We start from the raw sequence: 72,089 nt of genomic DNA on the forward strand, positions 1-72,089 counted from the left end.
CTATTTCATGTTGTACTAACTGGAATGTACTCTGACTTGAGACTATAGAGCTGATACTAAGGGGAATCTTCAGGAATGCCTATTTGTTATGGAGATTGATGAGAGAGATACTGAGAGATGCTGCTACAGGGGAATGCTCTGGGGTCTGCCTACTGATCTCTAGTGATGGCTAATGGATCAATATTGTTCCTAAGTTCCTCCTCCCCTCACTCTCAGATCACATACACTCCCCCTCACCCCCTTCCCTTCTTCCAGCTTCTCCCTCCCAGTTTCTTCTTGAAGCTTGTGGCTTTGCCTCTCCCCCCTGAATGGACTATGAAGATATTCTTGTTTTCTTTCTCAGATAAGGGATTTTATTGGGAAACAACAGGATAGAGAACTGAGGAAGAGGGATGAGGGTTTCCCTAAACTATAAGGGGAAATTTGAGGGTTTGAGAAATCAGCCCAGTCACAACTGTGACAGAGGGACAGTCAGAGAGATGGAGGACAACAGTTAAAATCTTCTTTCTTCTTCACAAAGCCACCAAGGTCTCTCAGCCTAATTTCAGAAGCCCCCCTCAAGGGTGCTTCAGCCTGGGGCAAAAGCTAACAAAATCAGTTCAGGGATTCTTTCCCCTCCGCCAGCCACCAAGAAAGTCTCTCCTTCAGCCTGGCTTTCCTCCAACTGTCTTTTCCTGGGAACATGCAGTTTAGAACCTTCTCCTTGATTGACAGACAGGTCCCCAGCCTTATTTCTTGCATGACCTGGCTTGCAAGTCCTCTCTTTCCATGCCTCTACCACAATGTTAAATCTTTGCATTTCCTTAGTGCTGAAAAGAGTAGTAGAGTATATGTGCGCACACACACACACACACACACATATATATATACACATATGTATGTAAACATATATCTTTGCTGAGTAAGTGAATAAATTAATCATATAATAATAACAAAAATTCTAGACTCTACTCAAAGATTGTCCTTCCTTACCTCATACACATAATTCGTGACCCTTTTGTATTAAAGGTAGAGATTTTGGCCACAGGGCTCCACAAATATTAAGAGACATATGTCAAATAAGGAAAAGGTATGGACATTTATTCTATGATGACCATAGACAAGTTTACCCATAAACTGTAAGAACAGGTCTCTATACCACGACTTGAGGGAGCAAAAGGAAAGACCCAGTGCTCTAAAATACTTCAACCCCTGCACTCTCTCCTTTACACATTTAACCATGTCTAGTCTGAAAAAAATCCTATGTTATTTATTCATGGATAGATGAGTTGGAAGAGATCTTAAAGATCATCTAATCTAACCCTCTCCTTTCACAAATAAGGACACTGAAGCTTAAGGAGGTAGAGACTTGCTCAAGATCATGCATATAATGAAAGAGGAAATTCAAGCTAATATCTTTTTCTTTCTTTTTATCTAAATTTTTATCTTTAAAAAATTAACAATAAACTGTTTTCTCTCCCACCTGTCCCCTCAACTTATTGGGAGAGGGAAAAAAATTATTGCATTGATGATGGCTAAATATATATATATATATGTATATATATACATATATATATATATATATATATGTTCTCATTCTTCATCATGAATCCATTGCTTTTTCCATCAGGAGTCAGTCCTTTGGAATTATGGATGATCACTGCATTGATCAGAATTCTTAATGGTTTTCAAAGTTGTTTGTTTTTATGATGTCATTGTTAGTATACAAATTATTGACCAGGTTCTGCTCACTCCACTCTCCATCATATCATAGGGATTCTCTCAAGTTTCTCTAAAACCACTCACTTCATCATTATGTATACCCTAAGAGAATGCCATAACATTCATGTACTATAATTTGTTCATGATTCAGAATCACTGTATTTGGGTTAAGAGTAATAGATTAAAATAGATGATTACTCAAATGAACCTGGGTGTAACTGAAAGGTGTCACATTGAGGGGCCCTTGTCTAATTAATTTACATTTAATAATAATATAAGTAATAATAATCTCAACAAAAATTAACAAGTAAGACAAATCTTAAAAAACAAAACCACAAACTCCAAACTATTTATACTTATTAATAAGGAAAGAATATAACAATTAACACATAATAAAATATCTCATTTGTTCTTTATTTCCCTTCAGATTTCTTTTATATCTGTATAATTATAAGGTCTTGTTCAAATAATCTTTATATAGTTATTTTATAAGTTATGACTGTTTTCTTTTTTCTAAGCCATTCAATTCACATTTCCATATTTCCTCATATTATTTATACTTATATAACATTTATGGTATAATAATAATCTATTAAGCTAATACATTATGGTTAAATCAGTTATTCCTCAATTATGTAATGTCTTTTCCAAACTTTTGCTATCACAAAATTGCTATGAATATTTTTGTCCATATGCATTTTTCTTCTCATTTAATAATAACCATAATATTTTACTTTAGTGGGCATATCACTAGGTCAGAGATTATTGTTTTTGTACTTTGTCATGTTGACAAATTGTGTTACAAAAGATATCAATAATTCTACCATCAATATAGCTTCATATCCTTTTCCCCATAGCCCTGCCAATAATCATTTTTGTCATTTTAAGTTATTATAGCTAATTTAATGTATACAATATTATATATGATATTTTATTTCCTTTCTTGAGTTGAAAAATAAGGATATTTTTGTTATAAACTTAGAAACCATCAAAAAATAGATAAATGTATAAATGTTATCATAATAAGAAAAACACCCTCTACACTGCACATCTTTAAATCTGCTATAACTCATAGTCTTTGGTAGCATCTTATAGCACTGAGAGGTTGAGATTTTCTCAGGGTCACACAACAAGGATATATGCTAACAGTAACAATAGCTACCATTTATATAGCAGGTTAAGGTTTTCAAAGTACTTTACAAAGGTTATAACACCTCACAACAACCTTGGGAGGTAGGATGCCATTATCATCCCTATTTTACACATGAAAAAAACAAACAAACAAGACAAATTGAGTGATTTATCCAGGGTCTTGTAGCTAGTATGGATATGAGACTAAATTTGAACATTAGTCTTTCTGAGTCCAAGTCCAACTCTCTATCCACTGCATCTTCTAGCTACTCCTTTACCAGAAATGAGACTTGAGCTTGTCTAATTGATCTGATCACCATTCATCACAATATACTGATTCATTTTGTAGTAAGCTTTATAACCACAGCATAGTTGAAACTGAGATCCAGAACTGAATCATGGAGTTCATAAAAGGAAATAAAATGTAAGAAAACGAGAAAGTCAAGAAGGAACCATACCAGATTGTGAAGGACTTTAAATGCTATAGGATTTTTTATTTGATCCTAAACATAATAGGGAGCCATTAAAGTTTATTAAGTAGAGGGAGTGGCACAGTCAGATTTGTGCTTTTGGAGAAAACCACTTTCACAGCTAACTGGAAGAGGGATTGGAGTGGAGAGAGACCTGAGTCAGGAGGACAAACCAGAAAACTATTGTAATAATCCAAGGATGAGATGATAATAGTTTGAACTAGGATTACAGCTTTGTGATTAGAGAAAAGAAAATGTGTGTAAGAGATGTTGTGAATGTAGAAGTTTTGACAACAAATATTATTTGTGGAGTCAGTGTGAGAAGAGTCAAGAATGATACCAAGTTTTGAGCTTTGGTGACTGAAAAGATAGTGATGCCTCTGACGGTAAGAAGGGAAGAGGTTTAGAGGAGTAATGACATTTTGAGTAGGAGATACCTTTGGAACATACAGTTGGATGTGTCCAAAAGCAGTTGCTGATGCAAGACTGGAGTGAGCTGAAAAGTAATGTTGAGGTTAGTTATATAGATCAGGGAATTAACTGCATAGAAGTGATAAATGAACCCTTGAGAGATGATGAAATCACTAAGCAAAATAATATAGAGGGAAAAGATAAACTTCAAGGCAAAATCTTGGGAGCTATGTATGGCTCATAGGTATGACCTTGATAAAGAACCAGTAAAGGAAGCTGAGGAGTGTACAGGAAAGTTGGAGAACTAAAAGAAGAAAAAAGCATTGCCACAAAAACATAGAGAAGAGAATGTACCCAGAAGAGAGTGATAAAAATCAAAGATGGCATAGAGATCAAGGATGAAGATAGTGAAAAACATATTTTTCAAGTAGACAAATCCTTGATGACTTTTCAAATCCCATCAAACTACAAATCTGTGATCAAGGTATACTGAAATCTTATTCAAAATCTACAAAACTTCATTTGGGGAAAAAATAATGAAATAAATTGGAGTGGAGAGAATAGAATCTCTCAGGCCTGAAACCAGGTAAAAAAGTTAGGGGGCAGAGAATAAATAGCATCTTCACTTACCTGATAAGTCATTTGGAACATAAATTATTTTTACATCACTACTACCAGTTTTGAAATTCCTTATGAAATTAGAGGTTGTTTAATTTGAAACAGATATGTGATTTTAGTACTTAAATGTCAAACTATATAGTGGAGTTTTAATTTTTTACTTTGTAACAAATTGTAAAATGCAAATGTAGAGGGAAAAAAAGTTGAATTAATAATATAACTAAAGACATCAATTAAAGAAAATGTCCTAGCTTTTTTCCAGATTAACCAATGAAGGGATGAAATGTCTTTCTAAACTGAAGATTCTACTTACTGAAATTATTTGCCTAGCAATGAGAAAAATAATAGGTGAGAGGGAGTTGACTCCCACTCCAAAGCCACTAGTTTTAAAGACCAAACTGGTTCAGAGTAAATAATGGAGATGAATCAATATTCTAGAATATTCCAGAAAATAGGTATCCCAGGATTCAAGTCAAGAAACAGGGCTATAAAGTGAGACAGTGACTTTAGAAAATTTCAACTTAGAATGATAAATGTTTAGAGTTGTCACCTCCTCTATAATGCCTTCCAAACCCTCTCTCATCTCCCCCACTACAAGTGAAAGTGACACTTTCTCCCTTCCTCAAATTACTCAAAGAATTTTGGTCTGTACCTCTCCTTTTCACTGCATTTCACATGTCTTACCCCCCATGTTATACTGGAAGTTCTTTGAAAACAAAGCCCATGTCTTATTTATTTTTGTTGCACAGGGATCTTCCATGTGTTAGAAACTTAATAAATGTTTCTTTTAAAATTATTATATTGTAGGATTTTTTTTTCATTAGCTAGTAAGGAGATTAGGAGCAGAGAATTAAATTAGCTTGTCCAAAGGCACACAGACCTTTTATCAGTGCCAGCACTAGACTCTGACTACCACTCAATCAATGATTTTTTCATTGTACTTTCATGTACCCTATTTTAGATCTTTGAAAGGGCTAGATAAGCAAAACTCCAGTAATTTTATCTGGCTGACATTTTAATTGTATTACCCTCCTCCTCCACCTCCTCCTCCTCCTCCTATTTTTTTTTTAATTCATGCAGAAGTTCCACAATAGGAAAATGAAAGTTTACGTTGTTTCTAAATTCAAAATCTTTCCTTCCCCATTCTCAGTTCCAAAAATTCTCTCTTGACTCTGCCAAGTTCCTGGTCAGAAAGATTCTGTGACTCTCTTTTACCAATAAATAATCTGGCCCCTCCCTTGTAAAAAAAAGGGGGGGGGGTTAGTCTTGGTACAAGTCAATGGTAGGGGTCCTGGGGGAAAAGACCTCCCGGCTCAGAACAAGTTTCAAAGCTTTCCTGAACCACCTATAGGAAAAGACATAGATCAGAGGATTGCATGCTGAGTTGAAGTAAGCAAACCAGATGACTATGTCAAAGACTAGAGGTGGGGTGATGAAATTAAGGAGGCTGTCCACCAAAGTATCAATGGTGAATGGCAGCCAACACAGGAGGTAAATACTGACTGCTATCCCTAGGGTCTTTGCAGCTTTCCTCTCTCTCTTAGAAGCCCCTATCTGACCTGAAGAGGTGCCGGTGCCCTTGCTCATAGTGCTGATCTGCTGGGCCTGCCTGTTAGCCACAATGAAGATCTTCACATACAGACTAATCATAATGACACAGGGAAAGAAGAACACGGGGAAGTTCAACCAGCCCCAGAATTTATTGAACAGCAGCTGACAGCTGCCCACACAAGGCATCTCATCCAACAACATGCCCAGTCCTTCTTCCACCACGTCAGTGTAGAGAAAGAAGGCAGTGTATGCTGCAGGAAGCCCCCAGCCCACCATTATGTACCTGAATGCCACCTTGACAGTGAACTTGGTAGGATAAAGCAGGGGATCGCAGATGGCACAATGGCGATCCATGGAAATGAAACACAAGTGGAAGATGGAGGTAAGGCAGAAGAGTGTGTCTAAGTATGTATGCAACCTGCAGAGGAAGTCCCCAAAGAACCAGCAGCTCTCTACCGATCGAACTGTGCTGAAAGGTAGCACTAGGAGCCCAAGGAACATGTCAGCCAGTGCCAGGGAGAGCAGCAAAAAATTGGTAGGAGTGTGGAGAGCTTTAAAGTAGGACACAGCAAACACCACAAACAAGTTCCCCAGGACGGTAATCAACATACCTATGGCACATGCTAGGTATATGATCAACTGGATGCCCAGAGGGTGCAGCGTTCGAGGGCAAGATCCATTCACCTGATAACATAAAGTTAAGGGCTGATCTTCAGACACAAATTCTTGGAGAGCTCCCATTTTTGACTTCTCGGAAGAGTCGCAGAACCCGAAAAACTAGTCCTTCATTTCAGCCCAGGAGCTCTGCTTTGTCTGCAAAATAAGCAAGAGAAAGAGAATAGCCACTCCCACACCCCAAAAGTGGCCTCCTCCAAACCTAGTGACCCTATTTGAATAACAAAGGTTTCTCGAAGTTCTGAGGGGGTGGGGATGAAGGGTGAGGTTACTCAGTTTAAGAACTTTGCTCAAAGGCAGGAAAAGGGACTTGAGGCAAAATGAATTCTCCCAGAAAAAGCCTAGGTCTTCCCCTGGAGTTAGTAAAGTAGAAGAATATAACTCAATTGTGAAAAAAAGAGTCTGGTGAAAATCATACTGAAGGAGAATTTTTAGATTGCGTTTGGACTCCATGTTCCAAATTCAAACAAGGAGGCATAACTTTTTTTTCCCTTTTAACTAAATGATCACGTGGTCATCGAGTTCCAGGTTCACCGTTTGAAAAATTAGTGAGATTGATTCTTAAAGAATCACGTTCAGAGATTTCATTGAACAATTTATGTCAACCACTACCAAGTCCACTTAAATTACCATTGCAACTAAAGGATTAGAGAATAGACCAGTGATTTCTAATCACAGTGCATGATTTCCAAATCCAGTACTTTACTAGAATTTTCAGATTTTGAAGCATTGATAAGATGAAGGCAGGAAACCCTGATTAATATATTCTGGAACAGGATAATGGAATCTTAAATAAATAAAACTGACGGAGTTTAATATTCCTCTGTCATTCTAATACTTACTGAGGTGAAAATGGCAAGCAAGGCTTTGGAATAGTGTTTCCTGCATCCAGTGGATTTTGTCACCTTGTGAATTTCTTAGTGCTCTGCTTAGATCAAGGGATGGGTGAAATCCCTTCATGTATTTATACTTCAATAGAAAGTCATTCTCACTCAATGGAATTTGGTATCCAATGAGCCCTAAAGCAAATCTCCAAGGAATTCCTTTACAGGATACATTTTCTGCCTAATGGGCTCAGGTGTTTAAGAATCAAACAAATCCCATTTCAACTTAAATAAACATCAAGAGCCCTAACAATTCAAGTTGGAATTCATACTTGCCAAATTTATGTTCTGGGCAAGCCATGGGCTTTTTTCTTTTTTGTCTTTATAGTCAGTCATATGTAAATTTCTGTTCAAATGGAAGATTTCTGGAAGAATTCAGGTATAAAACCCAGAAGCATTTGCCTTTCCCTAATTAACACATTTCTGAAAAATTACTAATTCAAGAGAAAACAGGCTTTCAATAGATGCATAACTATAGGTAAATCTTGTAAAAGAAAAATGAAGTTAGCAAAGCTAATGAATAATACTAATGAATTTCTAAAACCACATAAATTTCTCAAGCAGAAAAATTAACTGTTCAGTACTGAGAGGGGATCAGCCATTTTAACCAAGGAGAATACAGGAAAGATGATTAGCAAAATTAAACCAAGAACAAAGTCTAATAAAAAATTAACAATTAAAAAGTAGGGAATATTTAAGCTTACTTAATAATTAAGCTTGTCACTGCTTTTCATAATGTTAGACTCAAATAAGAATCTTTACAATCATCAGAATTAAGAAAGATTTCAATTTACAATCCTCATTTGACACAAAAGAAGGAAATAATTTTGAAAGATGGAATTCATAAATAAAAATAGCTCTCATTTATATCTATGTGTAGATATACATAGCTCTCATTTATATCTATATGTAGATATACATTTTAAACCCTTACTTTCTGTCTAAAAAACAAAACTGTATATTGGTTCCAAGGCAGAAGAGCAGTAAGGACTAGGCAATGGGCATTAGGTGACTTGCCCAGGGTCACACAGCTAGGAAGTGTGTGAGGTCAGATTTGAACCTAGGGCCTTCCATCTCTAGGTCTCCAGGTCTGACTCTTAATCCACTGAGCCATCCAGCTGCCACCCAGCTGCCCCCCTCCCCACTCCCAATTTTCTAAATATTAAAGGAGTTGTGAAGTATCACAATCTGGAAGATCACCTGATTCACTCTCTCATTTTCATTTTTTTGTTTGTTTTATTGATGGTTTTTATTTTTCATATCAGTCTCCTCAGGATAAGGTATTTCAAAAGTCTATTGTCCCACCCCTTTCCACTGAATTGAATCTTAGTTGTAATGAAAGAAAAAAAGTTAAGTAAAACTACAGAACAACATTTATTTAATAACCAATCTGCTTATCTCTCTATGAAGTGAATGAAAGTGTTTCATCATCTGTTCCCTAAGACAAAAATCAGTCACTAATTGATCAAAATTTAGTTGCCTTTTATAGGCTTTCATTTACATTATAGTATTTTGTATTCTGTACTCTTTTTTTATTCACTTTACTATGCCTCATAGAAGTCCTTTCTAAGGGATATTTCCTAACAAAATCATTGTTTTTACAAGAATAGCTGCCAAATTTTATGTTCATTTTTACATACTTATGTCTAGTGCCATTCTGACAGCATAACATTTCACATGGGATCAGAATTGATTATTCCAAAGTACATTTCTTAGCCTATAAAACACATTATGTGTATATATGTATCTTTTTCTATGTATGTGTGTAAGGAATTAAAATTAAGGATTTGACTAAATATATGAGAATTCTAAGATAGTATCATGGTCACCAAAATAAAACATTACAGCTCAAGTCAAATGGACTTTCAGTAGCTTTATTTACAAAGAGGTGGAATGAGTGAAAGTAGAGAAATGTAAAAGAGGGTAGAGAAGATGTCTAGCCTATCACCTATTCATCCCATCCCTGACTCAGCCCACAGGGCTACCTCAGCCCAGAGTTCTTGGTGGTGAATTAAGCAAAGTATCAACCCATGTGGCTTCCTCCAAGAAGGGGAGACCTCTCTAGAACTCATCTTTCCAGAAGCCAGAAAAGGAGGGTCAGCTTCTCACTTACCCAAGCTGAAGCTCCAAAGGAGAAGATCCAGGAGCAGTCTTACCAGAAACAGTCCAAGAGCCAGAGTCCCAGGTTGAAGTCCCAAGTTATAGCTCCAAGACGAAGTCCCAGTCCAAGAACCTCCAAGGCACAAAATTCAGGCCAAAGACCTCTCATACAGGAAGTTCAGGACCCTTTATAGTCCTTTTCCCACTTCACTTCCTGTCCCTCCACTTTATGGAAGCCAATTGCAGTCTTTAAAAGTTTCTTAGCACTGTGCAAGGGGTGGTTAGTTGACTCTACTTAGTGTTAAGTAAGGATGTTTTCAGTTTTTTGTTTATTAATTTAAAAATAGGCAAGGAGTGAGTTAATCCTGTGAATCTTAAAAACTGCTCAGACTGTACCTTAGAAGATTTGGTTAAGCTATTCCCCTATTGTAATAAATGGAGGTACTTGATCAGGAATGTATTGGGAATTTTAAAATTACTCCACCCTGCTCAGACAGTGCCTTAGGGGAAGATAAAGTTGAAAACTCTTGATTGAACAATGAAAAGTCCCCAACTCATACTTATAGTGAAGCAAAAACCCTAAACTAGGTGGTCTATTTTTAGATCTAATACAAAAGGGTGCTAAGTACCTATAAAGGTTAAATTAATCACTAAAAGGCCAAACAACTTGCAAAAGGCAAGTTTAACAAAAGAGATGTGAAGTTTTAGTCTACCCAGAGAAGGTGAGAACTAAAGAGTGGTGAGAACTAAGAATGGGCAGTCCTGGGAAAAAGCGTCTACTGTGATTGGTAGATGTGAAAATTTAGGGGAGGTGACACAAGAGAAAATTTCTTTAAAAGGAAAATTCAGTTCAGTTTATTTTTTTAGTTCAGTTTGGAAGCTGAATTGGAGGAGGTCAGGAGTAGGACTGGAACTTGCTTGAGACGATCTTGTGGATAAACACTGACTCGCTCTTCCTCAAGGCTTAGGCCTAGACCCTTTCTACTATTTTCTCTTTTCTCTCTCTCTCTCTCTCTCTCTCTCTCTCTCTCTCTCTCTCTCTCTCTCTCTCTCTCTCTCTTCCCTTAATTCCTTCATTTGTATTAATTAAAATCTCCATAAAACCCATCTGACTTGGGTATTTTCATATTTGGGAATTTTCCCATGGCGACCACTTATTTTTAGATATAAATCAAGACACTAAAAATTATTTTTACAGTTTGGCTGAAACCTTTACAGTTTTGGCAATTCACAATCTTGGAAACCCACATTTTCGTGGTCTACAATCCTATCTTCACAGTGTTAACTTGGAAATAACACAGAACTACCAAAGTAGTCAGAAAAACCACTGTTTAATCAGGATAGGGATAAGTCCAATATCTGGTCCCTTACTCATAGTCTAGTGCCACAACGTTTACAGGGTTTACCTGGGAGTGCCAGATGATGATTCTAAGGAACAAAAGAATTTGGGAACCTATATAACATTTGGGAAACTGGGGGACTGGGAAATATGATTGATTGACATTACAATGGTTACAAGAAAATGGAAGTTTTCAAAATATACTGACAGAATACAATCAAGCTTGGAAAAATAATCATAGCTAGAGGTTAAGGTATAAGGGAAGGGGCTGCTTACAATGGATACTAAAAGGGTGGTCCCTGCCCAGGTGTGGATCTTCTTGGGAAAAGATCTCTTAATACAATAGGGTCCATTATTCAGTCTGAAACTGCTAGCTTGAGATTCCTTTCAGGGTGGGTTCTCACAGGAACAGGGAACAAGTACAAACTTTGGGGTTTCCAACTTACAAGCTAGTCCTGAAACTTGGGGTTCATCAGATCTTACTAGGCTACAAGTTTGGGGTTTCTAGATTCCATATTGACAACAGTGTGTGTGTGTGTGTGTGTGTGTGTGTGTGTGTGTGTGTGTGTATAGATGTGTATATATCCTACAACTACTATGACTGACTACTACTACTAATGATGCTGCTGTCACCTCTTTTCTATTAAAGTTTTTTCTCTCATGAGAAGTCTTTCCCAGTCCTTAATTTCAGTGTCTTCCTTATCCCCAATTTATCATTCATATATATATATATATATAATTTTTGTTTGTATATATTTGTTTGCTTGCAAGTTGTCTACTCCATTATACTATTAATTTCTTGAGAGCAGGGATTGTTTTTGCCTTTTTTTGTATACCCAGCCCTTAGTTCAGTTCTTCCTATATAATAATTACTTAATAATTAATAGATACTACTAGTTGACTGAATGACTGACAGAAGGCATATGGAGAGTTCTCATTTGAAGAAAAGTTTGGTGCCATGTTTCATTTCAAGTTGCTTCCAATTCTCATAAAAAAATAATTAAGTAGGAAATCACATTAATTATGGAACCCTAAAATTATAAACTACTTGACAAAGTTGTTAGTTGAATCATAACAGTTATATTTGTTTCCCTGAAGCCTTAGTGCTCACAATGCTGCATCCTAAGATGTACCTGAAGGGTTTCAGGTATAACAAATCATGAAGGTATTCAAAAGCTGACTCTTATGAGCATAGTTCTCATGGACCAAACTTATGGATATATTTCTAATATTTCACATGATTGACTTCTGAATCCTTAAATTGGTTGGGTCTTAAATTTTGTGGAACTTAAGAACCAAGCCTCTGATGTTATCTGAAGTCTGAAAGCTAGCAGACTAATTCTACAGGTCCCTTGTAATGTCAAAGACTAACCCTTGCATTTGCATGAGCTGGGTTCAATGTGTCTAAAATGAGAAGATTTCACATGTGCTTCTTACCTGAGTACATGGCTATACTTTTATGTCCCATCTGTTCTTTTTGCTTGTCATTACTATGTTAAAACTTCTGATGTACCAACTGTTTGATTGACATCCTGCAACTCTCATTTCGACAAGCCTCAATAAAATCAGTTCAACTCAATCACTCTTTCTCTCTGATCATCTGAGGAGGAAGAGCTGACCTGCTGACATGTTGAGATCACACTAAAGTTTTATCCCTGTGTTCCTTCTCTCTCTTTCTCTGCTCTTTCTATGGTTCACTCTTTCTAGCCTGTAAACTTAACCCATTACTTTTGTGAAGATTAAATTTAACTGTCCCTGGTTATAACAATGAAATTAATTAACTCTCCCCTGGTTGTGAAGATTAAATTGTAACTTTTGACTAATTTTTAGAACACCCTACTTAAAAGTTGAATATGAAGATCTGCCCAATTTTAGATCTAATCACCAAAAGTGTAAACATCCCACTTAACCACTGAGTGGGAGGTTTGTGACCCACCTGTGCTATAGTGGGTGACAAATCAGAATCAACTGACTGCCTTCTGGGCAGTCCTAAAGCAGAGCATCGACTCTGATTGGTAGACATAAAATTAGAGGAAGACACAGGAAGTGACATAAGAGAAAATGCCTTTAAAAGGAAGTGACAACTCCTTGAAGGAGTTCAATTCTTCATGCTATGGGTTTTGAAATTAATAATCAATAACTAAATATTATATTTTATAAATATTTATTAATAATAACTAAAACAAAAGAAATGCCTGACTTCAGCCTGGTTGCAGGTCCAAGAGAGAAAGAGGGAGGAGTTACAGCCACTTAAAAAAAATCACACAAAATGCAAAGTCACAAGAAAAGGGAACTTTGGGAAATACTAAGAGCCTTCTGGGGGATGAAGTCCAAAGGCTTAAAATCTCCATTTATACAATGCTTTCAAGTTGAGACTGATGAAGAGGGGCAGAAGGATCTGCTGATGGGACCTGAGACCCTGTTCCTGTCAGGAAAGAGTCTCGTCCTCCAGTACAGCTCCCCAATACATAGAGAATAAATGAATAACCAACTGGCCTTTTTAAAGATGTTTTATTGTTTTCACTTTCTGTCACTCCCCCACTTTATGGGAACCAATGGAAGTCTTTCAATTTGCCTAGCACTGCCCAAGATGGGGCCAGTGACCTTTGAAGGTGTGAACTTACTCTAGTAAGTGACTTGCAAGCTCTCTTACTTAGTGACTAGTAGGAGTACTTTAAGTTCTTGACTTGTTTAGCTAAAAATAGACAAGGGGAGAGTTAATCCTACCTTCACACCTTCCAGAAATGTTCTATGGGACCCCTTTCCACTTAATGAAGTGATTTTTAAAAACCTTTCAAGAATTTAATGTAGAAAATATTTTATTTTTAAAATCATAATATTCTGAGGAGTTACACTATGACTATAATATTCCTAGGAGCTTTCATTTTAAGATCTCTTTCAGAAGGCCATTGGTAGATTTTTTAAAGTTCTATTTTACCCTGGGGATCTAAGATGAGACATTTTCCCTTGATAATTTCAAGAGATTATCATTTTATCATTTAAAAATCATATAATTTCCCCCTGATAGATGATGGGGCAGAAAGAAGAATAGCCTCCAAATGCAGGTATGAAATGCAGATTTAAGTTTCATCATGGGCTGTGACCATAGTGGGGAAAGCCTTTCATCTTCTTGGGCTTCAGTTTTTAAATCTGTAAAATGAGAAAGTTTCTAAGGTTATATATTTAGAATTTGAAGGACTTTACAGGTCATCTAGTCTAATCCTCTCATTTTTTCAGATGAAGAAATTGAGATAAAATAATGCTGACTCATTGGAGAGTTGTTCAAGGAACCACAGTTAGCAAATAATAGAGTGGTAAGATTCAAACCCAGGTACTTGCATCCCATACCTAGTTTGTTTGTTTTTTCCCCTACATCAGTTAATACTTTAATTGAAATGTTATCTGAGGCAAGCTCTTTAGTGAAAGTTGATTTCTAAAAAGAAGGAATTATGGTTATTAGAAGGAAGAACACAGGAAATTAGGAGAAACATGGGACTGTGACTTCTGGAAGCACCTTTGAGATATTATTGTAACAACCCTATGATCTAGGTAATTGGTCTAGTTTTACCTCTTGCTAGCTATGTAACCATAAGGAAATAATGAGTCTCACTGAGCCTACTTCTTTATCTATAATTTGGGAATGGTAGGATTTGTGCATCCCAGCTCCTTATGAAGACCAAATGAGATCATATGTTGTGAGGTCAAGATGCTAGACCCTTCTAGATTCTAGATCTGTTTATTTATTTGTTTGTTTGTTCTTTTATTCCAGCTCTAAATCCAAAAACCTATGATTCTATGATCCTAAAACTCCACTGAATACAATTTAGTCTTTCTTTGATGACTCAGGAGACACTTTGGGATGTGGCAAAGTCCTAGAATCATCATTCATTCAACAAAACAATTTGATACCTACTAAGACATAAATGAGATAGAGTTCCACCCTCTTAATTATGATTGCTTAGTAAAAATCATACAATTCTAAGATATTTTAATTAATCAAAGTACTTGCTCATGAATTGGATTTAAGGGAGGCAGAATGGCATAGTCATCAGCCTCACTTTCTCTTCCAGAGTCACAAAGGCTGGCAACTAGACCAAAGTTAAGGCAACTGGCAAAGGCCTTGGATGCACTGGATGATCTTGGCATCTTCAATGTCTGACCAAGCTTTAAGTACTCCACAATTCCTACTACAGCCACCTTCATGACTATTGGAACAAATTGTTCTCATCCACCCATTGTACCACGGGAAATCTTCACATGCTTGAGGTAGATATCTCCCCAACTCACCAATGGCTTTGAGATCTGTCAGTTACCCTTAACCTGGTTGTCTCTTGAGATGGTTTAACTAGATAGAGTGTGACCTCCACACATGCTACAGCTTCTTGGAGCCAGAGGTAGAGTTTGGTGAAAGGTAGACACCAAAGTTGTGTGAGCAGCCCTGAAAAGGCTTCAGCAAGCCTTTACACTAGGGGGACATGTCCTCCCTATACCCCCCATATACCTCTCTAGGTAGTAGTATCTATTTCAGTTAAAAACATATTCTTGCAGCTGTTGACTTAGAAAACTACAAAACTACAAACTGTGGTATATGACAGTGATGGAATACTACTGTGCTATAAGATGATGAGCAGGATGATTTCAGAAAGAGCTGGAAAGACCTGCATGAACTGATACAGAGTGAAACAAGCAGAACCGGGAGAACATAATACATAGTAAATGAAACATTGTGGGATGATCAAATGTAACAGACCTTACTACTAACAACAATACAATGATCCAGGACAATTCCAAAGGACTTAAGAAAAAGAATGCTATCCCCCTCCAGAGAAAGAACTATTGGAGTAGAAATGAAGATGAAAACTGATTTTGTACGTGGTTTATAATTTTATTTGTTTATGATTTATGATTTCTTTATTTGATATATGATTTGGGATTTGGATTTTATAATATGAATCACTTACAAAAATGAATAAATATGGTAATGTTTTGTGTGATAATACATGTATAACCCAGATTGAATTGCTTGTCAGCTATGAAGATGGAAGAAGGGAGAGAAACAACATGAAACAGATAACTTTGGAAAACTTGCATGGAAATTTATTAAAATAAAATAAAGATAAAACATTTAAAAAAATCTAAACAGAAATTTTGGGAAAAAAAACCAAGTCCTTTCATGTGATATGGTTTCAATTCAATATTGTAAAATACAGCAATTTATATTAAGTATAGGTAACAAAGAAGGCAGCAAGGAGAGTCAGGCAGATGTTATGGAAACATTTTAAAACTGTCTTTTCTGTTTAACTGAAATGAAATTTTCTCCTATCTGAAATCCTTTTCATATTTCCCTTCAGCGAAAAAACTTTATAAGGAATTAGTTGACTTTTCAGAAAACAAGTCCCTTAATATAGATTCCTTTTCTTTCTTTCTCATATATCAACTTTTTCTTTTAGAAAAATGTTTATAAGTCAAGAGAAAAAGCTAAGGGCCTGAAAAAGGATGATAGCCAGATTTAGGGCCTCTAGTTAGGTTAAAATCATACACTGCCTTCCCCAAAAGGTATTGGGAACAAGAGAGGAAGTCTCATAATGATTACTTCAGTAATGGGAGTGGAGGAAGGATCCTTGAGGGGAAAATTTATTTGGATTGAATGATTTTAAGAAAGTAATTCCCTAAGGTTGATTACAGTTCTGGATTGCTAGAATAAAATGTTAACATTTTATTTACTGTGAGCTGTACAAACTATATTTTTGTCATATTGTGAAATTGTATTTATCTGTTCACTATTCCTATAAATATTACTTCAAAATGTCTTATGGGAAAGAGAGGAAAGGGCATAATGAGATTATGCCAGCTTGGACATTTTTCACTCTAAACTAAAAATGTTTGTATATAATATAATGATGAATTGATACAAATTGTTTCTGGTAGGCTTGTGCCTGTAGTGCAGAATACATCATTAATATTTTTCTTTAACATTTCAATAGCCTAAGCAAAAACAAACAAGAGGAATAAAGAGGAAGTATTAGATTCAAGATATATGGTAAGGGTAGAAATAGCAGAAATTAACAACTAGGTGAAGCATTTAAAAGACTACCAAATTTTGAATCTGAGTTTAAAGGGCTAAAAAAAATGAGAGTACCATTAAAAGAAAATTTTAATTCAAGGAGTGCTTGTTTGTCTTAAATATGTTGAGTTTGATGTGTTAGTTGAATGTCCTTTTGTAGATGTATGGCTACACAGAGAAAAGAGGTCAGAAATAGAGATAATAAATCTCAGTCATTCACAGCAGCAAATGTTAAAATTATGGGAGTGGATAAGATTACCAAAGAAGAAATGGTTTTGAAATGGATCAGTCATTTACTAACTATATTATTCAGACCTTCTATATTCTATTTATTCATCTTTAAAAAGTAGGGTTAATCAAGGTAAACTCCCAGGGCTTTACCAACTCTATCATTCTTCAACAATAAAGGATATTTATGGGGGGGGTGTTTTAAGCCCTTACTTCCCACTTAGAATCAATACTCTGTATTGTTTCCAAGGCAGAAGAGCTGTAAGGGCTAGGCAGTGGGGGCTAACTGACTTGCCAAGAGTGACACACCTAGGAAGTGTCTGAAGTCATATTTGAACCCACAAAACTTCCCATCTCTAGGCCTGGCTCTTAATCCATTCACTGAACCACATCCCTGCCTTACTGGGGTTTGTTTGTTTTTTAGTATTGCTTTCTTATGATTTTCTCCCTGCCTTTTGGACCACTCTCTCTCCTCCTAACTGTAAGTGCACACTGAGCATCTCTCCTGGTTCATCTTCTTTCTCCACATACTTTCTTTTGATGACCTCATCATTCCTAAGGGGATCAATTATTGGCTCTATATAGATGACTTCCAGATCTAGATATCCAACCCTATTCCCACATCACCAAATATCTGCTGGATACATTGAACTGAATGGAGCAGAGCATCCCAAATTCAACTCGCCCAATACAGAATTCGTTCTTTTCTTCCTCACAACTATCTTTCCTTGTGGTGCAAATACAAAAGTCAGTCCCCAAGACAGCATGAATTATTCTCCTTCATGCTTAACTGTTATCCCCACGTGCCTAATACAGGGGCCCTGACCTGAAAGAGTGCTATGTTCTTGCTGTAGCCTTTTCCATGCAGTGGCCAAGGAAACTTCTTTTCCTGAACCAGAAGATGGTCAGAGAATGGTTTGTCTCATTCCAATTTCCAACCTGAAGTATCTGACCAGCCTGAATCAGGCCCAGGCAATGGCAGACAGGCAGGGGGTTTCCTTTTGTGAAGATGGGATTAACTGTCCCCTGCCCATTTTTAGATTTAATCACCAGAAGTATATACACCCCACTTACACTTAAGTGGGGGAGGTCTGTGACCCACATATGCGAAAGTGGGTGATGAATCAGAAACCAGTGACTGCCCCCTGGGCAGTCCTAAGGAAAACTATAGACTGTAATTGGTACATACAAAAGTGGAGGAAGGCACAGGATGTGACCCAAAAGAAGTATCTTTAAAAAGGAGTTACAGCTTCCTGTGGGCAGATCTTTGTTCTTTGGAGTTCTGAGTTGGAGTTGGAGGCTGGTGAAGAATCTGCTTACTGGACCTGAGACCTTGGACTTGGTGAAATTGTTCTTAAATCTCTCCCTTTGAACTACTGTGTGGGTGAGTGAAAAAGGCTGACCCCTTTCCTGGAGTTTCTGAAGGAATTAGCCTCAGGAAAGGGTTTTTCCAACTCTATCATTCTTCAACAATAAGGGATATTTATTTTTTTTTTAAACACTTACCTTCCATCTCAGAATCAATACTGTGTATTCCAAGGCAGAAGAGTGGTAAGGGCTAGGCAATGGGGTTTAAGGGTTAAGTGACTTGCCCAGGGTCACACATCTGGGAAGTATCTGAGGCCAGATTTGAACCTAGGAACTCCTGTCTCTAGAGCTGGCTCTCAATCCATTCCCAATATTTATGTTTTAACTGAGGACAAAACTTGTTTTGTTTAAGACAGGCAGATGAATATCTAATTATGGAATTTTAGAATAAGAGGATCCTGTGGAATAAAAGAGTAGTTGAATTCATCTCAGTGAGTATGGTGCTAGATCTGGAATCAGGAAAACCTGAGTTCAAATGTCGCTTCAGACTCTTATTATCTATGTTATGCTAATCAAGTCAATTAACTTCTGTTTGCCTTAATCCACTGGAGAAGAAAATAGCAAACCACTACAATATTTATGCCAAGACAACACCATTGACAGTATGGCCCATGAAGTCATGAATAACAACAATAAGAATTCATCAAAAGGGGACCTTTCGGAACTACTCTGGAAATTACATCATATCATTGGATATACTTTGCGTATTCAAGACCCTGGATTAGGAATCAGGATGTTTTTCTTCTTGACTTGGCTCTGCCACCAACCAGCAGTTTAACCCTGGGCACATTGCTTCTTTTCCTAAGTTTCTTCTTCAAAAGATAGGGATGATAAGGGATGGGTTGGGGAGAAGGAAAGTAGGGAGAAAGGTGGACAAAATATGAAAATCACTTCTAGTTCTGCCATTCTATATTAACTCTGTGTTTTTTTAGTTATTTTTTCTATATATAGAATTTTTCTTAGACAGCAAAAGCTTGTGATAAACAATTATTGATTCCTACATTAGGATAGTGTAGTGAGCATTTAATCAGCTGCTCTATCCAAATGGAACAATGATCTTCATCAGAGTAGAATCATGGGATAATCTGTGCATTGCCTAAGCATGTGCAGGGAATAGACTGAGGGTAGATGAGTCTGGGTGGAAGATCATTCCAGTCACAATCATCTTAAATGCTTTACGAAACCAAGGATAAAACATCCCATAAATTATTGGATTGAAGGTGGAATTGAAGTAGCCCAGCCAACTGAAGGCATTATAGAGATCTTCGGGGACTGTGAAATTAATGTAAGGATCTGTGATGATGAGAATAAAGAAAGGCAGCCAACATAGAATAAACACTCCCATGACTATACTCAAAGTCTTGGTGGCCTTGCTTTTGTTCTTAGACAAGGATTTCTCTCTGACTTTTCCTTGGACCTGCTTCAAATTAGGAAGAGTATCAATCTGCTTGGCATGTTTTCTGGCTACAGAAAATATGTGTATGTAAACTCCCACTATTACTGTACCAGGAAGGAAAAAAGATATGAAAGATGACATTGTCCCCCAGAATTTGTTAAACATTAGTGCACATAGACCCTCACAGTCAATTGTTGCCACAAACTCTTCAATACCAATGATGTTTAAGTCTGAAAATATAAGACCAAAGGCAAAGAAGATTGGGATGAACCAGCTGATGAGCAAAAAGACCTGGATTACTGGAATGGTGATTTTGGTGACATAATGTAAGGGCTTACACACAGCATAGTAGCGGTCCACAGAGATGAAACAGAGATGGAAAATGGAAGTTGTACTGAGCATAATGTCAAAACTGCTGTGTACTCTACAAAAAAACCTTCCAAAATACCAGCAGGCTTCAATGGACCTGATCATGCTGAAGGGCATCACCATACAACTCATCAAAAAGTCTGTTATTGCCATGGAGAGGATCAGGAAGTTGGTTGGAGAGTGGAGCTGCTTGAAGTGGGAGATGGAGATGATGACCACCAAGTTTCCAAGCATTGTCATTACTATTGCACTAATCATGACCATGTACATGACCCAAACACTAATGGCAGGCCTCACATGTCTAGGGCAGGAATTGTTAACAAAGTCAAAGCAATATTGTACTTCTGGTGGCTTCCAGAGGTTGGGAGTATTCATTGTTGGCATCCCACAGAGGAGTTTTCTTTTAGAAACTGTACAAAATCCATTTCCATTTCTGAGGGGAAAAGGGGATAGAAGCAGAGGAACCAAGTATCAGTCACAATATTTTTATTTGATCACACAACTTCTGTAATCTTTCTGGCAGTTCTAAAACCTACTTTGCACTTTATTATTGAACAGCGGAATAAGGGACAAATAAATATCATCTGATTGCAGTAATTTTTCTCACTGTGATCATACCCACTAGCCATAGGTATCCCATAACGTTCTGTCTAGGGTTTCTTCTTTTCTCCCTCTATAGTTGGGGATCTCATTATTTCCCATGGATTTCATTATCATTTCTATGCTTATGATTCTCAATATACTGACCCAAACTCTCTGCTGACCTCCAATCTCATATCTCCTTGTGCCAATGTCATTCAGGCATATGGATGGCCAGTCATTGCAAACATGTAAGCTAAGTTTTAGAATGTTCAATTTAGTTCAGACAGATTGCTCTTTAGTGACATTCCATTCTCCACCTCTGTACCTTGGTAATAGATGTCCCTTCTGTTTAGCAAGCACTTACTCTTCAACTCTGCCTTTTAGGAATTCTAACTTTCTTCAAATATCAGCTTAAACACCATCTCTTACATAGTCTTTATTGATCCCCGTTTCTAGTGCCTACCCCACTTCAAATTACTTTGTATTTACTCTGAATATATTTCTTCTTTATTAATATGTATATATTTCCCATGATATAATGTGAACTGCTTGAGGGTATGAGCCTTTTCTTCCCTACCAAAATGTATAGCACATATAAAAGTATCTGACCATTAATAAATATTGGTTGATTGATTTATCCCACTTTCTGGACCCTCATCTTAAGAGCTATGCTTAAGATTAGAAAAAATGTTTATTTGTTGATTGATTGATTGATTAAAATAGCTGTCAGTCAATAAACATATATTAAGTGCCTACTCTACATGGGGCACAGTGTTAAGTGGTATGGATACAAAAGAGACAAAAGACAGTTCCTGACCTCAAGGAGTTTACAATGTAATGTGGGAGACTTTGATTAAGATAAGATGAGGACACTGAACAAGACATACATTAAGCAAAGATGTACAAAAGCTATACGTAGGAAAAATGGCAAATATTTAAAATAAAGAAGACACTAGAATTAAAAGTTAAAAAAAAAAAGGTTTGCTTTAGAAGATGGCATTTTAGTTAGTACTAGAAGGAAGTCAGGGAAGTCAGAGGATAAAGTTGAGAAGGGAGAGTATTTCAACTATGGCAAACAGAGAAAATCTCCAGAGCCCAGAGGTGAGTGCCTTGTTTGTGGAATGGTAAGGAAACTAGTATCCCTAAAGTGAATCAGATGTAAGAAGATTAGTAAGGCAGAACTAGATTATGAAGGGCTTTGAGTGCCAAACAGGATTTTGCACTTGATCTTAGAGGCAATGGGGAGTCACTAGGTTTTATTGAATGTATGTTAAGGGTGACAGGCATTATGTCGCTGGACATGGACTTTAGGAAAATCACTTTGGAAGCTAAATGGAGGGTCAAATGGACTGGGGAGAGACTTGAGGCTAACATAACCAGCAAGTTATTGCAATAGTCCAGGCATGAGGAAATGAGAGCCTGTACCACAGTAGTACCCCAAATTCTTTTGTTCCTCAGAGTTGTAATCTGCCACTGGGACACTTCCAGGGATTGGTAGCCAGAACCTTGGGCTCTGTAGGGGTTTTGAGCCTGTGACTCTGTGTGGAGGCCTAATTAAAGACTTGATTTTTCTGATTATTTAATAGTTCTGTGTTTTTTTCCAATTTAATATAGTCTACTTTGAGCCTGTTAATGCTTCTGACACTACTGATGCTCTCTAGCCCTTTAGTTCTAGACTTATCTTCCCAGGTTGGCCCACATAATGATTCTGTTCTCTAGCTGCAAAGCAACTACCCATCTATCTTCACTACCACCACTCCCAGCTGCTCAGATGAAAAACTATCATTTAGTGTCCTGGAACCTAATTAGCCCTACCTAATGACAACCTGAGCTACTGAGCACAATCTTGTCATCCCTAGCCTCAGGGAAAGTGGTGGCTCTGGAGTTCTTCACTAGCAGTTGTTAGACCCAGAACTCTACATTTTAGTTGAACTTAGGCTATAGAAAGATCCAAAGCATTTTTGTCATTGGGCCAACTTGCAAAGAGATAAAACCTCATCGCTATCTGAGCATCTTCAAAGGGACAGCTAAGACCTCAATAAGTGCCCTCATCAAATTTCCCCAGCCAAACCTCTGACATTTCTGCATTGATTAAATCTAAAAAGCTAAGTTTTAAACTTTTACTCTAGAAGTTCTATGCTCTAGGACAAAGTACTTTCCTCACCCTTTGACCTTCTTGAAGGATAGTTACCAGTCATGGGCTAACAAACTTGTAGGTTCAATGATGGAAGTGACTGAGGCATTTAACTTTCTTTTAACACAATCTACTACCAGACTGACTGACTCTAAGAAGTTAGACACTGCACTATGGAATAGATCAGCTCCATTCCTGTGCTGCCCTAAAACAACTTTCATGTAGATACTTAAAATGTTTTTGGTAAGTCCATTTCTTAATGAATCAGCAAAACAAGTGGCAGAGATGTTAATGCCTTTGAAAGAGAGACACACACTTGGGCAGACTACAGACTCTGGCTAAACTGGTTTTCACAATGGATGACTTCCTGGGGATTTGCAGGCTAAAATGCAAGAGACTTTAGAAGTAGCCATCAAAGACTATAAAATGCAAGCAACCATCCTGCCTCAGGGGACTCCATAGATGAAGGGACCAAATGTAGCTTAGAATCTAGAATCTCTAGGATGAGCTCTCAAAGAAGCTGTTACAATAAATTGTAGGACTCTTCCTCCATTATCTGTAAGACAACTCCTCTTCCTATACTGGATAGTAATGAATTTTCTTCTGTTCCTACTCGGTCACATAGACATCTGTTTCTATCACTGCCATACCCATGACCATCACTGGGGCTGGCACATAAATGGAAAGAATTCTCAGTGAGGGAATCTTTGACACCCATAGGATTCAGGGACCATTTCTACTATTTGGTGGCATTGAAAGGACAAAGCCCTGAAGAAAGGGCCTTAAGAAAAGGCCTAATAACATTATGAAAAGAGGGAGCAGCTAGGACAGAACCCTGGTCGTAGAGTCAGGAATACATGAGTTCAAAGGTGACCTCAGACACATATTAACTATGACTCTAGGCCATTCACTTAACCTTTTCTAGCCTCAATTTCCTCATTTGTATCTCCCAAGTTTGCTATGAGGATCAAGTGAGAGAGTATTTGTAAAAAGGATATAGCACATAATAGATAATGTTTGATAATTATTTTTATTATTATGCCCCAGAACTAGTGAAGGCTTTCCACTGACCTTTAGCCTAGACACACTCTTTAGAGGGACAATGAGATTTATGCTACCATTTATAAGTCAACCATTGCCTTGAAGAACAATGGAGGAAGTAGGCAGTATTTGATGGAAGGTATCCAGATGAATGAGGATTAGCAGTAGCTAGATAGCATGAGAAGCTGTATAGATACTTTGAAAGAAGTATATTGTCAATATTATTTGCACCAGTAAATATTATAACCACTCTTAATGTGAGCACCTAGAGTTGAAAAATTCCTCATTCTTCATCAATCTTATCTTGAACATCCCCAAACTTATCTAGGACTGCTACATTCTTATAAACATTCATATATAAAGTAGTTATGAACTGAGTGTGCTAAGAATGGAAAGGAGAAAGGAAAAGACTGGGGGAAAGGAGAAAGGAAGACAGGGGGAATAAAAGTGGGGAGGGAAAAGAAGGATGGGTAGGCTTAATAGGGAGGAAGGGAGAGAATAAGAGGATAAGAAGGAAAAATTTAAGGATAAATAAGAGATTGGGCAAGAAGGAGGGAAAAAGAAGGGGAAACAAGAGTGGGACAGAAATGGGAATAGAGTAGAATAAGGGAGAAATAGTAAAGGAATGAGAGAGGAAGAGAGAGGTGGGGATGATATAAGGGACATGAGAGAGAAAGGAAAGGAAAAAGTAAGGGAAGAAGAGATTAGGAAGTGTGGGAAATGAAGGGTGAGAGGGAAAATTTTAGGAAAAGGGAAAGCAGAAGGAGAGAGAAGCAGGCCAAAGGTGGAGGGAGAGGATGAAGAAAGGAGGGACAGAGACAGAGAGGGGCAGAAATAGAATAGAGAAAATCAAGATGTAGTTTCTGACAAATAGAGTGAGAGTAGGAAGGAAAAAGGGAAGAAAAGATGGAGAGAAAGAAAAAAGGAAAGACTAAGGGAAGAAAAGATGGGGAAATGGGCAGGTAGAGGGAAGAGGAGAGAGAGGGCAGAGTGAAGCAAGAAAGAGAGGGAGAAAAGGAGGAACAAAGAGAGAAAGGAGATAAAGTGGAAGGGAGAAATTGGAAAGGTAGTGAGACAGAGAAAAAATACAGAGAAATGGGGAGAAAGAAAGAGTAGAGAGAGAACAAGAGTCAGTAGGAGAGAGGTATGGAGGAAGAAGTGAGAGAGAGTAGGGAAAGGAGAGGGAGAAAGCAAAAAGGCACAAGAAGCAAAGGAAAATACAGAGGAGGAGAAGAAAAGAGGAGAGGGAGTCAGAGTAAGTAAGAGAAGGAAAAGAGAAAAAGAAATGGAAAGAGGGAAGGGAAGAAAGGAAGGGAGAAGACAGAAGACAGAAAGAGAAAGAGAAGGAAGGAAGGAAGGAAGGAAGGAAGGAAGGAAGGAAGGAAGGAAGGAAGGAAGGAAGGAAGGAAGGAAGGAAGGAAGGAAGGAAGGAAGGAAGGAAGGAAGGAAAAAATAGAATACGAGTTTAAATACTGCCTTTGACAAACTTTGCTCTTATGACACTGAAGCAAGTCTCTAAATAAGTTTTTCAGAATTCCCAGTTAACTCTTTCAAACGGTCACTTGTAGAATTGGTACCTACCATACCACTGGTATGCCTCCTTTCCATTTTCGTTATTTGAATTCTTTCCCCAAACAAAAAAGATCAGAATTTATTTATTTATTCATTCATTTATTTATTTATTTACTTATTCTTTGCCATTCCCCACTCAGACAAAAATTAAAATTCTAAACAGTGCTAGACAATGACAAAAATTCTACAAGTGTGGAGTTATGTGTTACCCCAAACCCCATATTATAGGGTCATAGGAACATAGACTCAGATTCCAGACATCATTTAGTCTAATGCTGTTATTTTACAAATTATGAAATTGAGGGACAGAGAGGTGACATGATTTATGTAAAACCTAGAATCAGAGAACCTAGATTCAATTCCTGTCTTTGATACTTAATATCTGTAGAACCATGGACAAGTCACATATCATATCTCAGGTTCCTGATTTGTAAAATAAGGAGATTGGGCAAAAGGACCTCAGAGTTCAGTTACAACTCTAGGTCTAGGATGCAAGGATTCCAAATCTATCACTTTTCCAGTGCCCATTTTCTGCAATTAAAATAGGAAATTTAAATATGGTATTTTAAAAACATGATAGAAAGTAACTTCCTAGCTGTGTGACCCTGGGCAAATCAACTTAACCCCATTTGCCTAGCTCTTCCCCTTCTATCTTGGAGCTATTACTAGGACAAGAGTAATGGTTTAAGAAGAAAAAAGAACTTGCTAGAAATTAAGTATAAGAAATCAGCTCAGAATCATGTGAGTTAGTCAGTAGGTAAAAACAGCATTCCTTAACCTTCCTTTCTTATGTTTTCCTATCCCATTACTTTTCTCACCATAATTTCATTATTAGTATAGTTATTTTTGTTCTAATGTGATATTTATATCATAGAAAATGCAATTTGATGTTAAATGAAGTGTTAAGTATGAGTTTTCTGATTTATTAGATCTTATTAGCATTTCAATGACTGGCATGCGTATGCTAATGATTAAAAAATATATCTATTGAGCAGGGTAAAAGATGTCTATATGTCTTAATATAAATTACCTGTATTTTCAGTATTGTATGGAAACTATATTGCATGAAAGAACTTGTTTTTTGAAATTCCCATTTGGTTAAAAAAATTCATATATTTTAAATGATTTTACCTGATCCCTTTCTATACTAATGGTATAGACAAATCCCTCAACATAGGAGTCTCCTTGGTTTTGTGAACATTTTTGTGATCCATTTAAAAATGGTAATAGTCACAATGATTTAAAGCTTAGAGTTTATTTATAATACTACTTTGTTTCAATAAATATAGGACTCACCATTTCAAAGAATGTCTCATTCCATTGTTCTCCATCCTACTTACCTTGAGGGATGTTTAAATTAAGAGTCACTGACATAACTGCTGGCCCAAATTCATAGAGGTTGAATCCCTTCTAAACTGGGTTATTATATTTAGTCTAGATACCATCCAAATGCCTCTAGCTGATCAGTCCCTGGAGATTCTCCTGTCTCTTAGCCTATCTTTGGCAGATGTTTTCTGTAATAATTCTCAAGGTGCTATCAGTAGAGAGATTTCTCCAACTCCCTAAAGACATGCTTCTGTGAAGGTGGCTCATGAGTGTCTTCACACTGGCAATAGAAGGGGGGGGGGACTACAAGCTATAGGGTTCATCCTCAATAGAAAAGGAGAAAATGTAATCATATCAGTAACATGCTTTATCCTACATGGTACAAAACATGAGGATACTTAGTAAAATATTACAGAATCCTTTTATTTATCTTTCTAATCTCTCCAAACTTCTAGGACAGAGTTTAATAAGTGATTATTGGGAAAAAAAGAGCGTGCAATTTGATTCTTTAAATTATTCCTTTGTAGTACCATGCATATACCAATGATTTAAGTTGATATTAAAAATCGACATTTATATAATGTCTATTATCTCACTTGAGCTTCATAACAACCTTGTGAAGTAGGTACTCTACTATAGGTGTTTTTACACCCAAATTACAGATGAGGAAATTGAGGATAATATATATTGTATCCTGTCTATGTTTGACAAGTGAATGTGTCAGAAGTGAGATTTGAAAGGTCTTCTCCTCTCCTCTCCTCTCCTCTCCTCTCCTCTCCTCTCCTCTCCTCTCCTCTCCTCTCCTCTCCTCTCCTCTCCTCTCCTCTCCTCTCCTCTCCTCTCCTCTCCTCTCCTCTCCTCTCCTCTCCTCTCCTCTCCTCTCCTCTCCTCTCCTCTCCTCTCCTCTCTTCTCCTCTCCTCTCTTCTCTCCTCTCCTCTCCTCTCCTCTCCTCTCCTCTCCTCTCCTCTCCTCTCCTCTCCTCTCTTCTCCTCTCCTCTCCTCTCTTCTCCTCTCTTCTCCTCTCCTCTCCTCTGTCTTTGTCTCTGTCTCTGTCTGGCTCTCTCTCTCCCAGAATTGCTTTGAAGATGTTCTATCCACAGGGAAACCTGCCCAAACATCGTATTACATTAAAAAAAAAGAATTTCAAGTGGGAGGAAATGCTAATAAGTAGTAGGGAAGTGATCTGGGGTTAGATGAGAGACAGAATGAAGAAAAGTTTCACATTGAAGGGGCTATCTGAGCTATATTTTGCAGGAAGTGAGAGTTGAATGTGATCAGATAGACAGGGATCACCCATGAAAAGACATAGTGTTTTAAGATGGAAAGAGAAAATAACTAGCTGACCATTTTTCTTGGATCAGAGATTTGAGGAAGGAGAGTAATTTAAAATAATACCAAAGTGAAAGGGATTACAACATAGCAAATACGGTTTGAACTTAAATTCTATTCATCTTCATACCTTATATGAAAATATTTGTTGATCAGCTTATCCTTTCATGTGTATTTTAGTATATACTTTCATTGTCCATTCCCCCTTCAGTTATTTCTATAACAGAGGCCTTTTTGTGTATTCTATGATTTAATCAGGTTACCTTTTTTTTTTTAAAATATCACATATTCATCCACAAGAAGCTCACATCTTGTTACTAAAGCATAATAATGTTATTATCAAGGTGCTGGACCTTAAGCATCATTCTCTTTTTAGAATGGAATATAGCCAAAAAGAAAAGCCACTATAAGTATGGTTTCCAGTGAAGGCTTGATTATAGTATACAGATATTTTTACTACCATGTTGAATTCTGCTGCCACACCATTCATGGCCTAGCCCATTTTCCCAGAATTTTTGGTGTCAACTTGTGGGTTCTTCCCAAGCTGCCAACATTATTGACAGGTTAGGCTATTCAGTATATTTCTCACGGATACTACAAAATGAAAAAGAAACATTCAGTAACAGAATTTTTCTGGCAGTTTGTGGTAGAGTGCAGAAAACTTCAAAATTAAGATGGTTCTCATATTTAATAGTTAGTGTTGAATATTAATTTGATCCAGCAGCTAGCTAAACTAATATGGCCCTACTTTTATACTGACTTAAGTTTCAGGACTAAAGGGATATTTGTGTGACCAAAGCAAAAAGATAAGCAGCATTGCATAGAAATACTAATTAAAATTTTAGCAAATGTTTGGTTGATCTTCTGATCATATACCTCTTAATAAAGAGCATCTTATGCTAATCTCCTAAACTGTGTACAAAGAGAAAACTTTTTTCAAGTACTTGATTTGAAAATGAGTGGTTATATATATATATACATATATATATTTAACAGAGCTCATGATGTACTTTAACAATGTATTATGAAAAACTAAATTATAAATATATATGCCATTGTAACTATGTAGAACAAAGTTAGATTCGTGTATAATGAAAATAAGATAATTCTTTTATGGCCTTGTATGATGGAAGTTTGAAAGTTAATAAACACATTTTTCCACTTTAAACAAAACAAAATAAATAAATAAAATAAAATAATACCAAAGGCATCAGGAAGAAGATAACAGAGTACAGGCAGCAGCCCAGCTGAATTGTCTCAACATTCCCCTCCAGACAACTTTAAAGTAACTCTTTAAGCCAAATTTTGGAGTAACAGAGTCAACAAAAACTCAAAGTGAGACATTTTTCCAGAGGTTGTTGGAAAGTGAAATTTATGATACCAGAGTGGGAGTTTGCCTAGAGTGAGCCACAACACCAGGAGGTATCTGACAGCTGAGACAATAGCAGTAGCTTTGGGAACTCTCAGTCCGGAAATAGTAAGAGTGTTGGAGAACTAGACAGAAAGAGACTTCAGAGATCCTTTACTGACAATGAATATGGCACTTAGTGGCAGTTCTGTTGCTCATACACAGTTCTGGTTATAGTTCCAGGATGGAGAGCATACTTAAGGTCCTATCATAAGAGAACAAGGGCCCTAGTTGCCAGGTTCAAGGTAAAAAGGAACACTGGCACTTATGACTACAAAAGAATAGAAATCTTTTCACAGTTCCAGGGTCAAGAGGAGAAGTAGCACTTGCAACTGCAGGGAAGAAGAAGGAGCTCTTCTTGGGTAAGGATAAGAATGAAGACAAACAGAGTAGTAACCAATTTCTGTCTTGATCACACCATCTTGGAAGCACCCACAACTTTTAGACCACCAAAACTAATTCTGAAGAGTAGTATGAAAAAGCCTAAAGCTTGGGAAAATGACTTATCACCCCTAGGTGAGCATAACTCAACTATATCATGAAGTTCAAAGGAAATAAACAGGCTAGAATGATTGAAAAAATAACAAGTAAAGAATCTGACCATAAAACACTATGGTGGCAAGGAAGACCAAGGCATAAACTCAGGAGAAGATAATAATGTGACAAAAGATACAAACAGAGCCTCAAAGAAAAATGCTACTTGAAAACAAGAATTCCTGAAAGAGTTCAAGAAAAAATGAGTGGTAGAGGAAAAATTGGGAAAACAGATGGAAAAAGAGATTGATATAAGAAAACTATGAACAAAGAATTAGCAGCTTTGTAAGAGAAGTATCCCCCAAGAAAATGAAAAAAATAATAATACATTAAAAAAACAGAATTGGCCTAATGATAAAAAGACATAAAATTTCACTGAAGAAAAAAAAACTCCTTATAAAGCAGAGTAAATCAAATGGAAAAGGAGATACAAAAATTCATTGGAGAAAATAATTCCTTTAAAATTAGAATTGGGCAAGTGGAATCTTGAGGCATTAAGCAACAAAAACAATAAAATAAAGTCAAAAGAATTAAAAAATAGAAGAAAATATGAAATACCTCATAAGAAAAACAACTGACCTGGAAATAGTTGAAGAGTTAATATAAGAATTATTAGTCTACCTCAAAGTTATGATTTTTTTAAAAAAGCCCAGACATCATATTTTAAGAAATTATAAAGGAAAACTTCCCCAACATCTTAGGTCTAGAAGGCAAAATAGAAATGGAAAGAATTGATATCATCTCCTAAAAGAGATCCCCAAATGAAAACTCCCAAAAATATTATAGCCATATATAAGAAATTTATCATAATTAGTGCAGTTAGAAGGAATCTGCATAGGCAGATGATATGAGTATGAGTTGAATATGTTGAAGTGATCTCTAAAAAAAATGAAGGGTATAAAAATTAAATTTAATCTCAATAATAAAATATTATATTTTAAGGGATTTATTAATGATCATTAGAAATCAAGGAATAAAGAAAACACAAAATCAAGACCACATGCCCATGACTGATTAGCCCATTTCAAAATCCCTGCACTTAGCTTACCATCACCACCATGCTGGCTACAAGCCTAAGAGGACCACCCACTTGCTAATATCCTCTGTCTACAGGAAGTACGTAATGACAGGAAATCAGTGAGCTCCCGGGAAATGTAGTTCTTTTTTAGAGTAACGGATTTTCAATTATACATCCTCCACCCCACCAGATCCGTGAAAGACTAGCCTCTCCAACGGATCTTGTAAACATAAACAACTTTGAAATTGCAATAATTTGGGGATAAAAGGAAAAGAGAAGAAAGCCAATGATTGCTAGATGCATTGACAAAAAGCCAGTTGGGGGCAGTCCTCTTTGGTATAAGAATATACATACAAAACAAATGCATTCAACTCCACACAGTTCAAATCATCACATCCCAAAGTTCACTCTGGATCTTCTGGTGCAGTGTGTGGTCTGTGGAGGCATCTTTATGGTTCCTTCTCCAAGCAGTTCACTTTCTGGATTCAGAGAGACCGCATATTTCTTAACCTAAAATTACTCTCAAAATAATTTAAACTTTGCATTTTAGAATAATAATAATAACACATTCTCCCCTGAAGAGGGTGTTTAAAAACAGAGGGATTACTTAGGGATACATGGCTGAGTTATGAGGTATATGAATCAATTGGCAAGAGAAATCAAAAACATCAAAAAAATCCAAATAAAAGAGAAAATATAACTTCTGGATAAAATATAGACTATCAAAGCCTTATGTGTAAAAATTCTAAGTAAAATAAAAATAAGTTTATAACAGGTCCTTGAATTAGGGTCCAATTAAAGTAATTTCTTATCCCACAAGTCTGTAGGACAAAATGCAGTAATATTTCACTTATCCATTTACAGCCAAGACTGCAGGAAGTTGGCATACTATAAAAGAGAAAAGGGACTAGATTATAGGAGCAAATGAGAGCCAGAAAGAGGCCAAGAGGACTGCCCATTCACAAATATTCTCTGTCTGCAGGAAGTACATAATGATAGGAAGTCAATGGGCTCTCGGGGAAATGTAGTTCTTTTTTAGGGTAACAGATTTTCAATTATTTGAGGGTTAAGAAAGATGAATATATTGGGAAAAGGGGAAAGAGACAGGTAGAATGGGAAATTTTTTTTTCTCACATAAAAGAGGCTCACAAGGAAAAAACTTTTATAGTGGAGGGTAAAATGGGATGGTGGCAAGCAATAGTTGAGTCTTACTCTCATCAGAATTGGTTCAAAGAAAGAAAAAATATATATTTATATACATAGATGTTGTTGTACTGGAAATGTGCTGAAAAAAGGATGAGGATGGGAATGGTAGGGAAAAGAATGGGAAGGAATGGGAAAGGAAGGTAACTGGGTCACCCCATCCCCAGTAGTGAAATTAATTTAAGCTGAGCCATTTAGAGGTAGGCTAGGGTACAGAACAAAATCAGGCTAGACTTCAAAGATATTTACCTAGGTTTATTTAGAGTTTAAGAAAAGGCTAGGGGTTAGATCTATAGAAAAAAAGTAGTTCAGTGGGGGGGGGGGGGGAGGGTGAAGAGGAGGGGCAAGACTCCCTGGAGAAAAAGGTTATTCTCTCTGGAAAAAGGTAAAGGTGCTCTGTAGAAAAGGCTCTTGCTCTTTCTGGAGAAAGGGCATTCCTCTTGTTCTGGGAAAAGGGTACTCATCTCCTGTTCTGGGGAAAATGCTGCAAACCCTTGCTTCTCTCTTTTATACTTTCTTAGACACCTCCCACAAAGGAAGTGGGATGTATCTGAGGAAGTTGAGGTAGAGAGTCCTGGGAAATGTAGCCTCCCAGGGTTTAGAGCCATTCCAAAATACACAATGTAGATATGTTAAGTATATAGATATGTATGTATGTATAGATATGCATATATATGCATGCATTGTATATGTACTCATACGTGTATGTGCATGTGTGTATATACAAATTCAGTTGAGTTGAGAAATTTATTACTGAATAGGGAATTAGGAGGGGAAGGTGATAAGATATATGGGGAGAGTGACAAAAGGTGAGGTGGGTTAAGGGAGGTGAGGGTTAGAAGCAAGACAGACTTTTGAGGAGGGACAGAATAAAAAAAGACAAGAAGAATAAACAGAAGAAAATCAATTGGATGGAGAAAAATACATAATAACTGAATGGGAATGGGAGGAGCTCACGCATAAAATGGAAGTAGATAGCAGAATGGGTTAGAAATCAGAATCTAATCATATGTTGTTTATAAGAGACACACTAAAAATAGAAAGACATACCTAATGCTAACAAAAAGGGCTGGAACAGAATCTAAAGTACTTCAGTTGAAGCAAAAAAGGCAAAATGATCAATGATGATCTTAGACAAACCGAAAGTAAAAATAGATCTAATTAAAGAGATAATCAGGGAAACTACATTTGGCTAAAAGATACCATAGACCATGATGCAATATCAAAATTTTCATGGCAAGTTTTTCTGATAAAGGCCTCATTTCTCAAATATACAGGGAACTCAAATTTAGGAAAACAAGAGCCATTCCTCAATTGATAAATGGTTAAAGGAAATAAGTAGGAAGTTTTCACAAAGCTATCTGTGGTTATATGAAAAATGTTTTAAATAATTATTGATAAGAGAAATACATATTTTTTAAAAACTCTGATGTACCACCTTACATCTACTGAAAATGATAAATGCTCGAGAGGATTTGGGAAAATAATGAACTCTTGGTAGAGTCATGAGCAGTCTCCATGCTGGAGAACAATTTGGAACTATGCCTAAAAGACTACAAAACTGTGGCCAAGCAATACCACTACTTGGTCTATACCCCAAAGAGATCAAAGAAAAAGGAAAAGGACCTATTTGTCCAAAACTATTCATCAATTGAGAAATGATTGGTCAAGTTGTGGCATATAATTGTAATGGAATAGTCATTTTCTATAAGAAATAATGAGGGGACATATTTTTTTAATATGGCAAGACCTATGTAAACTAATGCAAAATGAAATGAGAACCAGGAAACTATTATTCACAGCAACAACAATGTTGTAATTATAGCCAATTGACAAAGATTTGGCTACTCTGATTAAAACTGATCCAAGACAATTCCATGAACTTATTGCTTTGTGCCTCCAGAAAAAGAACTGATGAATTATGAGTGCAAATTGAAGTCTAATTTTCTTTCTTTTTTGTGATTAAGTTAATTTGGAAACATGTTTTGCATTATTTCGCATGTATAAATGATAAAGTTTTAGTTCCCTTCTGAGTGAGGGAGGGAAGTGTGAGAGGCAGGGAAAGAATTAAGGAGAAGAAAATGTTACAAATAAATAATATTTTAGAACATCATTTTGGTAGCCATATGTAACATAAATTGAAGAAGGGGAGAAGTCCAGTGCAGAGGACTGTTTTTTCAGTTGTTATAATCATATCTGACTCTTCATGACCCCATTTGATGTTATCTTGGCAAAGATGCTGGAGTTGTTTCCCCAGCTCATTTTACAGATGGGGAAAATGAAGCAAAATGACTTGCCCAGGGTCACATAGCTAGTAAGGACCCAAAGCTACATTTGTATAATTCCAAACTGTTGAATTCAGTTTTTCTACTTAATTCTTCTATCCTCTTCAATTTTATTGATGAATTCTTCTCATTGATTTCCAACAATTTTTAATTTAGTATTTCTCTCCATCATTACCCCTTCCTTATATTTTATTCTTTTGTACTTTTTTAATGCTTTGTACAAAGAAAGAAGATGACAGACAAAGAGAGAAATCTCATCAAATGGATAATCTATAATTGAAGGGGTATATTACTATTCTTCTCCCCATATTCTGTTTACCCAGCCCAGAAACTGATCCTCTGATTTTAATACTTTATTTCTCTCTCTTTTTTTTAAACCCTTACTTTCTGTCTTGGAACCAATGGTTCCAAGGCAGAAAAGTGGTAAGGGCTAGGCAATGGAGGTCAAGTGACTTGCTCAGGGTCACACAGCTGGGAAGTGTCTGAGACCAGATTTAAACCTATTACTTCTCTCTTTTAATTCCCTATCTTCTTAATGATCCACTCTTCTAAAGGTGAAATTTGTTTTGCTTGTGTTTATTCCATTCCTAATTTTATCTTTCCTCTTGTATTCCAATCTTCCTATCCTCTCCTATTTTTCTGTTGAATGTTAGAGATTTTTATATCAAACTCTTGGTTTGGGCACATAATGGTATAAGTGTATATGTGTTCAATAATCCCTTTTTTTGTATAGAAGGACTTGTTTATGAACTGTCGGTTCCCCTCACTTAATCTTTCATGCTTATATACCCTTGTTCTAAAGTATTTTCTATGCAGAAAGTAGTTATGCAAAATCATAAACTCTTCTCCATCTTCATTTTCATTTATGTATCCCCTTTCTCTTTTTTCTCTTACAAATAAAAAATAAAAAGCTATAACAACAACAAAAACTATACTCATTGTGTTCTGTGCTTTTTCTTGGTTAACTCTCTCTATGACCCCTGAATACAGTGGAATTCTGAAGGGACATTTCTCCCCTTGATCTATTTTCTCTTTTTCAAATCAGTTTTTTAAAAATTGATAGGTCTCTGATATTTTCTTCTCATCAATATTTTCACTTTCATCTCATAATTCTTACTGCCTCCTGGAGTCATGGAGCTCTTTTTACTCTGAGTGTAATTTTTCAGGAGATCATTTTTTAGTTAAGAATTTTCACATTCTATTCTTTAAGTTGTTCTATTCTATTTTTTTCCTCATATTTTATTTATAATCCTACTTTTGATCTCTTGTTTCATTTCTTCCAGTCACTCTTGTAGTCCTTCTAACCAAACCAGTTTTTTTTTTGTCAGAATTTCTTGAACCTTTTGTGGATTTTTGCTCATAATCTGTTATCTCTTAGATTGTTCTTAATCAAGTGTGTTTCTCCATTGTGCTGCTATTTTTTTCTGCTTACTAATATGTTTAACTCGAATTTGATAGTCCTTTATGCTCTAGCCTCTCACTTATGACAAAATTATCAGTGGATTGATTAGTCCCTCTTTGGTCCACTTCCTCTGATAGTTCTCAACCAGATGGCTAGTGATGGGCTTCACCCTATGTCTCTATCCTGGCTAACCCTGATGGATGTTAGAGATCATGCTGGTCTCAAGCCTCTTGTTGAGATTCCCAACAAGAACAATTGTAAATAAACTGCAAATGCAAACCATTCTTTTATATACAATAAAGTAGCTACATCAGGATATTCAGAATCTCAAGAGGGTTCATGTTGTTAAATGACAGTTATTTGCCCAAGAAGTAATTTGAAAATAAGGGCTACCTATATGCTATTTCTCCTCATTCTCTCCTCAAAGTTGCCCTATCTATCTATTAAACACACACACACACACACACACACACACACACACACACACACACACACACACTGTACTAGTCTTTTTAAGTTTTCCCCAACATTTTCAGATCAAATTTTTCCCTTAGGAAGTATCTTGAGAAACTTACTCCAATGAAGGTATAATCTTGGTTTAATGGGGAAATAACCCCTAGAATTTGTCTTGGCCTCACCATTTTTAATTTGTAACTTGGACTCTCTCAGCTCTTTTTCGTTCATTTATAAAATAAAGGACTAAAACGGGTCATCCCTATTATCTTTGACACCTGTAATATTCCCCAAGTATAAGTATAGAAAATGTCCTTTAAATTTTAAATGGGAACAAAGCCCCTGTTCCATTTAAGTTAAATAGATGAATGTCTCAAAAAGAATTTGAAAATAAGAAAGTCTTCTGCAAAAGAAAAGTAACAGAGTTCATAAAACAGTAAAGGATAATTCCAGAATGTGGACAATCACTTACAATATATCACTTACTGCACACTGGATTTGGATGCTTCCTTAGCCTACTCAAAAGAATAGTCCATTTAAAGACAGGAAATATGGTTGGAATAGTGGAAAGAATACTGAGTTAGGACTCAGGATGGCTAGAAGATTCTAGAACTGATTTTGTTATTAGTTCAGTAGTTCAGTCCTCCATATATGTTTGCTCTTCTCTGAGCATCATCTTCAAACTATGGTGGGAAATTGAACTGCATGATCTTTAAGGCCCTTTTCAATTCTGACAATTTTTGGTAAAGTTATTTCTGAACTATTATATAATATTTTCTGTAGTCAGTTAAAGTATGGGATGAACAATTTTTGTTTGCTAGATTGAGGCGAGTAATGGACATTTAATGCTACTCTATCCACATAGGGAAATGCTCTTCATCATACTGGAATCAATGTAAAATGTGTGTATTGTCTAAGCATGTGCAGGGAACAGACTGAAGGTAGATGAGTCTGGGTGGAAGATCATTCCAGTCACAATCATCTTAAATGCCTTACGAAACCAAGGATAAAACATCCCATAAATTATTGGATTGAAGGTGGAATTGAAGTAACCCAACCAGAGGAAAGCATTGTATAGATCTTCAGGAGTAGTGAAGTTAATGTATGGATCTGTGATAGTAAGGACAAAAAATGGCAGCCAGCACAGAACAAATACCCCCATGACTATACTCAAAGTCTTGGTGGCCTTGCTTTCTTTCTTAGACAAGGCTTTCTCTTTGACTTTCCCATGGGCTTGCTTCAAATTAGGAAGAGTATCAATCTGCTTGGCATGCTTCCTGGCTACAGAAAATATGTGTATGTAAACTCCCACCATTACTGTACCAGGGAGGAAAAAAGATATGAAGGATGACAATGTTCCCCAGAATTTGTTAAATATTAGAGTACATAGACCTTCACAGTCAATTGTTGCCATAAACTCTTCAGCACCAATGATGTTGAACTCTGAGAACACAAGACCAAAGGCAAAGAAGATTGGGATGGACCAACTGATGAACAAAAAGACCTGGATTACTGGAATGGTGATTTTGGTGACATAATGTAAGGGCTGACACACGGCATAGTAGCGGTCTACTGAGATGAAACAGAGGTGGAAAATGGAGGTGGTACTGAGCATGATGTCAAAACAACTGTGCATTTTGCAAAAGAGCCTTCCAAAGTACCAGCAGGCTTCAATGGATCTGATCATGCTGAAAGGCATCACCACACAACTGAGCAGAAAGTCTGTTGTTGCCATGGAGAGGATCAGGAAGTTGGTTGGAGAGTGAAGCTGCTTGAAGTGGGAGATGGAGATGATGACCACCAAGTTTCCAAGCATCGTCATCACTATGGCACTAATCATGACCATGTACATGACCCAAACACTAATGGCAGGCCTTACATGTCTAGGGCAGGAATTGTTAACAAAGTCAAAGCAATATTGCACTTCTGATGGATTCCAGAGGTCAGGAGAATTCATTGTCCAAGTCCTAAGGAATTGTCTCCTTTTCAAAACTGCAGGAAATCTATTTCTGAGGGGAAAGGGGGTTGAAGGTGGAGTTGGGAGAAAGCAAATAACATCAAATAAATGAGTGTGATTTGAGCATAGAAGCCTATAATTACTGACAGTTTCAAACCAATTTGACCCTTATTCTTAACCAGAATAATTAGCCCCCAAAGAATAGTCAACTATAACAAGAGTTACACAGATCATCCTGATAGATGAATAACAATAATTATGCAAGTCGCATTTAAGAATGCCCAGAGTTCTTCAGAAAGATGAAGTTATTTTAATGGGATTCCATTCCACTCCTATCTCCATGCCTTTGCATAGCCTATCTCCTTTGCCTGAAATTCCCACCCTTCTCACTTCTACCTTTTACAATGTGTGCCTTCTTTTAAAGCTCAATTAAATCACTACTTCTGACAGGAGGTCTTTTCTTGATTAAGAATCCAAGACTTTTTAAAAAGTGAGTTTTTATTTATTTATTGTAAATAAGACCCTCACCTTCCATCTAGGAATCAATACTGTGTACTGATTCTAAGACAGAAGAGTGGTAAGGCTAGGAAATGAAGGTCAAGTGACTTGCCCAAGGTCACACAACTGGGAAGTATTTGAGGTCAAATTTGAACCCAGGACTTCCTATCTCTGGGCCTCACTTTAAATCCACAGAGCCACCCAGCTCCCACCAAAAAGTGAGTTTTTAGATGAGCTAGTAAACTATTCAAGGAAAATCTCATATTGCATTTGTCCCTTGGAATTCCTACTTTGAAAACTTGGAAGTCAAAGAGAAATGTAGTACTGTAATGATTTGAAGTAGACTCGTTTCTTTTCTTTTTTTATATAACAGTCAAATTATTAAAGAATGAGGAAAAACATGTCAATTAGTACCTTTCATGAATTTAATTATTTAAATCCCTTGACAGTTAGATTCATGACTAGAAAGTTTGGGATGTAGGTTAATGTGAATAAATATCCTTGCCATGTAGATGTAATTTACTACTTCTTCCCTCATCTGGTTTAGGGCACAAACTACTGGCCTTGAAATAAGATAACTTCAGGAGTCTACTCTCACATATAGTTAGTTAGACATTGTCATCAATAATGAGTAAGGTAGCAGTGCTAAGAACCAAACAGTATTGAAAGGAAGCTGAAGGGTGCAGCCAAACCAATATGCTTGGGCATAAAATACACATGTATGTCTAGAGGAGTAAATTAAGAAATTTCTTTGTTAAGCTAAACAAGTGTTATGTACCTTTATGTACAATTGTAAGAGCCTTGTTTCTGGACTTTGCCTCTCATTGGTCCCCTCTGGTAATATTATGCTCCTATCTTTGATCCTTTTTGTGCTCAAGATGTTGCTGAGCATCTCTGGTCCTTCAGCTCTATGCCTGTCTTCCAAGTTAGTACACATGATGATTCTGCCTTCTATCTGTCCAGAACTTTGCCAGCTGATATTTACCCATTATCTAGGCTCCCAGATCAAGAAGCTTTCAATAAGTTGCATGGAACCTAGTCAGTCATAGTCCATGAAGTATTAGGGTCTATAACCTGACCCATTCAGCACTTTCTTACCAACAGAGGAATTGGTGGCTATGGAGTTCTTCAATAGCAATAATTAAAGGTTCTTACCCATGGGGCAGCTACATGTCTCAGCAGATTGAGAGCCAGATCCAGAGACATAAGGTCCTGGGTTCAAATCTGGCCTCAGATACTTCAAGCTGTGTGACCCCGAGCAAGTCACTTAACCCCCACAGCCTATTTCTTACTGCTCTTCTGTCTTAGAACCAACACATGGTTTTGAATCTAAACTGGAAGGTAAGGGTTTAAATTTTTTTTCAAAAAAGTTCTTGCCCAGACTACCACTTTAGTTGAATCTAGACCATGTAATGACCTAGAAATTTTTATTATTGAGTCAACTAGTAAGGAAATAAAATTTTATTTTTCACTGAGGGTTATAGACCTAAACCCCCTTTCCCCCCAACTCCCCTTTCCCCCGCAGCCGCCAGAGCTGCAAAACAAAAGCAGCTGTTCCACCTGACACTGGACACTGCTATTTCCCATGCTGTGACCTGACAAATCCATGATGGATCAGTGATCTGAATTTATACTGCCTGTATCATGCTAAAAACTATACAATAATGGGAACCTGCTGCTCCCTACCCTGAAATAGCCAGTGACATTATTCCCATATTACCTAATCCCTACACCCCTAACTTTCCCAAAGCCATAAAGATCTATGTCTCCCCCTGCCCAATTGAGACTCTTTACTAGCTCTCTTCACTTTGGATCTCCCTTTTGTCTGAATCTCCATACTCTGGTCTCATATTATCTCTTGTGTTGGACCCCTGTCAGCCAGGACTGACAGAAGGGCAACTAGATGGCTTAGTGGATTGAGAATCAGATCTACAGGGGAGGTCCCAGGTTCACATCCAGCCTCAGAAACTTCCTAGCAGTGTCACCCTGGACAAATCACTTCACCCCCATTGCCTAGCCCTTACTGCTCTTCTGCCTTGGAACCAAAAGACAGTTTTGATTGTAAGACAGAAGATTAGGGGTTTTTTAATGATTAAATTTTAAAAATTTTGAGTTGGGCATCTTTGTGGAGAGAATTAGCATTTCAAATGAATGCTCTCACCAAATTTCCCCTATGAGCCAGATATACCTGAATTTAAAACAATTCTTTTACATAGACTCTGGAAGCTCTATGTTCTGTGACAACATACCTAATGACCCCTTAATTTACAGAGAAGACTACCCATTGAACCAAACCTTACCTCATATGAGAGAATTTCATGTCTTGCTTTATTTGCTAACCAACAGAATTAATGATATCAAGAAGTGAGGCAACTCACTGTGGAAAAGATAGTTCAGCACTATTCATGTGCAGTGAGATGACACACTATATAGAGAGCATGAAGTGGAGAAGATCTCAGTTCAAATCTGGTCTCAGACTCTTACTAGCTGGGCAAGTCACTTAACCCTATTTGCCTCAGTTTCCTCATCTGTAAAATGAGCTGGAGAAGGAAATGGCAAAACACTCCAGAATTTTTGCCCCTCAAAATCCCCCCAAACCAACAACAAACTTAAATGGAATCACAAAGGATCAGACATGAATGAAATGATTGAACCACAGTAACACTCTTGTGCTAGCCTAGAACTTTCTGTGACATTAACCAATCTTCATTGTTCTACCTATAGAAGGCTTAGCAAGTCCAATTCAGAATGAATTGACAATTAAAATGCCAGAGATCTTTCTGGGTCTCCTCAAACAGTGCCTTTAGAAAAACACATACCTCAACTCTCAACTGGGTAGACCAGAGAGTCCCCTTTCTGCTCAAAATTAAACTTTTCTTTTTACACACAATTTTTTCCATGGATTTAAAATACATTTCTCTTTCCGACTTTCCTCATGTGTTCATGTGTGTGCACACACATACATACAGACACATACATACACACATTCACTCACTTCTGCTATCCCAAATTTACCAGTAGTAAATGACAACATAGGCATTGGAGGTGGTATTGGATGAACTGCAAGAGGTATTAAAAGTAACAAGAAAATTTGGTTTTGGGTTTTGTTTGGTTGTTTTTCTTGTGGTTATTGTTTTGAGCAGTACCTATGATTCAATGATGTAAAAAGCTTCTTGCAAGCAAACTCTCATTATAAATGAAGGTGTCCCTTTTAGACAACTTACAGTATTAAAGAATTGTCTATCTGGTATACCAAGAGGTTAAGCAATTTGCCCAGGGTCACTTGACCAATATTCTTCAGAGATAATTTGAACTCAAATCATGACTGCAAGGTTGGTTACCTGCTACTTCATTACAGGAATTATTGTTCCCATTTTATTATATAGGAGCAAAGTGAGACTCAGAAAAGTTTTCATAAACCAGAGATTTAGAGCTAAAATTAATTTGAGAGACCATGAGTCCAATTACTTCATTTGACAGTTGAGAAAACTGAGGCACAGAGAAATTAAATGATTTGCCCATAGTTTCTCAGCTAAAAGGGTCAAGAACAAGATCTGAACAGGCATCTTCCTGATGCCATATCTAGATTTCTCCCCCAACTATTTCTTTCTCTTTCTTTTTCCCTTTTTTTCCCCTCTCTATCTATTTCTGTCATTGTATTTCATTTCTATACCACATTGTGTCCAGCTAGGTGATTGGGCTCAAGCTTCATGGAAGGAAGGAACAAACGAACGAACGAATGAAAGAAGAAAGGATAATCTTTATCTGGCTTTTTCTGATATTCTTTATTATTTTTACCAAAATACCTTTTCTGAATTATTTACAGTATTTGTTTTTCTAGAAACCTATTTAGCAACTTTTATTGAAACTATCAGCCATGTAGGTTACTGCTTGCTCAAAAAAATTCATTATTTTCAGTTCAGTCTCTTCCTCCTGTCTCAACACTTACCCCCACTGAGAAAGCAAGACACACAAAATTTTGATGAATGAGAATTCTCAAGCAAAATAAATTTCTCCATTAGGTTGCTTCTATTTTTTGTGGCACAGTGGATAGACAGTGTGCTAATTCTGGAGTCAGACAAATTTATTTGATCGAGTTCAAATCTGGCCTCAGGTATTTACCAGTTGTGTGACCCTGAGCAAGTCACCTAACTCTAGAGATTTGCCTCAGTTTCCACATATATAAAATGAGCTGGAGAAGGAAATGGCAGACCACTCCAGTATCTTTTCAAAGAAAACCCCAAATGGGGCCAAAAAGAGTTGGACCAAATTAAAAACAACTGAATGACAAAAAAAAATCTTCTTAAAAAGATGTTCAGTGTTTCTTAGCCATTTCCACTCTGAATTTTAAGTTTCATCTGGAAAAACTATATAATTCTTGTTTTAATGAAATATGATTTTTGTAACTTTTAGAATCTCTTTCTGGAGTTTCCATGTTCTCCTTCCAAATCCAGTAACCCTTCTAATGTTTATTTTCATCAAATAAAAAACAGCAGCTAAATATGGTAATTAGCTGAAGTGATATAAATTAAAGGCAAAAAAACAGGTAGGAATCTTTTATGGATCTTTCCTCAGGTAATGCAGTTATTCTTCTCCTTCCTATTCCTTGTCTTCTTTTACTCCATCATTATCTCATCATGATGTTTTGTGAAGAAACTAACATAAGAATTTGGTTTCGAAAGTAATATTGTCCAAAGAAAAAGCAGTACAATCAGGCATTAAAAGTTATTATACTTCAAATCCATTGGATCTTTTTAGTATTTCCATGAGAGAATATATTCTAATGAATTTTCTAACCACATTCATTAATGGTAACAATAGCTTGTTTCCAATATAGTTTTTAAAATTTTAAACTATTTTTTCAAATATCTAATTTTACTAAGCAGTTGTTAATGTAAATTGAATTGTACAAGACTTAATTTTCAAAATTACTATTTAAAAATGCATTAATTTCCTTCCTTCCTTTTTTTTTTGCTTTTTCATGGAGAGGCATGAGGTGAAAGGGAGAGCATTTGGAACTGAAAAAAATTAGTTTAATGTGAAGCCATTTCTATATGTTTAGAATTAATTTAACTGATCCCTTTCTATGCTAATTTTTGTAGCATCATAGTTGTCTCCCTGATTTTGTGAATGTTTGGGCTCTGCCATTTAAAAATACATATAGTCAAAATGATTTGGAGACTGGACTTCAATTTGTGTCAATGCTTCAATAAAATAAACACAAGCCTTACCATTGAAACAAAAGTCTTACTCCACTGTTCTCCATCTTGCTTACCTTGGAAGAGGCTTCATAAAGAGTCTCTGGTACCCCTCCTGACCCAGAGTTATGGAGGATGGGCCCCTTCTAAACTGAGGTATTATATTTAGTCTACATAGCACTCAAATGCCTCTGGCTGATGGGTCCCTGGGGATTCTCATTCTCTCTCCTGACCTACCTCTGACAGGTGTATTATTTAAAAATTCTCAAGGTACTATCCAAGGGGGAGATTCCTCTGATTCCCTAAAGAGGTGCTTTGTGAAGGTAGCCCAGAAGTGTCTTTATATTGGCAACAGAAGGGGGAGACATAAGCTCTAGGGCTCATTGGCATGAGAAAAAGAAAAAATGCAGCCATATCAACATCATGCTTTACATACTTGGAAACAAACTTGAAGATACTTAGTGAAAAAAAGGGAAAAGGAACAAATAGGATAGGGGCAGCTGGGTAGTTCAGTGGGTTGAGAGCCAGGCCTAGAGATGGAAGGTCCTAGGTTCGAGGTTCGAATCTGGCCTCAGACACTTTCCAGCTGAGTGACCCTGGGCAAGTCATGTAACCCCCATTGCCTAGCCCTTAATGCTCTTCTGCCTTGGAACTATTCCATAATATTGACTCTAAGATGGAAGGTAAGGATTTATAAAAAAGAAATAAACAAACAAATGAGTAAATTTGGCTTGTTAAATTATTTCCTTTATACTATCATATATAAATTAATGATTTAAGTTTTGTCAAACAATCAATACTTATACAAGCAACAATATATACAATGCATGCATAGCAACACTATGAGGTAGACACTGTAGGTATTATACCCAATTTACAGTTGAGGAAATTGGGCATTAGATATATTAAGCTATTTTTCCATTTTCAAGAAGTGAATAGAAGTGTCAGAGATAGGATGTGAAACCAAGTCTCTTCTCTCTTCACTTCATATCTCTCTCTCTCTCTCTCTCTCTCTCTCTCTCTCTCTCTCTCTCTCTCTCTCTCTCTCTGTCTCTCTCTCTCTCTCCTAGAATTACCATGAAGACCTAAACCCTTTCATTATCCATGGGGCAGCCAATCTAAATAATCAATTATGTATAAAAGGAATTCCAGTGGGGTACTAATAATTACTAACCAGTACTAATAATTAGTAGGGTGGTGAACTGTGATGAAGTAAGAAAGGGAATGGAGAAAAGTCTAGTTTTAGGATGTATTATATGAATTATGCTTTGAAAGAAGCTAGGAATTCCTTGAGTTGAAGGTGAAGAGGAAGACAAAAACCATCTATGAAAAGACAAACTGTTGAAAAATTGAAACCAGCATAGAGAAAACAGTGAGCAAGTCTTTTTTTTTTTCTTGGAAGAAAGATTTGGGGAAGGAAAATAGCCTGAAATAAAAGCAAAAAGTTAGGTGGGAACCAGATTGAGGAGGACCTCGAAAGCCAGACTATCTGAAAACATAATTCTCAATTTATATCCATAGTCTGTTATGTCTCTACTAAGAGATAAGAAGTGTGACTAAGTTTCTGAGATCATGATTGTTATTTTGTCAATGATAACTTTTTAAATCTTTCACAGTTGTTTTACTTTGTTATATGGTAATTTTAATAAGAATCATGCTCTATTTCTGCACACTTCATTATATATCTGTTAATACAAGATTTCCCAAGTTTCTCTGAATCTTTGCCCTTATTGGAGTATATGCCTATCTCTCATTTTGAGTATTGCCAATTCAAAGGGTACACATAGTTTATTGATTTTGGGGGTGTAATTTCAAATTTTTGTATTCTATTTTCTAATCCATTCTGCCATATTCCATTTAATGAATGAATATATTTCATTCATGTTCACTATTATGATTTTTATTTGAATACTTCCCTCCCTCATTACCTCTTATATTTTAGCCTTTCTTTGTCTTTAATAATCCTTTTTATAAAGAAAAAGATGATAAAGATAAAGAATCTGATCAAAATGAACAATCTATAATTGAAGAGATCATTTCCTTTTCCTTTGCCCAGCCTCTCTTCACCAAGATCAGTAGCTGATCCTCTAATTTTAATATTTTCTTTCTTTCTTTTAACTCCCTACCTCCTTTTTGAGCCACTCTTGTGAAGATGAAATTCGTTTTGATTATATTCCCCTACTGTATTCCTACCTTCCTATCATTCATATTTTTCTGTTGAGTGTAACAGATTTCTATATCAAACTCTTGGTTTGTGTGTTCACTAATCCTTTGTCTTATATAGAAAAAGTGAAGTTCATGAGCTGTTTATTCCTATATATCCTTTATAATTATATATCTTTGTTCTAAAGTACTCCATTTATTCCAAATAGTAAATTCCTCTTCCTTCTTCATTTCCCTTAATGTATCTCTCTTCTCCATTTTATTTTTTGACTTAAAATTGGGGGTGAGGGGGAGAAAGAAAGCAATTATATTCATTGTGCCCTGTGTTTTTCTTGGTTTACTCTCTCTGACCCTTGAAGACAGTAGTATTCCGAAGGGACATTTCTCTCTTTGACCTGTTTTTCAAGTCAGTGTTTGTAAAACAGTAGGTATCAGATATTCTTTTTTATTCAGTATTTCCACTTTGATCTCATAATTCTTACTGTCCCCAGGGGTCATTGAACTCTGGTTGTTTGCTGTTTTTTAGGGAGATAACTTCCTGATTAAGGATTTTCACATTCTACTCTGTTAATTCTTATTTTCATATTTTTTCCCTCTAGGGCTTCTAACTTTTTGGACAGTAGACCAAATAGAAGAGAATAAAAGTAAACATCACCTCTTTCCTGCTTTGGTTTTATAATCCTTTTATTTTCAACCCTTTCTAAATATTTTCTGTAATTTATGTGGGTGACCAGAAAACTTCTCATCCATTTATTAGTATAATTCTGAGAACATAGTAATTTCATAGAAACTGATGAAAAATTAATCCACATATGTAAGTAACCATAATAAAGTCTATGAAAAGTGCTCTAAGAGTTAAAAATGATGTAAATTAAGAACTTCTAGGTTCAAATCTGGCTTCCCACATTTCCTAGCTGAGTTATGATGGACAAGTCATTTAACCCCCATAGTCTGGCCCTTACCACTCATCTGCCTTAGAGCCAACACACAATATTGATTCTAAGATGGAAGTTAAGGATTTTTTAAAAATGCTGCCAACACTTAGAGGAAGATGATGATCCATCTAGCTAGGAGAGCACCAGGGAAAGGTTTTAGTAGAATTGGCGTTTTGCCTGAACTAAGAAAGTTTTTTATGTATGATGAGAGGATATTCCAGGAAAAGAATGCCATAGACAAGAGGTAGAGTGTACAAACAATTTCTGGAGAATAGAAAATTATTAAGTTTGGCTAGGACATAGAGTAAATGAAGAGGCATGATAGAAAAAAAGATTAGAAAAATAGGTTAAGACCTATGCAGTGCAGGAAGTGGTGGGGGAGGGGGAATCTTGAATATCACATATTTAAGAGTTATGGTGAGTTATTGATGGTGTTTAAGGAAGGAAATAATATTATTAGTAGTTCAATAATAAAATTAGTGGTTCAAGAGATTATTCACATAGTAGAGTAGGAATGAGAAAGCCCATATCAAAGCTAATAAAGGCCTAAACTATATAGTGTGATCATGGGTACTGGAAAGGAAAGAAGGCATCCTGGTAAGGAAGAATTAACAGAACTTAACCATATTAATCAAAAATAACTGTCATGATTTAAATATAGGAGACAAGAAAAAATGATGGAACTATTTAAAAAATGGAAATCCAGAGGTGCTGGTTTATTTCTTAGGCATGTTAAGTTTGAGGTACTGGTTCTGTGTCTAATTAGAAATTAGGGCCCAAGCCTTCAGAGAGAGGGAAGAGTTAGAAATAAAATTTCAAATTATTCACAAAGAAGAATATCAAACTGTGGAAGTGAATAGAAATCACCAAGAAAGAAAACTTTTAGAAAGCAGAAAAGATGAAGGACAAAGCTTTGAGCCATATGAACCAATAAAGTATAGTATAGAGGAGGAAGAAGTGAAAAAAGGAGCAAAACAAATGATAAAAAGTAACTTACTAGTCAAAAGAACATACAATCCAACATGGGAGATAAAACATGTATCCACAATACTGTTCTGAAAGTTATCAAGTGAGAATTTGGCATCCACATCTACCTATCTTTTCTCCAGAACTTCTTTTTCTACCCACATCAATCCAGGTGGGTAGGATAGATAGAGTACTCCAAATCAACCATTTGCAGTTGCTAGTAAACTGTAAATATAAACTATTCTTTTGAATTCAATAATATCAATGTATCAGAATATCCAGAATCTCAAGAGAGTTCATCCATCTTGAGAAACATTGCAAATGACTGTTATCTGCCCTAGAACAAATTTGGAAGTATGGCCTTCTTGCATCCAATTTCTGCTTCCTTTCTCTTCTCAAAATTGCACTCTCCTATGTAAAAATTTGTTGTCTTAGACCCTCTCCAACTTTCCCAGGTCAAATTATTTTTTTAAGAAGGATTCTGAGAAACTCATTCATACGAAAATGTAAAATTGCTTTAGTGTGTGATGGGGGGGGGGGGGAATCTTCAGTTTTTGTCTTGGTCCTACTGTTTATAGCTATATAACTTAGAGTCTCTGAGCTCTTTTTTGTTCATCTATAAAATAAAAGACCAAAGCTAAGTAATTTCTGATGTGCTTTATACCTATAACATTCTCCAAGTATGAGTACATAATATGTCTCTAGTATCCTTGTTTCATTTAAAGTAGACAGAGGTATTTCTCAAATGGAATATGAGAATGAGTCTTATACAATAGAAGAGTGGCAATGTTCCCAAAATGATGGAGATATATTTCCAGAACTTGAAAAATCATGTCATATCACTTACTGGGCACTCAGTCTACTTAAGAAAATAGCTCATTTGCAGCTAGGCAGTGTGATTGATATAGTAAGTTGGTATAGTATGGTAAGAACATTGAGTCAGGACTCAAGAAAATTAGCAGATTCTAGGTCTGACTCTACCATTAGTCAGTAGCTCAACCCTAAACACATCATTTCTGCTTTCTGGGGAGACAAGGAAGAAGATTGGAGAGGCTGAACTGGATGATCTTTAAAACCTCTTTCAGTTCTGGCATTCCGTGGTAACTATGGTATTTCTGAACTACTATATAGAATTGTCTAAAGGCACATGATCAACAATTATTGAGCTTGAGACAGAATAGCAGGCATTTAATCTGCCCCTCTGGAACAATGACAGAGTGATCACCATCACAGTAGAATCACTGGAAAATCTATGTATTGTCTAAGCATGTGCAGGGAACAGATTAAGGGTAGATGAGTCTGGGCGGAAGATTGTTCCAGTCACAATCATCTTAAATGCCTTACGAAACCAAGGATAAAACATCCCATAAATTATTGGATTGAAGGTGGAATTGAAGTAACCCAACCAGAGGAAAGCATTGTATAAATCTTCAGGGGTGGTAAAGTTAATGTAAGGATCTGTGATAGTGAGGACAAAAAATGGCAGCCAGCACAGAACAAACACCCCCATAACTATGCTCAAAGTCTTGGTAGCCTTGCTTTCTTTCTTGGATGAGGCTTTTGTTTTAGCTTCTCCACCCTTCAAATTAGGAAGAGTATCAATTTGCTTGGCATGTTTCCTGGCTACAGAAAATATATGTATGTAAATACCTACCATTACTGTGCCAGGGAGAAAGAAAGCAATGAAAGAGGCCAGAACCCCCCAGAGTTTGTTAAATATTAGAGTACATAGACCTTCACAGTCAATTGCTGCCATAAATTCTTCAGCACCAATGATGTTTAATTCTGAGAACACAAGACCAAAGGCAAAGAAGATTGGGATGGACCAGCTGATGAACAAAAAGACCTGGATTACTGGAATGGTGATTTTGGTGACATAATGTAAGGGCTGACACACGGCATAGTAGCGGTCTACTGAGACAAAACAAAGATGGAAAATGGAAGTGGTACAAAGCATGATGTCACAACAGCTGTGTACTCTACAAAAGAGCCTTCCAAAATACCAGCAGGCTTCAATGGATCTGATCATGCTGAAAGGCATCACCACACAACTGAGCAGAAAGTCTGTTGTTGCCATGGAGAGGATCAGGAAGTTGGTTGGAGAGTGGAGCTGCTTGAAATGGGAGATGGAGATGATGACCACCAAGTTTCCAAGCATCGTCATCACTATGGCACTAATCATGACCATGTACATGACCCAAACACTAATGGCAGGCCTTACATGTCTAGGGCAGGAATTGTTAACAAAGTCAAAGCAATATTGCACTTCTGATGAATTCCAGAGGTCAGGAGAATTCATTGTCCAAGTCCTAAGGAATAGTCTCCTTTTCAAAACTGTAGCAGGTCTTCTATTTCTGAGAAAAAAAGGACTGAGAATCTGGGAAAGCAAACAACATCACATAAATGTATTCCAACCATAGAGACCTAGAATATTGATGGTAATTTCAAACTCATTCACCCTTATTCTCCTCTAGAATAATCAGCTCCTAAATGACAGTCAAATATAACATTGGTTTCACAGTTACAATTACCTAGATAATCCGGGCAGATGAATAACAGTAATTATACAGGTCATACAGAGAAATGTTCAGAGTTCTTCAAAAAGATGAAGTTCCTTTAAATGGCATTCCAGCTTTCATCTCCTGGATTTTTCACAATCTTTCTCCTAATCCTTTCCTTGTTAGAAATTTGAACTTTTTGCAGTCAGGATCTCTTTTTATTCTTAACTCTGGACTTCCAATCTAGCACATAATAGAAATTTAATAAAGGTTGTTGATGGATTCACCTAACTTATTTCCCAATTTATTTTATAGTGTTTTAAAATAATTTTTATTGATAGCTTTTGTTTCTTATATCACCAAATTTTCTTCTATTATTCCATCCTTTCCCCTTCCCAAAGTCATCTTATATAACACAAAATATCTTTTTAAAAAGGAAAGAAAAAAAAGAAATGAAAATTGGCAAACATTATAGAAAAAGTCTGAAAATATATGCAATGTATTATACCCATGGACTCTCCTTCTTCTACAAAGGAGTGAGGTAGAGGTGTCTTCTTCTATCTATTCTTTAGGGCCATAGTTATTCATTTTGTAATTTCACAACATTCAAAAGTATTATTTAAAGGTGGTTCTTTTTATTTACATTGTTGTCTTCATTGTATATATGGTTTTCTTGACTCTGCTTACCTAATTTTGCTTCCATTCATTTAAATCTTTTTATACTTCTCTATATTCATCATATTTGCCATTTTTAGACCAGAGTAATATTCCCTTATGTATATGTACTTTAGTTTGTTTATCTATTCCCCATTTATTAGACATTTGCTTTTTTTCCCCTAATTCAACACTATATAAAAAAGGACCATTATAAATATTTTGCTATATGTGCGGACTTCCTTCTCATCAGTGATCTCTTTGAGCATAATGGTAATTATGACTCTATGAGTCAAAGGGATTATGTATTTCAATAACTTTAGTTACATTAAAAATGGTTATGCTGATTCAAAACTCCATCAACCATTACTAGTGTGCCTATTTTCCCACAATCCCTCCAACAGTGAATTTCCCCATATTTCATCACTTTTACCAGGTATGAAGTGAAACCTAGGGTCATTTTCATTTTTAATTCACTATACTTATTTGGAGCTTTCTTTCATTTGATTGTTAATATTTTTCAATTCATCTTTTAAGATCAATTTGTTCATGTCCCTAGACCATTTATCTTCTGAAGACTGACACATATGTGCACACAATAAGCTTGTGAATATACATATATATGAGAGAGAAAGAGATAGAAAGTAACGGAGACAGAGACAAAGACAGAAAGTCAGAAATAATATATACAGAAGGAAAAATAGAGGTAGAGACATAGATACATAGGTACTTAGGTATATAGATAGATACATACATAGAGACATGGATACATAGAGACATAGATACATACATACATAGATAGATACGTGGATCCATTGAGAAACAGATACATAGATACATAGGTATATAGATAGATACATGGATACATAGAGACATAGATAGATAAATACATAGACACTCCAAGTGTGGTGTACAACAATATGAGAGTCTCATTCCTGGACTTCACTTCTCTCTGATACTTTTAGGTAATGGTACAGTCCTATCTTTGACTCTGTTTAAGCTTCAGACACTGCTGACTATCTCTGGTCATTCAATTTCACATTAGTTTTCCCAGGCTAGCACATATGATGATTCAACTCTATTTTCATAGGAATTTACCAGATGATGATATCTATTCACTTCTCATCTCCCCAGACCAAGAAAACACCAATTAGCACCATGGAACCTAGTCAGTCATAGCCCATGAAGGATTCTGACATGGCAAATGTTGCACGATTTTGCCAACCTTAACTACAGAGCAAAAGTGACTATGAAGTCGTGCAGTAGCAATTGTTGGAAATTCTTACTCAGGATGCCAAACTTTAGTTAAACTTAGATCACACAAAGACACAGGAAGGTTTGTTATGGAAAGAATTTGTAAGGAAACAAAACTTTATTGTGAGTTAGATCTCTCTGTGGTACTAACCTGAATGGATGCCCTCACCAAATTTCCCAGATAAGCCACTGATATACCTGCTGTGGAATAGGTCAGAACTATTCAGGGGAAGTGCAGGACTTTCAGTGATATAAGCCAGCCTTTGTTTCCTACCGTTAGAAGACTTGGTAAGTGTAGTAGAGAATACATTGCAATTAAAATGCCAGAGATGTTTCTGGGACTCCTCAAATATTGCCTTATAAAAATAACAAACACCTCAGCACTCAGTTGGGTAGGCTGGAGATTTCTTTCTGCCCAAACTTGAAATTTTTCCTTCACACTAGATTTTTCCCATGTGTTCAAAACATTTCTCTTTCCAACTCTCTATATATACATAAACTCAAAAATACACATACACACATATGCATACACACTCTTGCTATCCCAATTTAATAGTAATAAATGACAACTGCGGCATATGGAAATGGTGCAGAGGAATCGCAAGAGAATTACAAATGGTCAGAAAGTTTGGCTTTGAGGACTGGTTTTTTTTTGTTTTGTTTTTTTTTCTGGTGGTGGTTTTGATCATATCCATGGTTTCATTGATTTAAAATACTTATTTTAAGGAAATTTGTGACAAATGAAGACTTGTACCTTTTCTCTAACATCATCTTAAAGAATAGTCTGTAGTTTTTCAAAAAATTTTTAAAAGAAAGAATGGCCTATAAGCTGGAGTAAATGATTAAGCAACTTGTCCAGGGTCACCAGCCAATATTTTTAAAAGGCTATCTGAACACAGATATTCACAACTGTCAGGCTGGCTTGAAACACTAGGGCATACTACTTTGGTACAGGAATTATTATCACCATTTTACATATGAGAAAAATGAGACTCAGAGATGTTAGTGTATCAGAGATTTAGCGTTGAAATTAATCTGAAAGCCCTTTGAGTCCAATCACTTCATTTTACAGATGATAAAACTGAGGCACGGAGAAATTATATAATGTGTCTATAGTTTCTGAACTAATAAATGTCAGGATTTGAACATAGATCTTCTTGACTTTGTCTCTGTCTCTGTCTCTCTGTCTCCCCACCTCTGTCCCCCAGTCTCTGCCTCTTTTTATCTGTCACTGTCTGTATGTCCCTCTACCCCCTCTCCCTCTGTCTTTCTCTCTCATCCCTGTGCCACATTGCCTCCTGTTGGCTGATCTGGGCTCAGACTTCATGGAAGGAAAGGAGGGAAGAAGGAAGGAAGGAAGAAAGGAAGGAAGGGAGGGAGGGAGGAATGACCATCTCTAATTTTTTTATCTTTATTAGTTTTATGAAAATGCTTTTTCTGAAATAATTATTCATTTTTCTAAAAACCCACCTAGCAACTTTATTGGCTTTACCACACATGTATGTTACTTTTATGTATATATCTTCAGCTCAAAGTCTCTTCCTCCCACCTCTTCCTCTCACACACCTCATTTAGAAAGAATGAAAGTTTTTACAAATCTGACTACTCAAGCGAAATAAATTTCTACTTTGGGTTACTTCTATTTTTTTGACATAATTATTTCTTTTACAAAAGAAAATCTTCATACTTTATTATTATTATTATTTCCCCTCTGAGTTTTAACTTTCATTTTGAAATTTTATATTTTCCTTATTTTGATGAAATGTGACTTTTATAAGTTTTAGGTTCTCTCAACAGGGTTTCTATATTTAAAAAAAAAGTTATATACACAAATCGGGGTAGCTGGGTGATTCAGTGGATTGAGAGGCAGGCCTAGAGATGAGAGGCCCTGGGTTCTAGAGTACCCTCCTAATTTAACCCCTATTGCCTCTCTTTTGCCATTCTTATGCCCTGGAACCAATATACAGTATTGATTCTAAGATGAAATGTAAGGATTTAAAAAGAAAGTTATATGCATAGGATGGTATTTTACTACAATGAAAGAGAATGAGATCAACATGGTAGATAGAATTCTGGACTTGAATACTTGGCCTTTTATCCTGCTTCAGAATCTTACTAGCTTTTTGATCTTGGGCAAGGAATTTCAGTTCTCTGGGCCTCCATTTCCTAATCTGTGAAATAGGAATGATACTAGCACCTACTTTACAATTTGCCTTGAATGCCCTCACTGGAATAATGTATTTTGTTGCTATTTTGTTGATTAGTCTTGTCAGAGTCTTCAAGACCTATTTTGGGATTTTTCTTAGCAAATATATTAGAGGGATTTGCCATTTTGTTCTCTAGTTCATTTTATAAATGAGAAAACTGAGGCAAACAGGGTTAGGTGATTTGCCCAGGTTCACGTAAGTAGAAAGTGTCTGAGGCTGGATTTTAACTCAGGTCCTTCAGATTCCAGGGTTCTGCCACCGTATTGTCCTTAGAGATAATGCATTAAAATTACTTTAAGGTCAGCCAGCTGACTGGGTAGAGAGTCAGGCCTAGAGATGGGAGAACCTGGGTTCAAAAGGCTCTTGTCTTATAATTGATGCTAAAGAGACAGTAGGTGACCCAGTGAATGGACATCCAGGCCTAGAGACAGACCATCCTGGGTTCAAATCTGACCTCAGACACATTCTAGCCATGTAACCCCCAGGAAATCACTTAATTCCAATTGCCCTACAACTCTTCTGTCTTGGAGCCAATACTTAGTATTGATTCTAAGACAGAAGGTAGAGATTAAAAACAAAAAGGAATTGATGCTGACAAAAGGTAAGGGTTTAAAAAATGAGCTCTATAAATATTCTGTATATATAATGTATTATATATATTTAGTGTGTGTATGTATATATATTGTATTAGGTATATGTAACTATATTTTTTCCTCCTTTTAAGAAAATTATTTTCCCCTAAAATAGAGGGGAGAAATCTGATGTTGTATCCTCTTGATAGGCAATGCTCTATCATTGAAAGAATATTGGCCCTGGAGTTCCCATTCTGGGTTTCATCCTCAACAAGTCACTTAATACTTCTGGACCCCAGTTTCTCTCTTTTGGGAATGGAGGTAACAACGTCTGGATTATCTCTCTCAAGAAGGGGGGCAGTTTGGATGCTCAATGTATAGAGAATGAAGCCTGGAGACAGTAGGTTCTGAGTTCAAATTTAAACTTAAAGACTTCTTAATAGTATGACCCTGGGTAAGTCACTTAACCCCCATTGCTCTTCCCATTCTTCAGTCTTGGAACCAGTACTTAGTATTGATTCTAAGACAGAATGTAAGGATAACGAAAAATTACAAAAATAACAAAACAAAAAATGCATTTTTCTTTGCAAACTCTTCAATAAATATTGCTTTATACTTTTAGTAGAATATGTGTGTGTACTAGTAATTGAAATACTAAAAAAAATCCTGTGTATTTGTAGATATAACCACTCAGACCTGATAAAAACCATTCTTCCTCTGACATTTGTACCATTTCATAACCCAAATCCCTAATAATAATAGTTTTCCATGAAATCATAACTGGGAATAATCTCCTTTGGCTTCAGTTTCCTTAATTATAAATGAAAGAGTTAATTTAGATCGCCTCTATGATAAGACCTAGGCCTTGGATCCTCACCTTTCAAATCTGGTCCTCTTTGTACTTTTTATTTTCCTCAAAATTAAAAATGTCAGTGAAGTGTTGTAGTTCAACGTGTGATATAAATCAATGTGAGAAATCAGCTAGGAATCCTTGGTGCAATCTACTTCCTAGTCTTTCTCTTCCCATACCCCACCGTTATTTCTTTGTGATTTTATGTGAAGATATTAGCATAAGGATTTCAGTTCTGAACTGATATTAGAGGAAAAAGCAGTTCAGTTAAGTATAAAAAATTATCAAATTCATTGAATATATCTCCTAATTTAGAAGATATATATCCAATGAATTTGTAGTCTAAACATACACATATTTAGGATGAAGTCTAGATATGTACATATTTAGTATATATATCCTAATGATTTTTATAACCACATTTATTAATAGTAATAATATCTAGCTTTAAATATAGTTTTAAGTTTGTATATTTTCAATATTATATTCAATATAATATTTTAAAATATTATTTTATTGAGTAATTATATTTGCTAAACACCTCTTTGATATATTTATTAAATTGTATAGGATTTAATTTTCCAAATTGCTATTTAAAATGCATTCAGCTTTTTGATTTATCTTGCTTTTTTATTGGCAGCTGATGTAGAAAGGACAGGATTTGGAACTGAAAATAAAACAGAATTAAAACTTTATATTTATGCACATTTAAACTTAATTTACCCAATAAATTTCCATGCTAATTGTCTAATTAACTCCCCTGGCTTAGTAGTGTCCCAGGCTTTGTGAGTATTTTGCTTTGCCATTTAAATTTGCTCATAGTCACAGTGATTTAAAGAATGACTTTATTTGTAATGCTGCTCAGATTAAATGAATACATGCCTTACCATTCCAATGAACATCTCTCTCCACTGTTCTCCATCCTACTTACCTTGGAAGAGGCTTCATGAAGCATCACTGGCACATGCACTGGCTCTGATTTATGGAGATCAAGTCTCTTCTAAACTGAATTATTATATTCAGTCTCTACGCCATTCAAATGCCTCTGACTGATGGGTCCTTGGAGATTCTCCTCTGGTCTTCCAATCTACCTCTGGCAGGTGTATTCTTTAACAATTCTCAAGATGCCATTAATGAATAAATTTCTCTAGCTCCCTAAAGAGGTGCTTCTGTGAAGGTGGCCCAAGAGTATCTTTACATTATCCACAAAAGGGGAGACATAAGCTCCAGGACTCATCCACATGAGAAAAAGGAAAAATGCAGTCAATTCAACATCAGGCTTTACCCACCTGGTACCAAATATGGGGATACTTAATGAAACTAGATTCATTTTATATACCTTTGCAATTGCTCCCAGAAACTAGTTCAGAGCGTAATTAGCCATTACTGGGACAGGGCTTATGGGGGGAGGGAAATAAGTAAAATTATTTCCCTTGTACTGACATACATAGATCAGTGATTTAAATTAATATGAATAACTTATATAATGCCCATTATTTCTTTTGAGACTCATAATATCCCTAGAAGTTAAGCATCAGAGATAGAATCTGCATTTTAGCAGAAGGGTCACTGAGGTCTAGAGAAGTTAAATGACCAGACTCATAAAGGTAATAATATTAGAGTTGAAATTTGAATCTAAGTCTTTTTTGATTGCCATCATTGGCCTAGCCTTTACTGCTCTTCAGCCTTGGAACCTATACTTAGTATTAACTCTAAGAAGGTAAAGGTTTAAAAAAAAAGATTAATTTAAACGTTTTTCAATCCTCAAAGGACTATATGAATATCTGTTATAATTATTAGTCAATCAGTCACCAGGGATCCATTCTGGAAATGACTATTCTGCAGTCCTCTCTTCTACTCCAGCTTAGTAATATGTGGTTATGCTGATAAATAAATAATAACAAAGCTTTGGAGGTAGATTTGGGAATGATATCTAGATTGGCAACTCTTCTCCGTCTTATATTCTTGGAGGATTTTCTGAGTCACTGGGAAGATAAATGACTTTGCTGGAGTCATATATTCAGTACATGTAGAGTTAGTTGTTGAGCACAGGTCTCCTCTAATTCTGAAATGGCAAACCAAATACCTATATGCGATCACACACACACACACACACACACACACACACACACACACACACACACACACACACTTTAAGGTTTAATCTGCATTATTAACACTTCCTTAAGTTTAGGTAATTAATTTTAAAAAATCAAACTCTGATTTGTGGATTTCTGATTGCCAAGGTATAAGTGCCACCACTGAAAACTTAGGAGTCAACCCTATAAGGCCAGTACATCTTCTGTTGTTCTTCCATCTCTTGACAAAGCACTATTACAAGCCAAGAGGAGGAAAAGTAGAAAGATAATAGAATTGAAAAATGACATACATATAAATGTACACAAATGAGTCTTCCTGCTGTCACACCTTTGGAGAGCTGGATGCCATTGCCTTGAGAAATTATATGGAAAAAAAAGTGAAAACTAGATTTTGAGATAATCTGTGATTTCAGAAGCAGATGAAAGAAAGAAGTTATAATAAACATTATTATAACATATAAGAAAGAAGTATAATAAGTAGTAAGTATGTTTGGAGGATCTAATCTTAAGAAGATAGATTCTCAAGTAAGACTGGCCTATCTAGTTAATACTAAAAAATACTAAAAAAAATCCTGTGTATTTGTAGATATAACCACTCAGACCTGATAAAAACCATTCTTCCTCTGACATTTGTACCATTTCATAACCCAAATCCCTAATAATAATAGTTTTCCATGAAATCATAACTGGGAATAATCTCCTTTGGCTTCAGTTTCCTTAATTATAAATGAAAGAGTTAATTTAGATCGCCTCTATGATAAGACCTAGGCCTTGGATCCTCACCTTTCAAATCTGGTCCTCTTTGTACTTTTTATTTTCCTCAAAATTAAAAATGTCAGTGAAGTGTTGTAGTTCAACGTGTGATATAAATCAATGTGAGAAATCAGCTAGGAATCCTTGGTGCAATCTACTTCCTAGTCTTTCTCTTCCCATACCCCACCGTTATTTCTTTGTGATTTTATGTGAAGATATTAGCATAAGGATTTCAGTTCTGAACTGATATTAGAGGAAAAAGCAGTTCAGTTAAGTATAAAAAATTATCAAATTCATTGAATATATCTCCTAATTTAGAAGATATATATCCAATGAATTTGTAGTCTAAACATACACATATTTAGGATGAAGTCTAGATATGTACATATTTAGTATATATATCCTAATGATTTTTATAACCACATTTATTAATAGTAATAATATCTAGCTTTAAATATAGTTTTAAGTTTGTATATTTTCAATATTATATTCAATATAATATTTTAAAATATTATTTTATTGAGTAATTATATTTGCTAAACACCTCTTTGATATATTTATTAAATTGTATAGGATTTAATTTTCCAAATTGCTATTTAAAATGCATTCAGCTTTTTGATTTATCTTGCTTTTTTATTGGCAGCTGATGTAGAAAGGACAGGATTTGGAACTGAAAATAAAACAGAATTAAAACTTTATATTTATGCACATTTAAACTTAATTTACCCAATAAATTTCCATGCTAATTGTCTAATTAACTCCCCTGGCTTAGTAGTGTCCCAGGCTTTGTGAGTATTTTGCTTTGCCATTTAAATTTGCTCATAGTCACAGTGATTTAAAGAATGACTTTATTTGTAATGCTGCTCAGATTAAATGAATACATGCCTTACCATTCCAATGAACATCTCTCTCCACTGTTCTCCATCCTACTTACCTTGGAAGAGGCTTCATGAAGCATCACTGGCACATGCACTGGCTCTGATTTATGGAGATCAAGTCTCTTCTAAACTGAATTATTATATTCAGTCTCTACGCCATTCAAATGCCTCTGACTGATGGGTCCTTGGAGATTCTCCTCTGGTCTTCCAATCTACCTCTGGCAGGTGTATTCTTTAACAATTCTCAAGATGCCATTAATGAATAAATTTCTCTAGCTCCCTAAAGAGGTGCTTCTGTGAAGGTGGCCCAAGAGTATCTTTACATTATCCACAAAAGGGGAGACATAAGCTCCAGGACTCATCCACATGAGAAAAAGGAAAAATGCAGTCAATTCAACATCAGGCTTTACCCACCTGGTACCAAATATGGGGATACTTAATGAAACTAGATTCATTTTATATACCTTTGCAATTGCTCCCAGAAACTAGTTCAGAGCGTAATTAGCCATTACTGGGACAGGGCTTATGGGGGGAGGGAAATAAGTAAAATTATTTCCCTTGTACTGACATACATAGATCAGTGATTTAAATTAATATGAATAACTTATATAATGCCCATTATTTCTTTTGAGACTCATAATATCCCTAGAAGTTAAGCATCAGAGATAGAATCTGCATTTTAGCAGAAGGGTCACTGAGGTCTAGAGAAGTTAAATGACCAGACTCATAAAGGTAATAATATTAGAGTTGAAATTTGAATCTAAGTCTTTTTTGATTGCCATCATTGGCCTAGCCTTTACTGCTCTTCAGCCTTGGAACCTATACTTAGTATTAACTCTAAGAAGGTAAAGGTTTAAAAAAAAAGATTAATTTAAACGTTTTTCAATCCTCAAAGGACTATATGAATATCTGTTATAATTATTAGTCAATCAGTCACCAGGGATCCATTCTGGAAATGACTATTCTGCAGTCCTCTCTTCTACTCCAGCTTAGTAATATGTGGTTATGCTGATAAATAAATAATAACAAAGCTTTGGAGGTAGATTTGGGAATGATATCTAGATTGGCAACTCTTCTCCGTCTTATATTCTTGGAGGATTTTCTGAGTCACTGGGAAGATAAATGACTTTGCTGGAGTCATATATTCAGTACATGTAGAGTTAGTTGTTGAGCACAGGTCTCCTCTAATTCTGAAATGGCAAACCAAATACCTATATGCGATCACACACACACACACACACACACACACACACACACACACACTTTAAGGTTTAATCTGCATTATTAACACTTCCTTAAGTTTAGGTAATTAATTTTAAAAAATCAAACTCTGATTTGTGGATTTCTGATTGCCAAGGTATAAGTGCCACCACTGAAAACTTAGGAGTCAACCCTATAAGGCCAGTACATCTTCTGTTGTTCTTCCATCTCTTGACAAAGCACTATTACAAGCCAAGAGGAGGAAAAGTAGAAAGATAATAGAATTGAAAAATGACATACATATAAATGTACACAAATGAGTCTTCCTGCTGTCACACCTTTGGAGAGCTGGATGCCATTGCCTTGAGAAATTATATGGAAAAAAAAGTGAAAACTAGATTTTGAGATAATCTGTGATTTCAGAAGCAGATGAAAGAAAGAAGTTATAATAAACATTATTATAACATATAAGAAAGAAGTATAATAAGTAGTAAGTATGTTTGGAGGATCTAATCTTAAGAAGATAGATTCTCAAGTAAGACTGGCCTATCTAGTTAGGAACCATTTTATATAAAAATATATTATGTTCCAATTTTTATCTACTTGAAAATGACTTTAATCTGTCACTTGGAGTTCCACAAAAGTCTTCCAGGCTGAATGTAAATATCTATGGCCTTATTCCTGGGTTATCAATGCCTTAATCCTCTAAAAGGATTATTCCTATATATGGAGAAGAAGAAGCAAGCAATTTGGAATAATGAACAGGCTGATAGATAAATAATGGAGAAGGCAGTAAAGTGGAGAGATAGGGACATGAGGCATCTAGTAAGTGTGAAAAAAAAAGAGCTAGGAAATAGAAATGAAATGTGGAAAGGTGGTAGAGGATGTACAAGTGATTTATTTAGAAATTTTGTGAATATTTGATTCTTTTCTCAGGAAGGATGGAGCAAATTCACCTCTTCTTCCTCCTTATCATTTTTCTGTGTCTACCATGACTCTAGGATCAAAAACATAGTTTAATACTATGAATATTATGGGTTAATTGCATTATGGCTAAATAGGCTTATCTGGAAACAATCACCATTTATAGCATCATTTCTATGAAAAAGTATGTTTAAGGATCCAAAAGATCAACTATATTTTTGGAACATGTATGTGTGTGTGTGTGTGTGTGTGTGTGTGTGTGTGTGTGTGTGTAATAGAAGGAAAGAACAAATTATATGTTTACTTATTTTATACTGTTTTACTTATTATTGTCATTATAACTTTTCAAAGAAAAGAAATAAATTTTGGTCAATATCTTTTGTTTTTTCATCACTTATATTTCCCTCTTACATCACAAGATATCCATCTTTTTTCATAAAGAAAAGAGGAAGGAAAAAATAAAATTAAGTAAAACTAAATACTATATATTAAATGACTGATATTATATGTGCAAGGTTTCATACCTATGGTAAACTACTTTGGCAAAAAAAAAAAAACAGAAAGAGATGTCTTCTTTATAATAAAGTTTAGTCATCATAATTTCATAGTTGTGACTGTTTTCCTATTGTTCTCAGTCTCAGCATATAGCATGTGGCAGGCAGTGTGCAGAAAGATAGTCCCTGCCCTCAAGAAGCTTACATTCTAACAGGGGAAAAAAACATATAATAGAAATTGAGAAGTGAGGGAATGGGAATCAGTAGTGGGACAAAGATGTTGTAGAGAAAGTTTAGCTTATAGCCTGGAGAAGGAGTTCTTTGCATTTATTTTACTGGTTTTGCTTACTTCATTTTGTGTCAGTTTATATGTCTTCCCAAAATTCTTTATATTCATAGTAATACTCTACATTAGTAACATTCCCCATATTCATAGTAATATTCCATTATATTCACATCCTAGTCATTCTCCAATCAATATATGACTACTTTGTTTCTAGTTCTTTATTTACCATATAATATTTTGGCACAAATAATTGATGTATATTGAGCCTTTATTTTTTTCATTGACTATCTTGAGGTATATATAACTAGAATCACTGGGTTATAGAGAATGGATATTTTAATCACTTTCTTGACATAATTCCAAATTGCTTTCAAGAATGGCCGACAATTTATAGCTCCATTGTCAGTGCATAGGCATAATGGTCTTTTCTCAACCCCACCAACACTATTATTAATTTTTGTTTTGTTTTTATTTTGTTTTGTATAATTTTTATAAAATTAAACTTCAGCTGCTTCACCCCCTCTTTTTTTAACCAGTATCAAATAAATTGATGAATTTTTTTATAATACAGTATGAGTTCTGGAAATAAAAATATTCACCCTTAATTCCTACATTTTCATTATTTCTCTTTTTATTCTAGACCTTTTCTGTTTACAAACACATTTTGTATTATGTTGTATAAAGCTCTATAAAATATATAATTTTAGGAGCAAAAAATAGCTGAATTTGATTCATTTCATTTGTGAAATATTCCTTGACTAACCCAGCTCACCACAAACTTATTTCTCCAAATTCCTATAGCTAAAATATGTCTGAACATCACAATTTAAAATTCAGTTATCCATTTATTTTTTAATTCAACAGTTTAACAAATATTTATTAGACAACTACTATAGGAAAGGTTGTATGGATACAAAAACAAAAAGGAGATAATCTCTATCCTCTAGGGATTTATATTCTATTGGAGTTATATAATATATAAATAAAATAATATGATAAATAAATATAAAATAAAAATAAAATAAAAAGTAAATTGAAAACATGCACAAAGCAATGCAAAGTAATTTCAAAAGGGAAAAAATTTCAGTCACTGAGGGAAATCAGGAAAGGCTTATATAGTCTTGAGTTATTCTTTGAAGGAAGCTAGGAATTCTAGGAGGTAGAACTGAACAGAGAGGCAAGGAATAACACTTGTGCAAAGTATGGCTGTAGATTGTTGTTTATGAAAATGACCAGCAGAGTTTTTTAACCAGAATAAAGATAGTAAGAAAAGGGATGATATGAAATAAGGCTGGGAGATAGGACCCAGACTGAGGAGGGCCTACCAGGTTGAGAACTTTGTATTATATCCTAGAGGCAATATATTTTGAGAAATCTGAATTATAGAAGAAATTAGGATTATAAATTTAGCAGTTGGAGGCAGCTGAGTGACTCAATGGATTGAGAGCCAGATCTAGAGATGGGAGGTCCTGGGTTCAAATCTGGTCTTGGACATTTCCAGATGGGTGACCCTGGGCAAGTCCCTTAACCCCCATTGCCTAGCCCTTACTACTCTTCTGCCTTGGAACCAATACATAGTATTATTTTTAAGAGAGAAGGTAAGAGTTTTTTTAATTAAATGAATAAATTTAGTGGTCATGATAAGGATGTGGATGGAGAGAGGTGAGATAGGGAAATAAAAGTAGAAAATAGAATAGAAAAATGGAAAGATAATTAGAAAACTAGCATAGTTATATAGGTGAGAGATGATGAAGGGCTAAATTAGAGTAGAGACTGGTCAAAGAGAAGGGAAGAGAAGAGAGATATTATAGAAGTAGAATCAATAAGACTTGGCAGCTGCTTGGATATTTGGGGGAGGTGGTAAGAGAGGGGGAAGAGTTTAGTATGATTCCTAATTGGTGAAAGTTGTTTTGTCTTTCCAACTAGGGACAACAACCCTCTTCCATGAATTTTTTAACTCAGTTCTAAGGATTTAGTAATAACTTCATAAATTTTAGCTAAGTCAAAGATTGAAAGTAGTATTGTACTACTTTCAATCTTTGACTTAGCTAAAATTTACTTGATCATATAATATAGTATTTATCTATATTGCTATATACTAGTGATAGTTAACATATGTCATAAGCTATTCTGAAGGTCAAAATGCTAACAATCTGAAATTTCATTTTTTTATTCATTTTGTTGTTATAATTTTTTAAACCCTTACCTTCTGTCTTAAAATAAACACTAAGAATTCCAAGACAGAAGACCAAGAAAATCTAATCTATTGGTCTAAGTGACTTGCCCAGGGTTACACAGATGGAAGTGTCTGACACCAGATTAAGCTGGCATGGTTTTTAATGGGCTTCAGGGAATAAGTTTGCTGTACCTGAATGTGAGCTAAAGATTTTGCCTGACAAAATATATTTAAGTGCATTCCTAAACCACGGGTAAAAAAAGCCATGAATTAATGGATTGCAGGTAGAATTGAAATATCCAAGCCACACTAAAAGATCAAGTACTACCATAGGAGTTGAATAGCCTAAATATGGGTCAACCAAAACAGCAATGAAACATGGTAACCAGCAAGCTAGAAACACCCCCATCACAATGCCTAGAGTCTTAGCTGCCTTCCTGTCTTTTTTCTTAGATATATTTTTTCTGCTGTCTTCTCTTGCATTTTTAGGCATGTTGCTAATTACTCTAGCATGTCTTTTGGAAACTATAAAAATCTTTCCATAGATACCAATCATAATGGAGCCAGGAGTAAAGAAACAAGTAGTAAAGAGTATGGTACCCCAGAACTTGTTGAAAGTGAGAGCACAGAATTTGAAACAAGCAACAAGAATCTCATAGGTCTGCATGCCTGAGACATTAGCCTCTGACAAGACCAAACCAAAGGAGAAGATGGCTGGTGCTGACCAGCAAAAAGCCAGCAATCTTTTTATTGTGGATGTGGTCATCTTGGTGGTATAGTGCAAAGGGTAGCACACAGCATAAAACCTATCAATGGCAATACAACAGAGATGGAAAATGGAAGTCAGGCTCAACATCATGTCAAAGCTTGCATGGAATTTGCAAAAACCATCTCCAAAATGCCAACAGCTCTCCACTGACCTGACCATGCTGTAAGGCATAATGATGAATCCCAGCAGAAAGTCAGTGGTTGCCATAGAGAGGATCAGGAAGTTGGTAGGAGAATGAAGTTGTTTGAAATGGGAAATGGAAATCATTATAACGAGGTTTCCAAAGATGGTGATAAACATGGCTCCTGTCATGAATGAGTACATTATTAGTCGGATTGAAAGTGGTCTTGAGGTAGGTGGGCAGGATTTATTTCCAAATTTTGGACAACTGGATAAGTCAGAGGGAATGTAAGTAATATCCATTGTACTTTATTTTGTATAAATCTTCTTTAAATGAATGTTTTTAGTCACAATTCTTCTTCTTTGGAAAAGTGCCCAGGAATTTGCAGCTCCTAGTAACAACAAATTTTAACATTCCTTGTTAACATAAGGTCTTTAAAATTCCTGAATAAGAAAATTCTGGCAATTGATTCTGTATTCTGATTCCTCATTTTAATTTTTTAACCCTACCTTCTGCCCTAGGATTAATAGTTAGTAGAGGTTCCAAGGCAGAAAGGGGGGAGGGGAATAGGCTATTGGAGATAAGTGACTTGCCCAGGGGCCTACAGCTAGGAATATCTGAGGTCAGATTTAAAACCAGGAGCTGCTGTCTCTCTAGGTCTGGTTCTATTCTCTGAGCCATCTAGCTGCCCTTCATTCCTCCTTAATAGCAAGCAGCAAAATAAACACATTTGAACAGAATTTTCAATTACTCCTTCAATTTTTTAATTACCCCTTAGGATAAGTAGTCCATGTTTTCAGTTATCTTCTTGCTTTATTTGTCTTGGTAAAAATGGTTTTCATTTATCTTTTCCATTTTCTTTTGCTCTTCAATAGCTCATATTTCCCTAAACAATCTTTAGAATGCTTTGACATTTTCAATGCTAAAATACTGAGAATATTCTTGGAATGATGTGGGCTAGACTAACAACAATACTACAAAAGGCTCATATCTTCATTGGGCTAGATTTTACTTGCACTGACACAGAACACAAAATTTTCTTGGGCTGATAAAGACCCCCCAAAAAATGATTCACTTGGTAGAGTGGCTCCTATGGAGAATTTTGGTAGGCTAGCTCTCTGACCAAATACCAATATTCCATTACTATAAATGAAACCCTTTTTGGTTAGATAGGACTTGCCAGGATTTAAGCTCTACTAATCTAGTGTGGAAGAACCCATATAAACCTCCACACTGTGAAAAACAATCAAAGGAGGATGTTAGAGAATATATATGTGCTATTTCTTCATTAAAATAAACACAGGACCCTGTATCCTGAGCTAAAAAGGATTAGAATAGTTGCAAAACTCAAAAAATATTTGACTTTTACCTTTCCTCTCCTTTTTTTAAATTTCTTTACCAATCTCCCTCTTCCACCTCCTTTCTTTTTCTCTTTGGAAACTAAAGTCACACCTCTATTCCCATGTATGCCAGTATGCAATAGAACCTTCATTCTACATACCAGTTGCCATGTTGAAGCTTAACGCCCAACTCTCAAATGCATTATCTTTATTAAAAGGGGACCAATATAATAATGTGGCTGTTCTTCAAAGCACTATACTCAACACTTCAAAATAATTTGAAACACATGCTCTAGAAAGCATTTCCTGGTACAAATTATGAAAACCAGCACACATTTTTTTAAGCAAAGCGCTGAGACTAAATTATGTAAGTACAGCCCACTGGATAGGACTCATAGAAAATTAAATTTCATTCAAGTTGTCACAAAAATGCTGGGTTTTGTGCTTAAACTGTAATATTTATTAGGAAAGGAAATAGGATTGGGAGGTTTGTATGGGGTATGGAGGAGTTAAGGGGAGAGAAGGAATATTGTTTGGTGATGCAAGGGAGGGAGATGCCCCCTGCTGAGAAGAAACAGCAGGAGTCCGATAAGGATTATTTGTTGTAGAATGACTGAACTGAAAAGTTCAGCTCTCTCTATGACCAGAAAGATAGTCCACTTATTTGACTGCAAATTCAAATAATATAAAGTTTAATAACCAGTTGGAATTGGAGTTTTTTTTCTCAGTTTCAGACCTGAGGCCAGGCTCCAGAGGCTGGAGGAGGATTTGTCCCACTCCCGTCTACTCTATATCAGTCCAGTTTTGTATAATTCAGAATCTTAGCAGTAGATAGAAAGCAAACAAGAACCGGTCTAACCTTCAGAAGCCTGTATCTTCCAGCTGAACCAAGAAGAGCATGCCACTCCAGACTGGGCTGACCACACTCCTCTCTCCTCCAACACCCGGAAGCAAGTCCCACATGGCAGGAAGGAAGTGCTAGTCACAAGACCCAACTGCCACTCCCAGGTGGTCCCTTCCCCCACAAACTGTCAGTCTAATTTCCTTTCCACAATATGAAATGCTCCTATATTTAGATCCAACATAGGTTATTTGTGGCTAATGCATCTATACCAAAAAGTAGGCTTAGTTTAATTCTTGATTCTTTTCCCCAAAGGATATTATGATTAGAGTCCTTTCTGGAATATAAGGGATAATGGAATCACCCTAATCTTTTTATCTAGTAGTTACTCTTTTTAGTTTGATTGGATGTATTAGCCTCACTAGATGGCCGATTGTATAAATTTTAATGTCCAAATTTTCCCTTTCACTTTATAAAGTCAATAGTTTATAAAAAAGACCAAGTAGCAAATCAGAGAGGGAATATTTATCATATGCTCCCATGGATTTACTCTACCTCTTAACTCATCACTCATTTCCTACATAATCCTCTTCTGACCTACTTAGTGTTAAAGGTTATTGAACCACTGGCTTGAAAAGAAATAAGACAAGGAACAGTTAGGTGGCTCAGTGGATTGAAAGCCAGGTCTAGAGCTGGGAGGTCCTGGGTTTAAATCTGTCCTCAAACACTTCTTAGCTATATGACTCTGGGTAATTCACTTAATCCCACTGCCTGGTCTTTATTGCTCTTCCACCTTGGAACCAAAATACATTATTGAATCTAAGATGGAAGGTAAGTATTTTTTATTAAAGGAAAAGAAAAGAAATAATATATCAAGGAAAGGGTTATTTTTTGCAAGTCATGAAACCTAGAATCTAGTCATCTGTCAACAATATGACTTTTGATCAATTATTTAACCTTTCTGGACTTTAATTTTCTTAATTATAATTTATATTGTTTAAATATAAAACAATAAAAACATTATGCTAGATTAAGCAATCTTTACTAATGAATGACCTATAGCATGAAGATTAATAACTTCAAAAAATAAGATAAAATAATTTGTATATCATGCTCCTTATTATAACTATCCTGATATATTATGTTATATTCACATTTTCAATATTATTATATTGAATATTTCAATTAAATAATATTTTATATTTTATTATATATATAAATTATGCATACATGTTATATATATTTTAAATGAATAATAAAAAATTAAATAATGATAAAATAAGGACATTCAAAACTCATTTGTTTATTAAAAGAAAAGAATATAAAGGAAAAGCAAAATAAAAATATGAGATGACATCTAGTTAGGTTTGAAATTTCAAATGAAAAAAAGGTATAGGTAATAAAGAAAGTATGATTTATGTTTTCCCCAAAATTTTCCTACCTTTAATTCATTGATTTCCATAGGCTATTGACATCTCTCTCTAACATTTCTATCTGCTAATACTCACTTTTGCTTAATGTATTGACCCCTATAGGAAGACAAATTAATAAAATAGGTCAAAATTAAAACATGCCTCAAGAAAGCTTTTTGATGTAATGGGAATTTGGGAGTTTTCTGACTCTTGCTGACCTTCATAAGTGGGACAATTATAATAATGAAATATTTAATATTTCCTCCTTGGTTAGTTGGAATTTTCTTACTTGGAAGTCTTGTTGCCTAAGAAGTAGAAAAAAACATTAATCATGGATGATTTTTTAAATTATGTTTGCATTTTCTATATAAAAGCAATTTATTTGATTATTTGGGGGTCTCAAAGTGGTTTTTATGCTTCATGGAAAAAATCTTCACAAATAGGAGTTATCCTTAAGCTGATAACATAACAAGCTCTCCTTGAAATACTGATGTCTCCACATATCAGCGCAGGAGTGTATTTATTTTAGACTGTTTTGTTTCCTCAGGACATTTGTTTGTCCAGTAACTATTACAAAAACACTTGGGCATTTACAATTGTCAGATTTATGGAGATTTTTGGCAACTTAATAAAGTCTATGGATCCTTTCTTAGGAAGAAAATACTCTTTAAATAATTGAAGAAAATTATAAATCTCATTTAGTGTTTAGGAAAAATAAAGATGCATTTTTTTCTCTTCCAAATTCATGAAATTCATCCATGGATATTTGGAGATGTATAGACACAAGATCAATGACTTTTGATTTCAAGAATTATATATTAAGATTGAGAAAGGACTTCAGAAGCAATCCATTTTAACCCTTTAATTTTACAGGCAAAGAACTGATGCCCAGAAGTTATTTGCTCAAGAACACGTAAGAATCAAATTGTGAACCAAGGCCTTTTGGCTCCAAATGCCACACATTTTTCCACTGCATCAAATGATCACTATGGACACAAATATGCTATTTAAATCCTCCTCAAATTATACCATCTTTTCACATGATTTTCTCCCTCTTGTAAGGATAAAGTGGCCTAAATATAACAGCAGGCCACAAAAAGGTGTTGCAAGAGATATTTTGGGGGTTATATTAAAACAGGAAGGGATATAAAGAAGTCAAATCCCATTTATCCTTTTTGTCCCCATGAGCTTCTCAGTTTGTTTGTTTTTCAATGAAGAAAGGAGGGTCCATGATAGGATAAAAGGATATTTTCTGTATCAGTATGTGAATCTCTTTTTCACTTCTTCCTTTTTGCCTTCTTTCTATTCCAACTCCCAGGAAAGCAATAGGAGTATAACCAAGAGCTACATGGAGAGACTCAATCAATTAATCAATAAAAATTTAAGTGCTTTCTGTATAATAGGCACTATTCTAAGCACTAGAAAAAGGCTCAGAAAATATGACCAGCTCCATCCAAAAACAAATGAGATTTGACAGCTATCATGACTCCTACATGCCTAGAAGGACCACAATGAGGGATCCTGGAGGTCATATGAAGGCTGGGAGTTCTAAGGAGGAGAAAAAAAAATCCAAGGTTGCTGAGGACAGTGATTATTATAATCTCACTAAGCTAGTGGTTATCAGGAATCCACTTTCCTTATTTAGTCCATGAAATCAAGATGAAGAATAAACACCACCTCTTGAACCCAGTCTTTTATGAGTCATGGGTATATGTAGAAAGGAATTTCACTCATACCCCTTCACTATTAAGTTTCATCTTAGTTTCCTTCTATCATTCAAATCTTTCAAGATTACTTTGAAGTTTAATTCTATCATTCAACATATTAGCTATCTTCCATCCTTGCATCATCAATAAATTTGAAAATAACTATTTTAAATTGGACGGGGCTTTGTAAAATTGAACTGTAATCAGTTATTTGACAAAGAATACTGAAGCATTATAGAAAGCTTAATGTCTTGATTTTCAAAAAAGGTAGGAAAATAAAATATGCAAATTCTATATGTATACATACATCTTTTACCAATACAGATCTAAATCCATTTAAGTCTAGTATTCATAAAGAATGAAAACAAATTCATGGCAAACTTTGTTATGCTTATTTTCTCCAAAATTGACAATCTTGTCCTAGAAAATATGGTCAATTCATTGCTTAACCTATACTTGAAGCCTTTCCAGCTTCTGACTTGATACTAGTCTGATAATCACAAATTCAGGATCAACCTATTTGCCACACTAGGCCATCACACTTGATTTTTAAGGCAAATAGTTCAGAATTTCATCTACAAAGTCACAATACATAAATGTTTTCTGTTTATAATTCATTTTCCTCTCAAAATTATTGTTAGTATTTAGTAGAATAGAAAGCTCTATGCTAAAAAGAAATTGCTATTAAGTCTTCAAACCAACCTTTCCAATATCAAAGCCCCTACTCTGCAAGAACTACCTTCTA

General features: G+C 35.7%; 5 protein-coding genes across 5 annotated transcripts in view; all 5 read right to left on the reverse strand.

The window, feature by feature from the left end:
- Positions 1-5,591: 5,591 nt before the first annotated feature.
- TAAR5 (trace amine associated receptor 5) lies at positions 5,592-6,623 on the reverse strand. The gene has a single exon (XM_001380505.2). The coding sequence runs from the start codon at positions 6,621-6,623 to the stop codon at positions 5,592-5,594; it is 1,032 nt and encodes a 343-aa protein (XP_001380542.1).
- Positions 6,624-19,636: 13,013 nt separating this feature from the next.
- Positions 19,637-20,680, reverse strand: LOC100031231 (trace amine-associated receptor 4-like). The gene has a single exon (XM_001380508.2). It carries the CDS (start codon positions 20,678-20,680, stop codon positions 19,637-19,639), a length of 1,044 nt encoding a protein of 347 aa, XP_001380545.1.
- Positions 20,681-37,506: 16,826 nt separating this feature from the next.
- Positions 37,507-38,550, reverse strand: LOC100031238 (trace amine-associated receptor 4-like). The gene has a single exon (XM_001380514.3). It carries the CDS (start codon positions 38,548-38,550, stop codon positions 37,507-37,509), a length of 1,044 nt encoding a protein of 347 aa, XP_001380551.1.
- A 10,908-nt stretch (positions 38,551-49,458) lies between these two features.
- On the reverse strand, positions 49,459-50,875 carry LOC100031248 (trace amine-associated receptor 4-like). Its single transcript, XM_056814852.1, has one exon. It carries the CDS (start codon positions 50,607-50,609, stop codon positions 49,572-49,574), a length of 1,038 nt encoding a protein of 345 aa, XP_056670830.1. The 5' UTR covers positions 50,610-50,875; the 3' UTR covers positions 49,459-49,571.
- Positions 50,876-65,268: 14,393 nt separating this feature from the next.
- The window catches only part of TAAR3 (trace amine-associated receptor 3), a 10,190-nt gene continuing 3,369 nt past the window's right edge, over positions 65,269-72,089 (reverse strand). Inside the window, exon 2 of the mRNA XM_056818802.1 lies at positions 65,269-66,312. Coding sequence (XP_056674780.1) covers positions 65,316-66,312 — 997 coding nt within the window. The 3' untranslated portion in view covers positions 65,269-65,315. The remainder of the gene's footprint in view (positions 66,313-72,089) is intronic.

Source organism: Monodelphis domestica, chromosome 2, assembly GCF_027887165.1.
Source record: "Monodelphis domestica isolate mMonDom1 chromosome 2, mMonDom1.pri, whole genome shotgun sequence".
NCBI classification, from domain to species: Eukaryota; Metazoa; Chordata; class Mammalia; order Didelphimorphia; family Didelphidae; genus Monodelphis; species Monodelphis domestica.

Coding starts and splice junctions, on each gene's coding strand:
- LOC100031231 (XM_001380508.2), bottom strand. CDS start 20,680: ATGAATACTCCCAACCTCTGGAAGCCACCAGAAGTACAATATTGCTTT.
- LOC100031238 (XM_001380514.3), bottom strand. CDS start 38,550: ATGAATTCTCCTGACCTCTGGAATCCATCAGAAGTGCAATATTGCTTT.
- TAAR5 (XM_001380505.2), bottom strand. CDS start 6,623: ATGGGAGCTCTCCAAGAATTTGTGTCTGAAGATCAGCCCTTAACTTTA.
- LOC100031248 (XM_056814852.1), bottom strand. CDS start 50,609: ATGAATTCTCCTGACCTCTGGAATTCATCAGAAGTGCAATATTGCTTT.